The sequence below is a fragment of the Nyctereutes procyonoides genome, unplaced genomic scaffold (genome assembly GCF_905146905.1).
Source record: "Nyctereutes procyonoides isolate TBG_1078 unplaced genomic scaffold, NYPRO_anot_genome, whole genome shotgun sequence".
Taxonomy (NCBI): domain Eukaryota; kingdom Metazoa; phylum Chordata; class Mammalia; order Carnivora; family Canidae; genus Nyctereutes; species Nyctereutes procyonoides.
In genome coordinates this window covers 46,826,579-46,898,667 of record NW_026575024.1, presented here as the reverse complement: position 1 = coordinate 46,898,667, position 72,089 = coordinate 46,826,579, and the positions used below count along the sequence as shown (strand labels likewise).

The 72,089-nt window shown below is 43.1% G+C and overlaps 1 long non-coding RNA gene across 5 annotated transcripts; it reads left to right on the top strand.

The window, feature by feature from the left end:
- Window positions 1–15,044: 15,044 nt before the first annotated feature.
- LOC129497415 (uncharacterized) lies at window positions 15,045–30,892 on the top strand. Of its 5 annotated transcripts, none has more exons than XR_008661941.1 (5): window positions 15,045–26,241; window positions 26,862–27,040; window positions 27,472–27,618; window positions 28,762–28,839; window positions 28,961–30,892. It is a non-coding gene; the product is annotated as an uncharacterized LOC129497415 (long non-coding RNA). The 5 variants fall into 5 exon arrangements; XR_008661934.1 differs by having other exon boundaries at window positions 26,862–27,618; window positions 28,961–29,181; window positions 29,686–30,892; XR_008661936.1 differs by having other exon boundaries at window positions 26,862–27,618; window positions 28,961–29,327; window positions 29,686–30,892.
- Window positions 30,893–72,089: the final 41,197 nt, after the last annotated feature.

The window sequence follows — 72,089 nt, the reverse complement described above, 5'->3', positions numbered from 1 at the left end:
GGGAGGTCCCCACCTCCAGAAGGCTTCTCCCTTTGACAAAACTCCCAGGGAGTGCCCAACCCCAGAGTATTCCAGGGGTTGCCTCGGAAGCCTAAATCCTGGGGCATCTTCCCCATTCAGTTCACAGCCTTCCTGCCCACTCTCTTATCCTTTTTTCTCCTTTCTTCTTTAAAACAATCATGTGTGTCCCCCTTCACCCCCTCCCGCCATTGTACTTGTTGATGACCTAACACGCTCACACCAAAAGCCACACACAGAAAACCAACAACGTGGGATGGGAGGAGAGACCAATTATAATTGAGGCTAACAAGCGGGGAACACCCAAGTTGAGGCCGGCTGTCTCCTGGGAGACTGATGGAGGCTTACTTTACAAGCTGTCATTCTGTCCTGGTCCCTATTGCCAGATTGGAGGTGATTCCTATTCTCCCCTCCCCCTCAGCCCCTGCACCCATGGGGCTTCTTCCAGATTCTTTGTATATTCTCTGCCGAAGAAGCTGCCACTGAGATCCCTCTCCTGCACAGGTAGAGAGAGCAGGGTTGTTTTAGCAACACTGTCCTCCCAACAGTATGCTTATTTCTCACAGCAGTGGCTGTTCCTCAGAGCTCTGAGCTCACTACCAGCAAGACATGGACTGGTCTCACACATGCCTGTCTTCCTCACTAGGCTCCCCGTTAAAAGTCATCGATGACTTACCCTTTACACTTCTTCCTTCTTCCTCTTCCTTTTACCCTTCTTCCTATTCTTTTTTTCTCCTTCCTCCTCTCCTCCTCTTCCTCCTTCTTCTCCCTCTTCTCCTCCTCTTCCTCTCCTTTTCTTATCTCCCCCCACCACCACCACCAAAGAAGGGGGAATATTTCACTGTCAGATAACACAACCGATAGCTGGATTGCTAAAAGAAGCAACACAAATTAAGCTGTTGTCATTCATGTAAAAATAGAGGTCTCACTTTCTCATTGGAGTAAGTGTCTGAGGTTTACCCCCCTCTTGAAGCTAATCAGAAGCAGTAATACTCCCTCCGATGTCAGGACACCATGCCAGCAACATCACGTTTATTTAACTTTAATACATCAAGCTAACTGAGAGGAAAAATTTCAGCATCAACAACATGTGTGAGAAAGAAACACCAGAGTATTTCTAGCCATTAGAACTTCGGAATGAGAAATTGTTTGCTGTGGTTCAGTTCTCAAAGAAAGGATTCTGCTTCTGCTTGCTTAAAAGGTTGAGGACTAGACTTCCTGCATAGGTAAATCAGCTTTTCTCTTGTTTCATTTATCTGAAAAGAATAAAACCACAGGGCTCAAGAATCGGCGGGGATGTTTTTGGACTGGGTTTGGTAATGACCCCAGCAAATCAAAACAGGATTGGGTGCGTGTGAAGTTTGACTTGTTATTTCATTAGAAAGATGATCTCAATTCATTATCCCTTCTTTTTTCACAAAGCAGCCATAATTATCAAATGGATTTCATTGGGAAATTTTTGATCATGTTCATGAAAAAGAACACACACTGCTAATTTGAAGACATGGTTGTTAAAAGCATATTACTTGGAAGTGGAAATATAATATTGAGAAGTGTTTGGAGGAGAAAGCTTGAGAGGAGTTAAGGCATGAAGTGGATGGCTGGAGAACAGGGAAGGGCAGAGGATGATTACATGTCATTTTCTATGAAGGAACAGGGTGACATGTCAGCTAGGGCAGGACCTGGGTCATAGGGAGTCCTGTATGGAGGCCAGAGGCATCTTTAGCAAAGGAATCAGAATGCTAACATGTGGAGTCCCTGGTATGAAACATAGACCGTCTGCTCCAGCTCTCTGCTTGCCTTGACTTCTAAACCCCAATCCAAGAAATTTAAGACAAAAAAGACCAATCCATTATCTTTTTCATTTATCCCACAACTCTGAGTTACATTAAATTGAGCTGTTCATTTGCAGAAAGAAGTTGCATCTTCAACCACTTGCTGGCTGAGATCATTCACCTTCTACACAGAAAAGTGAGTTAATTCATAGCAAAACTTGGGTCCTTTGTCCTAGCATCTTGGTGTTTCTCAGCTTCCGCCACCCCCACACATCCCTCTCTCTTTTCTTTATCCTAATTTTGTTCACTTCAGCACCAATGAGTGGGGTCCCTCATGTGCCAGACACTGTGCAAGGTATCTTCATGAACATGACCTCCTTTGAGCTCCCCCCCACCCCCGCCCCACTGGTAGATGTCAGAATTTATGGGTTGTGGAGCTGGGGAGGAGACAAGTTAGGGAACCTGCTCTGATTTCAGAGCTCAGCATTAAACTCAAGTCTTGCAACTCTATGTTCTTTCAACTTCCGTTTGCTTCCTCTGACCCTGAGCACAGAACCCTCTGATTTCTATGAAGTAGGAAATCTGCCTTCTCCAGAATACAGTGAGCTGCCATTGGTAGAGGGGAAGCCTGAAATGTTAGGAGAAGGCTGGAAAGAAACAGGAAGATCTGCAGAAGAAGGAGAAGTGGGTATTCCTTGCAAGGACAGCAAAAACCTCACCTGCTGTCCTAGAAGAGATTAGAATGTATTATGTCTGAGATCACGCTGGATTATTTTCCCTTTTGAAGCAACATGATATTCCTATGTGACCATGGTTTCTCAAAGCCGGCCAGAGGCTTAGTCAGACCAGGCTATGGCTGCACCCCTCTGAAGCTGCTGGAGAACTCTGGCTAATGTTGGAGGGGAGGAGACTGGGAGGGAATCAGCAGCTAGGTGGCTCTTAGGTTTTTTTTTTTTAATATTTTATTTACTTATTCATGAGAGACACACAGAGAGAGAGAGGCAGAGACACAGGCAGAGGCAGAAGCAGGCTCCATGCAGGAAGCCTGACATGGGACTTGATCTCAGGTCTCCAGGATCACACCCCGGGCCTAAGGCAGGTGCCAAACCGCTGAGCCACCCAGGGATCCCCTGGCTCTTAGGGTTTGATTAGAGAGACAAAATGCCAGGGAAGAGAGAAAATTGTTAGGGGCAGAAAGAGTGACTTGACATGGGCTTAAACAATTCACCTAGCCAGATTATTTCTGGAGATGTAGCCTGCCAGCCATATTCCTTGCTGGGGACTCTGGAGCAGGGGCCGGGAATGTTCTGAGAGATTCTTGCCTCTGACCTCCCCCTGACCCACACCTGGTGGCCAGACCGCACAGGTGACAGCACAGCTGGAATGCACACACCGCCCACAGCTGGGCTCCAGTGCTGCCCTGGCCCCAGCCCTAGCTGCAGGAACAGGAGGTCCCAGCCCCCACAGCAGGCCTCCCCCTCACATATATACAAATGCAGATCCGGATAAACACTGGCCTCAGAGGTTTGCCCCTGAATAGGATGTTGGCCCAGGAGAACTGGCCTGCTTCCATCAAAGAGGGAGGATAGGATGTGGCCCAGCACTCAGTAGGCCTGTGGTTTGCAAGAGAAATGCCACCCAAGCTGAGCGTTCACGCGGAAGCTGCGCGTGGCACTTGGTGTGTGCAGGGGTCGGTGGCTGACACCTGCTCGTGCCAGGCCCTGGAGACCAGTGTGGAATAAGCAGGGCCCTCATGGAAACAGGCTTGGGGTAGAGACCTCCTTTTCTTTTTGGCTTATTGGAAGATAAGTTTTGAGTGGTGTGGGGTTTCCTGCAGACTTAGCATCTTCCATCTGGGGATTTGGGGGAAGGCTCTGGGCAACTGGATTCTAAGGCCAGTACCACACACAGGAATGTCTAGGGCACTGAAAGTGCATGGAGTTCTAGATTAAAGCACACTCCCACTCTAAACTGGATACTTGTGGTGTTAGGTTGAGGCAGAGAGAATGCATCCAGAGTGACATTCACCCACAAGCAGGTTGAGTGCTGAGCCTCCTCAAGACTGCCAGAAAAGGGGTGAATGCAATCTTCTGGTGGTTTACAGGGACAAGCAAGGGGCAGACATCCAATCTATATTTGTGCACTCTCCATTTAATGACCACTCCCCTCCCACCAGCGGTTTGCCAATTAAAGGCCAATCTCTCTTGATTTCTTTGCTTTAAAAGGACATTTCGATTCACCCAGCCAAACAATTAAATCCCCCTCTCGCCTCTCCCTTCACAGAGCTCAGGAACAAGATGCTTCCCTATCTCTTGCCAGCATCGAGCAGTGGGAAGGAGCTGATCTCAGGTGCTAACCTGCAGTTATCAGAATGCCAGACTCATTTAGGGAGCTCAACTCTGGAACCCGAGGCGATCCCCTCATTGATTGTGGAAAGCGCTGTTTAGATTTTGTCCTGGCTCAGTAAACAACTAACAGTAACTGCGGGATTTCTTCCTTACAGTCAGCTGAATCCCTCTCTCTTTCTCGCTCTGATACACAGGCGAGCGCTTGCACACACACACACACACACACACACACACACACACACACCACATACACTCCTCCCCTCCCTCAGGCACCTGATAATCAGGAAGGGGTGTCAGACCACCATTCTTTTGTAACATCCTCAACTAACTCTTCTCCCCATCTCCAGTAGCTGGGTCTTTTGGGGTGGTGGGGCTATGTCTTCCTCCAAGAACTCACATCTCTCCCAAAGGACATGGCCTCCCAAGTTCCTAAATCTGTAGGGAAAGCTCTTGAGAAAGGGTTGTGCTTTGGGCTCCTTATGGTACCAACTCTGAAAGTCCCCACCTGGCTGAAATACTTGCCAGGGACTTCCTTGGGCTATTCCTTCTCAGCCTCCCTTCCCCCACCCCAGTGCTTCCCAAGATCCATTGTCTTTAATAAGCTTGTTGCAGCTCAGACCCAGCTGAACAAAGTTGGGGGTGAGGGGCGGATTCCCAGTCTGCAATGCTGGACTGGGCAGCAGGGTCCTAGATACAGATCTTTTTTTTTGGGGGGGGGGTAAAGGCGAATTAAATTGGCAAATTTACTCTGATGATCAAACTTTTGAGGTTCTTAGCAAGATCCCCATTTACTCCTCAATTACTGGTAGAGAAAGAGAAAGATGCTTCCTATTGTCCACAATTTGCAATTCCCTGAATAGACCATTTGTTTTAATTAGGTCCCCTTCATTTAGCTCTATCTGCAGGAACAGGTTTGCTCTGAAGTGATTGTGTTGAATGTGTGCACTCTCCCATCTATTTGTGTAAAATAAATAGAAAGACATAATTGCCAGTCATCACAACATCACGATATAAAAGATTGTGCAAATCCTAAACAATGATCATTTAAAATTCAATAATTCTTAGAAAAAGGAGCCAAATAATAAATAAAGCACAGTTTCCCTGAAGGTATTAGACACAATCAGCCTGCAACGAGTGTGCTTTTAAAAATTAAGCAAGTTTCTCTTTCCAAGTTGGTCCTATTTCAAATGGAATTCTTTCCTTGTTTGTTTAAGTGCCTTTTACATGAAAAAAAAAATCTCAATTTAGATCACTTGAACTTCACATACAGTTCTTCAATATCAGCCAGCCTCAAGCAGAAAAGATTTCTTAAAGTCTTGCAGATCTAATTCCTGGTTCTATTCTTCCCCAAATGCCAAAACTCTAATATCTTTAATTTTTTTTAAGTTCTTAATCTTGTAAAAAAAAAAAGTTCTTAATCTTGTCCATGAGCTCTACAGTTTTAGAAAAATAATTTTAAAAACGGCAGATATTATAATGTATAAATTCTTAGGACTTCAGATAGAGATGTATTTCACAGTATCGAGTGTTCCACAATAAAGTAGATTTAGCAAATTTTTTTAATGAGGGATAGTTCTTGCAATTAGGTTGCTATTTTATTATATAAGCAATAACTTATATAAAGCAATAACTTAGGCCATTTCTTAGAACCCCTTCCCTTTTCTTAGTACAATTTTGTGAAGGAGGATGCACCTGGGGTTTTGATATATTTATTATGTGCCAAGCCATCTGCATATTTGACGAGGCTCAACTATTTCTCTGCACCGTGTCTTTGCTGTGTCCTGAGGAAACGGAAGAATAACAGAGTGCCGTCTGCTCCACCACTTGTGTTGCAGTCTTGGGTGTAGCTGTTCACATGCAGCTCATAGCATTCTAGCTTCGTTGTCATCGATAGTGCTATTTTGTTAAATATCAGCTTGGCTATGACTAAAGCTAATTACCCAATTGCACTTCATATTTGCCTCTAAATTTTATGCTTGATAAAATAGCTCAATGATGCCAATTAAATCTCTCCTTTCAAAGATGATTTCTTTGTATTTCTCAAGGTTTGTCTTTCTAGCTATGAAATTTGTACTGAAAATATTTCTGGGGGTAGAAGATATATTGACCACGTTTGGATTAAGACTATTAACAAAATGTATTTTTAAATGTCTCTGGGTAAAAATGGAATAGATTCCATGTAGAAGAGGAATTTGTTCTATTTACCTTTTCCTTTGTGCAATGTTTGTGCAGACCTCCCCACACCTCGGGAGCAGCTTAGATATTTTGTAATAGTTCACCATCTCCGGAGCCCAGGCAAAGCCACCCTAAGTTCTGGAAAATAATTCAGGAGAAACTCGCAGATATTGGGACACAGGGTGCAACCTCCCATGGCTCTCCGAAACAAGCGACGTTCTGTTTCGTCCAAGGGGCGAAAAACACGACCTAACCGTGTTTACATGTGTACTCAGCCATGAAATTGAAAATTATCAAAGTTGAAAAATGCAAATCGAATTAAAACTGGGAAAATTGTCTTTGGAATTACAGCGGCCTGGAGCCCCCCAAGTGTTTGCTTAAATTGAAACGTTTAGAAAATTAAAAACCCTCAATTGCTCCCTTCCGTCTACCCCCACCCCACTTCTCCGCCGTTTGAACTGTGTTCTTCAGTTCTCCTAGAAACGCACTGAGGCTCAGGCAACCATCGCTCGTCCCAGGCACCAATCACATTGAAACAGAACTTTTCCTTAAAAATTGTCTCCCTTTCCTGGACGTTACTGAAGTCGGGCGTGCTTCAGGAACCGAGCGGCATCGCTCTCCTGGATTCTGGCTCAGGGCCCCCGCCGGAGGCTGCCAGGCCGGGTTTTGCTGCCTGCGAGGGGCCGGGGACCCGGTGCGCCGCCGCGGGCCGAAGCCACCAGCCCTGCGCCCCCCCGCCCCCGCCCCCGCCCCCGCCGGCGGCGCGCACCGGGAGGGAGGGAGGCTGCACCCCGGGTCCGCGCACCGGGAGCTCCGGAGGGAGGGAGGCTGTACCCCGGGTCCGCGCACCGGGAGGGAGGGAGGGAGGCTGCACCCCGGGTCCGCGCACCGGGGGGAGGGAGGCTGCACCCGGGTCGCGCACGGGAGGGAGGGAGGGAGGCTGCACCCCGGGTCCGCGCAGCCGCCGGCCCGGCCCGGGAGCCTTCTCGGGCGTCTGTCCCGGTGTCCCACGTCGGGGAAGCCCGGAACGGGGAGATGTGGCTCTTTGCTTCGCCCCCTCGGTGCTCACTCCAGTAACGCAGGACTTCCCCGCCCGGTGGAGGAGACCGGAGAAGGAAAGTGTCAGAGCATCTATTTTTTAGAAGACAAGGCGAGAGCTCTAAAAAGCAATCGGTGGCGGGGAGCGGGGAGCGGGGGCGGGGGGGTGACGGGGGCGAATCATCCTTGCCCTCCCCCAAGTCCTAAAGCGCAGGGAACAAACCCTAAGCGGCCAACCCACCCGACCGGGCCAAGCGCACCCCGAGTCGCCCGCGGCCTTTCCTTCTCCGCCCGCCCCGCCTCGCGCCCGGGAGGGCGCCGCCGGGCGGTCCAGCAGGTGCCCAGGGCCGCCGCCCTCCGAGCGAGTCCGCGAGGCCCGCGGGGCCCTGCGTGGACGCGGCCGGGGTCGGGGGTGGCTGCGGACCCAGCCGGGCGGGAGCAGGACCCAGGCAACGGCGCGGGCTCACGGCCGGGAGGTGCTGGCGGGCCTTGCCGAGGCGTCCATCCCGCTCCGCGCCCCGCAGAGGCTGCTCGCGCCCGGCAGCCTGCGCTGCCTCCAGTCGGGCCCCCCGTGCGCCAAGCGTGGTCAGGCCGTGGTGGCCACGAGGGTCTTTTCGTCCCCCGGGGACGAGAGACCACTGGTGGCCCCGCGTCACTGCGTCCTCGCCCCTGGCTTCCTCCCCAGTCCTTGCAGATGTGAGGGCAGGCCCTGTTCCAGAGACGCAGGAGGCCCAGTCCCGAGAACCCCGAGAGGGGCGAGGGGCGGGTAGGCGAAGCCAATTTGTGTTTGAGACTTGCCCCTTTATTTCCTCTCCAGGAGCCCCAGGATCAAGACTAGCTCAACTGTGGCTGAGTAAACAACCAGTGTTCCCCAGAGTTTTAAACCTACGCATAAGTTATGGTCGTGTTTTGGAGATTCGGGACCCAACTTCGAAGGGGAGTTGTGGGGGGCATGTTTATGTTTGTTATTTTCAAAACCAAGTAAAGGAAGCAGCAGCCAATTAAAATGAAATATTTTTATTTGCCTCCAACGTCGTCAGTGATTTGCCCCCGGGGATCCACAATTTTCCCAAGCCTGTTAACGGGTGACAATGAATGAGTGCCTCGTGTAATTTAATTTTCCTGTCACACTAAATAGAGCTACATTGTAAACCTTAGATCTACTCTTACTGATAGGATCGCCTTGTTTTGCCATTTGCACCATAAAGACCCCCAAAAGGGACGCTGTATTGTGACCTACACTCTTGAATTATTCAAGAACGTAATGACATTTTCCATTTTAAAAAGGGAGCTAATTGCCATGGATGTAAAGCATGTGACCTTCTCTGGGTGCCCAGTATGAGAATGTATGTACCATCTGTATGTGCCTTCAGGAACTGCAGAAAGCGGGCAAAAACACAAGAAGGATGTGACCATAAATGAGCTCCAAATGAACATGGAATTAACCACATTATTTAATTCCACCCCAATCCATGACATAGTTTTCCAGAAAGTTCTCTTACCTTACCTAATTTTTAAATAAAATCTCCCATCAACCCAGGCCTATTTTTTGGGGCATGGCATAACTTTTTAGCTTGCACAGTAACATTTGAATTTGTGAAATCCAGTATGTTTTCATTAATGTGAAACTACTTTGTGTGATGTTAAGCAAAATATCTAATAATCTGCTCCCCTTCATCTTTTCTTTTCTGGCCTTTCTTAATTTCATTATTTTTTATGCAATAGGAAAAAGAAAGAACTATAAAGAAATTGCACCTCAGTATTTGCTCTTTGAATCCGGCTTAAGTTTCCAGGAAAGCCAGCACTGAAATCCTTGAGGACCAGGATTTTCACTCTTCAAATTCCTTGAAAATGGACGCTTATCTTTTCTCAAAGTCCTAAGACTCCCAGTGTATTTCCTACTGTCCCTTACTTTTTCCCTAACTCTTAGAAGAAAGCTTCATAATTTTACAATCAGTGTGCAAAGATGCTCTGATGCTTTTCCCAATTTTTCTAGGAAGTCCACAGCCAATGTTAACCATTCTAAAAGGGAGAGTAAATTGGGAAGTAAAACACAATCCATCCAGGGCTGGGTTGCAAATACTTCTTTTGAACTTCTAAGTGATGCTTTCAACAAGGAATCTTCATTTGGTCAGAGAACAGACAGTTCCTTTTTAAAAAACACACCATAGCTTTGCTGAAAACTAAATCACTCTCTCCGTTAGGCTGTGTGAATCCACATCTCTATTTTGTAGAATTTGTGGAAAAGAAAAGAAAATACATTTGAACACCTAACTCAATTCTAATGGATCCCACATTAGATTATTATTCTATTTGACACAATTGCTGCCATTGCAGCCTGAAGTCATGTGCAAAACAGAGCGTCCGACATTCCATCTGTGGAATAATATTATTTTAAAGAAGTTTGTCATAAAGCCATTATTACTCACATTGTGTAACAGAACAACTGCTTTCATATTTCTTCAGAAGAAACTTGTTTCCCTACTTGGTATTATGTCCTCTTTGTGTACAGTAGCATGGCAGAAAAAAATGAGTAAGGACAAATAGTCTTCATGGTTAAATAATAAGGATATACTTAAGGAATAAAGTTTAAGACTCTTTCAAATCAAGAAAACTTGCAACAGATACGCGATGAACAGAGATCCACCTCCTGGCAAATTACCTGTGCAAAAAGCACCATGTGATGGGGCAAATGTTGATTTCATTTCACTGATTTTTTCTACTTAGTTCTCCACATTAAAAATTGTTTTGAACAGCTTGATGTAGACGAGAAGACAGAGAAGCAATTACATGGGTCTCTCGCTGCATGTGGAGATGCCGTCTTGCATTCTGTAGCATTGTAATCCAGTAATTTTCCTGCAGTGACAGTGTGTGTTCAATGTGAAAATTTGATTTACCTTCCAAACTGTCAGTGTGGATAAGCTGCAGTTATTTTTTTCTTTTCATCTTAAAAAACAACTTTCTTGATCTAGGACCACTTGAAGGAAAGTTTAAGTACTGGGGCAAGTTTATGGCTTCTTTAGAGAACAGCAGAACCCTCTCCTGCCTCTCTTTCTAGATTGTTCCCTCTTCAGAATGGATTTCTGTGTTGACGATTCAGAGAGCCAGGAGGGATTTTATCTTCACTGAGTTTGAGTGGATGGTTCTGGAGGGGTGTGTAAGAGATTCTGAGTGAGGGCCACATTTCACCCAGTACTCATCCCCACCTTCCCCTGCCCTCCAAAAACCAAAAGCAAAAACAACAGCTTTGAAAACCATTCCTGGCTTGGCTTTTTGGTGAAGGGTAAACTAAATGCCTTTCCCACAGGGCAAGGATGACATTTTAGTTCCTCGTCTGTAAAATGGGTTCCTTATTTCTTCATCAATCTATGCCCCTAGAGTGAAGGGACATAGTGAGGCTTTGCACTGTGTCTCCTGGCATTGATGGAGATTAAGAACACTGTGTACTCTGGTTATTTTTCAAGATGTTGTGTACACACTGAAAGGGAAAAACAAGACAATTATTGAAGGAAAAATAAGGTAGCTTATGATACAAAAGCAGATATACTGTCAAACCAGGCTGCCCTTATGCATATGTAATTTTTTTCCATTTTTCAGGTCCTGGTAGGCTTTCCATGGCTGCAGTGCGCCAACAGCCTGGGAGGGGGCTTGTCTTTTTCCATTTTTAGCCCCGTCAGGAAGACTAACGTGTACATGTTTTCACCCTCAATCCTTTTTTTTTTTTCTTAAAGATTTTACTTATTTACTCCTGAGACACACAGAGAGAGGCAGAGACACAGGCAGAGGGAGAAGCAGGCTCCTGCCAGGGACCCCCGATGTAAGACCCGATCCCTGGATCCCGAGATCACGACCTGAGCCAAAGGCAGACACTCAACCGCTGAGCCACCCAGGCATCCGTCCCTCACCCTCATTCCTGAATTTGTTTACACCATCTGTCTCCTCCTCGAAAGATTTTAAACTGTTGATATATGGCTTTTAAAATGTCAGAGGTAGCAAAAGTTGATGCCAACTTTGACTTATTCTATTTATCTGAATGTATGCACTTACTTATATTTGCTGGACTTCTGACTAGCCATTCTTCTTCAGCTGGAATTAACATCAAGATAGTTCAACTCTGACCCAATTACTAAAAATACCCTTTAAAACAACTCCACTCCTTCTGTTTAGTAAATATTTATCTTATGAACATGGATTGTGGTCTGACTCTCCGTTAGGTTCTGCGTTCGCGTGGAGCCTTGTCCCTGAGAAGGTGGCTATGAAATCACTCAGCAATAACATTTTCCAGCACCAGCAAGCGTGGCTGTGGATGTAGGAACCCCTGGCTCTCGTGTGTTCGCTTTCCTCATGGAGCTCAGGGGTACAAAACTCTGAAAGGATTTTCTGTAAGATAGATGAAGCTCAGGTGTTATACTGGTTCTCTATGATGCCAATTAAGTGTTTGAATCAGGGAGTGATTAAAACATGTATAAAATATATCTTCAGTGAGGCCGAATATTCTAGCCATAGAGGGCATCACTTTTCTAGTGAGAATATAGAGACTTCAAAACATACCATCAGGATGCAGTTCACTTTTCAAACAAAATGCAAATGACTGCCTGACTCTCCTTGGCCACATTCTTACGTTTTCTCTAGATGTGTTATTCCCAGCTACCAGAGCAAAAAGATGAGAGGGAGGAAACATGCTGCTTTCCTAAGGGCCCCACGTGACAGAAAGCACATGAGCTTCTCCGCAAGCTGAACTCTGACCATCACAAGAGTGTCCCCAAAAGGCCATAACTTTGCTGTCAGATTCAGATTGCTCCTGGATGTTTTCTCTGAGTTTTCAATGAATATCAACTGAGGAATGAGACACAAAAGCAGACTGTCCGTAGAGAGGCGATAGTCCAAGTCCAGATGGGTGCTGTGAATGCATATGGAGCGAGATCTCAGGATAAAGGGAAGGGGGCACATGAGAATCGAGACTTGCAGCCTTGTACCAAACCACCAGACCAACAAGGCATCAGAAGATGTCAACCCAAGATGCTAAAATGTGAAAGTGCTGATTTGCCCTGCAGTGCAAATGGAAGTTGTGACAGGTCGCCTAAGTAGACGTTTAATCTTGAAGTCACTAAGCTTACTGTGACTGAATACTGACCAGTGGCCAATTTTTATAAATTCCTGGCCTGAAAGTAGGTGACTATCTTGAGACGTTATTACTTTCCAATGGCCAGAAAAAATCCACAGACACGGAGTGATTGCTTGTGGTGAAAAGTGCTCCAGTACCCTTCTCTTGTGAGCCTTTCTTTAGGGGCTGATAAAATTCTCAGCCTCATGGAAAGCAGAGTGCAGCCAGCCTGTCAACAGGCCCCTTGAGCGCCCCCTGGGGTAGGCAGAGCTTGCACAGCTTCCCCCAGTGAGCCCTGGACTTGGTCGGGGTGGGGGTGGGGGGCACCAGCAGCCCAGGACACACAAACCAGTGCCTCTGCCACCTGCCCACCAGAGCACATGTGTGCCGTGCTGATGGCCACACATTCCAAAAGAAAGGGGATCGCGGGTCTCGGGGGTCCCAGGATGGGGAGACTTGTACTTCGTGCCATTTTCAATTATTGGGGTGAGGGAGGATATAAAAGGCACAGAGTTCAACCTGTCTTGAGTGAAAAAAATGTCAACCCCAAGACCCCCAGATCACCTCTCCTTTCCTTTTGAAGACTGAGTGTCTTTCACAAGCTGGCCATTTACTGCACGGGGGTTTCTAACATAATGTGATTTTTTAGTGTGCTTTGTCTCTGTGGAGAGGCTTCAGAAAGCCCTTGAAGTCCTCAGCCTTAAATCCATGTTAATAGAGGAAGTCCTTTTTTTTTTTTTTTTTTTTTTTTAGGTGGGGAGATTTGGTTGGGAGAAACATTGACCCAGACTGCACTCTGGGCTCTGGGTAAACTAGGGCAAAAGACCTGATATCGTCTGCTGGGTACTTATTAACCACTGCTCATTTGTGGGATCAATATTTCAAGCAAAGGAGTCAACACGCAAGATACCCCACCATGTACATCTCGTTTTTTTCCTTGACACACAATTTCTTTTATAAATGCATCTTCTGGAGAAGAAAAGGCAGTAGGAAGGACTGTGTCTTTTATCTGCGGGATATGCAAAGCACATTTATTTTCAGCTTTTATCTCCGGAATTGTATGTTGATCCCATACATATAGATTGATTTTGTTCAGGTAGATAATGAAAAGTCAAGTGGAAAATTACACAATGGCACTCACGATCCTAGTCTTATATCAGTATATAAATTGGTTTATTATTTCATTCTATTAAAGAGGCTTTTTTTTTTTTATACCAGGAAAACTTCAAAATGCATCCTGTTGTCAGCCTCCCTGAATTTTCATTTGGGGGAGGAGGTAGGGAAGGGGAGCAGAAGGATGTGATTTATTCTGCTCCCTTTGCATTGGCAACATGAGCTTCCAGAGTAGAGTATCCTTGCAGGTCCTCCCCCCATTCGCCCCCCGGGCCCACTTCAGGGTCACACACACAGTTTCTGTAACTCTGGGACCTTTCTGGGCCTAAACAAAGATGTTCACCATCCATGTGCTTTTCCATAAGTGGCTATTTTTTCCACTCCAGTCAATTCTAAATTTGGTCACGATGACTGCAAAAGGCAAGTCCCAAGAGGCCAGGGGCAGCAGGGTGGTAGCCGGATAAAGGCCACCACCGAGGACAGCTTGGAACCAGAATCTTGGAGGAAACGTTATTAATAAACATCTTCTGGACATTTGGTAGCCCATGGAGCTTGCTCCAGCTTAAAGCAATTAATTCAGGACACTGACATAAACTCTCCAGGTCTTTGACAGCTTGGAGCCGAAATAAAAATGCTAGTTCTCCCGGGAAGAGAAGAGGCTGGCTAGCTCTTTTCTGGACTGTTTGCTTATAGGCCCAGAGAGCAACCTTCCTTGCAGAATGAAATGCAAGGGCACAAACAATGTACCAGGGAGAGAATAGAAGATGGGAATGAACAGTTTGAACTATTTGCTCAGCAGAAGGGCACCACAATGCTGGGGTACTGGGTTTCCCATGCATCCACTGTCCCTTCTTTGGGGTCTTTTGTTGTTCCCTGTCTCCTTTGGCCAGATAAGAGCACAGCTGCAGCATCGCAGCTAAGTAAGGCTGTACTTATCTCCCTAAATCTCGGGGTGCCTGTACTGTAGAGGGTTAGGCTCAGCTCTCCTTTATTGTACAAGGGGATGGAAAGGGGGAGAATGGAATGACAGAGTGGAAGACGGGCCTGGAGGAGCTAGGACTGTGACATGGCTTGTATCTGATTCATGATTTTTCCCTTTCTTTCTTAAATCTGATCAGAGATCAGATACAATCTTTGCAGGGCATTTCTATAAAAGGGTTCAGCAATTTGTCCTGCTTGCTAGACCGAAATGCTTTTTTGGGGAAAAGGAGCCGGAGGAGGTATGCATATAGTGATTGTTGGTGGGGGGGGGGGCTTTTAAGGCAGAATTTTTGGTTTAAATAATCAGAGTTCTCTGGCTGCTGGAAAGAGGGGAAAGTTTTGTCTTGTTTTGTTTATTTTTTTATAAATTTATTTTTTATTGGTGTTGAATTTGCCAACATACAGAATAACACCCAGTGCTCATCCCGTCAAGTGCCCACCTCAGTGCCCGTCACCCATTCACCCCCACCCCCCTGCCCTCCTCCCCTTCCACCACCCCTAGTTCATTTCCCAGAGTTAGGAGTCTTTATGTTCTGTCTCCCTTTCTGATATTTTCCACTCATTTTTTTCTCCTGAGGGGAAAGTTTTGAATTGGCAATTTAAAAACTGTGTTTGGTGATGATCTGACACTTCTAAAAATCCTTTTGGACTCCTCCTTTTCAAACTTATATTGCTCAGGATAGTAATGGATAGAGGTTGCTGGAATCAGAGTTAAAAACAGGGTGATCTGGAGATGAACATAAAATGTACTTTTGTAATTGCCATAAATTACCCCTCTAATCAGAGTAAATGTCACCTAAAATATAATCAAATGTTCTTTCACATTTGCTCTTTTAAAGTCAGAGCCCATTTTAAATGCCATAAGAGACAGTAGACATGGTAATAATATAAAAATAAGCACAAAATTTGGTTTACATTAAATTCATTTTAAAGTCAAAATCTGACATGGGTTTGCACTGTCGTGTGTGTGTGTGTGTGTGTGTGTGTGTTCCAACTCAGTGGGTTTTGCCACCAATGTTGGTTTTGGGAGCCAGGCCACAATGCTTAAATCTATTGTAATAAGGTTCATTTAGCCTGAATGGTTTTATAAGGTGAAAAGGCAAAAAGTTTAACACTAATGAAAATTCACAGCTTACTATGATTGCATTAATTGTTCACAGGCCAGAAGCCCACCTGCGGGAAGTACAAAGTTTCAATGCTGTTTTGTTTTTTTTTCACACTGACAAAACTCACAGGAAAAAGAAAAAACAAAACCTTCTGTATATTTTTCCTGCTGGGTGGTCAGAAGGAAAGGCCATGGAGCCAAAGGCCTCCCATGGAGACAGTGCTCTGTGAGAGGGGCCTCACGTGCCGCAGCCGCAGGAGACGGGAGCACCTGTCGGGCCTCCGCCACTCCACGGTGAGCTCTGCGTGTGCCACCTGCGCGTGCGGGGGACACCACGCACCACTCCTGGCGGGCACAGGGCCTCCCTGCCCAGAGACGCCTGCCCCATGTGCCCAAGTCTGGCTCAAGACATCCTGGAAAATGTCGTGTGCCCATTGTCCAGTAGAGCTGCTAGGTAGTTTTAAAGCCAATGAGCATTAAATTTGGTCTAAAAGATGTGTGTGTGTGTGTGTGTGTGTGTGTGTGTGTGTTCTGCCCTGCAGGGAAGAAGCAATAGAAGATGGGGGGAGGGAGAATTCTATTTAGACATTTGCAAATGTGTGTTGGAACCATGTAAAAAAGGATTCCTTAAAATATGTTACTTTTGCTATGTTTTTGTGTAAACATGGATGATGGAATAACCTTTTTTTTTTATCTGTAAGGATCGCAATAAAACTGTCAAGTACAAGATGTTATGCATTTCTTTTCCAAGCACAGATTTTAAAATACTGTATTTAGTACAGAAATGTTAGCACATAATAAAGGAGAAACACACTTGCTTTTCTGATCAAGTGCTTAGATTAAATGTATGCCACCTTTATGAAAACTGGGGCCAGGTGAAGGAATCGTAGTCTGCTTGGGTAAATGAATTTCTTTTCTCCTCCCTAACTCTTAACATGAAGAAAAACTTGCCCAGGGAAATTTTTCTCACACATCATTTTAAGAGTGATCTGAAAATTATATTGAATTGTTGTGGGTAACTCAGGGAAATTACTTTTCTCCTTTTGAGATCATGGATTTCCACAAGAGGGGAAATGTTTTTTTATTGCCAATTTCTGCAAAGAATGCACATGTGCCTGGTATGCTGCACAAAGCTGCACACGCTGGGAGGCGCCTGAGGAGGAAGGAATGCCACAGTGGAAGGCAAAGACACAAATAATGAATCAAGTTTAAAGGACTGTGGTCAGAAGCAAGGAGCAAGTGATACTGATCTTATATGAGACGGGCTTGGACATCACACCAGCTGCCACGGGGTTTGATTAATGAGGCATTAAGGAGATCGAGTGACACTTACAGCTAGTTACTTATGGTGCTAATTTCAAAACACTTTGCAATAGACAAAGAGACTCTGCTCATAATGCAAAGTAATTTGTGGTTTGTTCCTGGTGAATGCATTTAGCGAAGCAAATATAGTTATGCAGAATTTAAATTAAGGTTGACACTAATGTAAACAGAACCCAAGAACCACTGTCCAATAATTTGATGAGGACACAGGTTTTAATCAAGCCTCTTCCACTAAAATAGCAATTTAAATCCCCATCGTTTAAACTGGATAAAATGCTTAACCATGAAGGTTGGGGGAAAAAGAAATTTACTGGAAAAGATAAAAGAAACACAGTATCTCTGGGGAAACTGTGACTATACTTTGAACCAACAGAGGGTTACCATACTGATTTAAATATCAGGTTGATTGTAGGGCCAGAGTCTAGGAATTTGAGGGCGTTTGCCATGTATCTTTTTTTGTTGTTGTGAAATTGTGGCTTAACACATTCTGGTACTATTGACTTCAGAATAAAAATGATCCTGTAACAAGGAAATGGAGACTTCAAACTGATTCAGAATCCCCAGAAGTATTTATTTTATTTATGAGAAGGAGAAATACCCCCTGCCACCCCACAACTGAAAATTTGAACTGAAATTTTCCATATTGACTGGGGTTGGTGAGGATGGAGACAGCCTGGTAAGGAAGCTGGCCTGCCTACCCAGGTGAGTACCTTTTCCAGAAAGAACCCACACACTCATACATGGCTTTTCTCCAGTTTGCTAGTTTATTTCCCCTTACTAAAAATCATTAGGGGAGGAAGGTGGTCAGTCCAGGCATTAACATTAATTAAAATGCTAGCCACCCATGTTCTAGGGCCTGGGATGTCTTGTGTATCAGAAACAAAACAAAACAAAATAGCAGCTTACTCTGCTACAGTTCCTGGAAAGAAAAATCGGTGAAGGCTAGAAACCACATATCCTACGGTCTCAGGACTTTACTGTTGACAGTGGAGTAGGAAGGCTGGGGCACCCTAAATTCTCTGAATTGTGACCCAACAGTTCCAGATCACATTAATGATGTATCTTCTGAGGAAAACTTCGTACAGGGGTAGGGTTTTAAATACTTATTGCATAGAAAAGGCCCAAAATGATGTAGGAAAAAGAGGTGTTAAATGTAAAGCATTCTGAAATGTTCCTAGCAGTAATTCTCAAGGTCACCCACCTTATGGAAGTTGGTCAAGGGCAGAGACTCAAATTTTGAAGAGGACGGCATTTACCTTGATCTTGGCACCATCTATATGGCAACTGGTCTTGTGTTTGGCAAATAAATCATGCTCTTAAGATCCCTCGGGCAGAAGGGGAGGACCAGCCTGCACTGATCCAGGAGCCCACGTGCCCTGCTGTGGGCCTTGGCCCCACGAGGGATGTGTCCTCCTGGGAAGGAGCCACTGCCCATTTCTCTGCTTCCCCCTCCTCCGTGGTGGACTGTCAGCGCTGCTCTGTGAAGACACTCCTTTAGGTGTGTGACCTGCGGAAAACCCATGGCTCAGACTTCCTTCCTCTAAACATGTTTAGGAGGGGAAGGGACCTCTGGAGTCACAGAGAAGGAACTGAGAATGCATCTGTGTGAATTACAGCTGCAAAGATGGGGATTCTGAGAGTAAAGAGGTCTGCCTCCTTTGTGTCCAAGACAGGTACTTTGGCATCCTGAGGTCGGGAGCCCAGACGCAGAGGTGAGAGGGGACAGGCTGGGAGGTGGCTCAGAAACCACCTGGCTGAGGCTCACACAGGGGTGCAGCCTGTAGGTGCTTCCTCTCTCCTGCTGGAGGAGAAGCCACAGAGATCTTAGAGGGATGGTGACGGGGGAGGAGAGAAGTGTGCAGGGCCAAGGTGGCCTGTTAGAACGCCTTCCAGAATGACATGAGGAAAACGATTCGTGGGTGATGACTCTGGGGGTCTCTCTGGTTTGGGGACATATGGGCCCCTTTTGGATCCTGATTCATAGACTCATCACCTCTGTAGAGAGCAGTCCCTACGGGCTGGGATGCACTTGGCATTGACATAGAATGTTGATTTTTGCCCTTGCGGGCATGACCCCTCCCAGCCTGCTCCTGGTAGTTGCAAGCTTCAGGGGACAGGGTAGGGGCAGGTCTGATGAGCATTCCACTCAGCTCTTGGGGGGATGACAGTGAGCAGCCCCATGGTGCTCCTCTTCCTCCCTGCCTCCTCTTCCTCTCTCCCTCACCCCTACTTCCTGCAGTCCCCTTCCCAGGAGGCCCACTCATGACCTCCCACTTTCAGCTGAAAGAGTTGTCCTCCACTTATCTCCCTGTGCTCGCTGGGGCTGGCCTGTCGGTGTGCGCTGGAGGTGCCACTGGGAGAACCATTGCGCTCTCCCCTTCACTTTATTCTTCTAACCACAAATCCGGAGCCTCATGCCTCTGAGCTCACTTGCCACACACTCTCAGAAGCATCTTTTTCTTCTTTACACTGATGCACTGATGCTGAAGGGACTGGGGTGGTAGCATGTCACCCTCGGCCCCTGGGAAGTAACACGGGTGAAGGCTTGGAAATGCCAACGCATCTGTTGTCCTCAGCCTCTCTCTCTCTCTCTCTCTCTCTCTCGTCAGCAGATAAAATAAAATAATTTCCCAGACCACTGTAAAAAAAAAGTTGGCTTTGCAAAATTCCCTGGTCATAAATGATGCTGGTGATGCATTTGGGACTCATTTCTGGTTATGGAAACAAGGGGTGCGATTTGGTGTGAGCCGTCAGCTCCTGATCCTTGCTGAGAAGGACTCGCATTCTTTTGCCTGCTCTGTGAAAGAAATCCAAACCTGTTTCTCCAGCCCTACCTCTCGATTTGGAATCCCAGTGCAAATCCCAACATCAACAAGGTTGCTATGTTTTTTTTTTTTTATGATTATCTTAAGAATTTGTCTCAAGTGAGGCTCGAGTACTGCCAAGGAAAGGTGCCGAGATCACACTCCGCTCAGCACACATTCCTCACTTTCTTCCTTCCTGTCTACCGTGCTGCAAACACCACCTCCGGCCACACAAAGCTTGCTTTCTTACAAGAACCATCATCTGCCATGAACCTCTGGCCTCAGAGCCCTCCACTGATTTCCACTTAAACAGAGATGACATGACAAAGTTCTTCACATCACCTTTAAAGCAGGCTCTGAAAAAAAAAAAAAAAGAAAGAAAAAAGCAGGCTCTGTTCCCAAGAATCCCTGACTCCTTCTGTGGCCCACCATAGGGATGCCCCCCACTGAAGGAGCCCAAGGCCCTTCCATGGCAGGAGGCCCTTGAGAGGCCCTGGTTGTCTGTGGAAGGCTCTTTCCAGATACCAGCAAGCCTGCACAGCCATCCCAATAGACAACTGATTCCCACGTGGACTGTTCCTTGTCAAATGCCAGTGTCGGTGTTGGGTCTCTTCTTTGTGAGGTAGCTGGAGGGGTGAGATCCTTAACTGCACCAAAGGTAATTTTGCACCAACGTGGGTATAAATGGGTTGGCGGACAGGCTTTTTTTGGTCTGGGAATACCCACTGAAAAATAGGTTCTGTGGTGGGGGACTTTTCCATTGAAAGTCTAAACCAGGGGCACCTGGGTGGCTTGGATGGTTAGGCATCTGCCTTTGGCTCGGGTCATGATCCCAGAGTCCTGGGATGGAACCCCACATCGGGCTTTCCTCTCAGCAGGAGTCTGCTTCTCCCTCTCCTTCTGTGTTCTCCCTTGCTCTCTCTCAAATAAAGAAATAATTTTTTTTAAAAGATAGTCTAAACTAAACTCCTGAGATTTACTATAATATACTGCTTCTAATAAGCATTTTGGGGGCCAGTTCCAGGATCGAGTTGTTTCTCTCGGATCTTTTTTCTAGGTTTCACTGTCTGTTCTCTTCTTTCCTTCTTCCTTTCCTCCAGGACCCCGGGGTAGGCCCCTGGTGTGTCTCCTGACCCTTGCCAGTGCTCAAGCTTCTGGCCCCCCCAGCTCTGCGGATCATTAATGATATTGACTACATGGCAGAAAGAATAATTCTGACTTATTCTACAGAATTTTTCATATGTGCAGGGGTGTTGCAGCTTCCCCTGTGTATTTACTTAACCAATTCATTACATAGGGACTGAAGCATCTGAATTTTTCCAGATGAATGAGTCAATATTTTATTTCCTTAAAATGCACATGACTCAGCATTTTAGGATATCTCTGAGCAATGGGTCTATTTGTTGTTTATTAGCACTTTTCTAAGAAATATCTAGAGATGAAAGGGTGGATTCTGATGGTTTAGGGAAATTTCTGAGGTTATCTGAGCACACCAGTTATCTGTGAAGTTGGAGCAATACCAGTTGGGATGTCCATTGACCTAAACCAGCAGGACAGTTTTCATGCTCTTGTGAAATTTCCAAATCACATTCCTTTGTTACTTGAGAGTCAGTTGGTCAAGGTATTGGCAATGTTTCAATTCTCCCTTTCTTTAATTATTTACCAAATCCTGTTAATTCTTCTTTCGTAATGCACATTTATCACTGCTTTTCCATTCTCCCTGCCAGCACCATCATATAGGCCCCTATGACAAGGAAAACCTGCTTTCTGTACCACCTGTGTTGTTACCAATAGTGGGTTTCCAGAGGTTTGTGCCCAGGCCCACAGAGAGGGACAGTTTGAACAAGCTGCTTACATCCAATTATCATTATACATTTTTAAAAGATTTTATTTATTTGAAAGAGAGAATGAGAGTGAGAGAGCGCACATGCAGAAGAGAGAGGGAGAAGCAGGCTCCCTGCCAAGGAGGGAGCCCAATTTGGGGCTAGATCCCAGGACCCTGAGATCATGACCTAAGCCGAAGGCAGACGCTTAACCAATTGAGCCACTGAGGCACCACTATCACTGTGCTTTTTATGAGGGATTCTATACCTATCATTTCAGTGTCAGTGACAGATCACATTCTGAACCTTGCTTTTATCTTAAAGAAATCAACTATAGTTTATCATGGATATGAATAAACATTTTTTATTAAAGGAATATCAATTTTTATATGTATTGACCTACTATGTGTAGAGTCTTGAATTTTTTGCTGATCAAAATAGATCAGATTTTCTGTAAGAAAGTAAGAACTTGTATCTCCCTGCCAATGTGGAAAGTATTGGAGATTCATCCTAGATGGGTGGGGTAGATGGCTATGGACCTACACATCAATCTGAACATCACAAAAAGAGATGACACAAGACATTTGTACCTACCAATGTGATACAATAGAAAACACACAAAATTTTTTGACAAAAATCAAGCATGAACCACATCAAACCGCTGGATCTAACTGAAATATAGAGAACCGAAAAAACTGAATGGTACTGTTTGAGTGTTGTCAGTAAAATCCAGATGGTGGGAAACAGCATATATTAGATATAATACCTTGTTTCTTCAACAAATAATCATTAAGAAAAAAGGGAGAACTTACAGATTCAAACATATAGAAAGCATATATTAGCCAATTGCCACCTGTAGATTTTTAGATCTTATTTCAAAAAACAACTTCCTCCTTCACCTCCCCCAGCCCTGTAATAGTATGAGATAATTAGAAAAATCTAAACATGTATGGCCTATTCAGGAATTATTGTCAACTTTTTATATGTAGCAATGGCATGTGACTATACTTTTTAAAGTTTGTACCTTTTAGAGTAACATTCAAAAAATTATCTAAGGAAGGCATGATTTAATATGGGTTAATTCTAATTAACCTTCCAATGAAGCAGCTGGGGAATATAGTGGGTGGAGTAAACGTAAATTAAGACTGACTATGGGTTGGTAATTCTGGGAGTGGACTGATGTGATATACCATTGTCTCTAATGTATCTGAAAATTTCCTAAATAACAAGTGAAAAAATTGGGGTTCACACTACTTAAGCTGTTTGCCCCCCAGATCTCTCAGCAGTTTCATGTTAGAGATAGACTGGAGTCTGGGTGACCATCTTCCTGTCTACTGAAGCCACATGGGCCTCTCCTAGACTCTTGTCAAGGGCTTTCCTAGTGCTGACTGCTGACGTAGTCAAAGAAGTCATCTGTAGGTGATGCTGTGACTAGTTTACTCCTTTTGTTCTTTTTAACTCCCCACTGTTTAGTCTGTTACCAGAATACACACCACATTTCAACCCTGGAATCACAGACCCAACAGCCATCTCTCTGTGAGCATGGCAGTGGAAGACACCATTCATTAGCATTTCCTTCTTGAAACTCTTTTCCTTGCTTTCCATGATGATGCAGCTATGGATTTTCTTCTGATGTTGTAATAATCATTTCCTTAACCAACTGCTCATCATTCTCCTATTCATCCATGGAAGCCCCTCTGAGGCTCCAAGGTTCAGCTCTCTGCTTTTCTTTCTTTTGACTCTTCTATCTAAGAGCTACACCTACTCCCCATCACCTTTGTGTAGAGGACCTCCACCCAGCCTCTAGCCTCATCTCCCTCCTGAGTTCTTTAATCTAACCTCTTTAGATGCTTGTCAGACATTTCTTCTGATGGCCCTAGATATCACTCCATCCTACCCAGCGTTTCGACAAAATGAGTTCCTTCTCTCATCTTCCCCTTCCATGTTTTTGAGGCACCATATTTACTGTTGGCTCTTGTTTGTAATGTCTCACCTCCCATGTTTATCTCCTTTTCCAACCTCACCTCCAACATCCATGTCCAGGCCCCTCTGTTTTACCTCCTTTCTGGGTTTCCTGGCATCTTTCACTCTATGACCTGGCATCTGGAAAGTATCCCCAAGCCTCTCTGTTCCTATGCTCACCAAGGCCATCAGAGAATTCTTGTTTCTTACAAGATGAAATTCTCTCTCTCTCTTTTTAAAAGATTTTATTTATTTATTCATGAGAGACACACAGAGAGAGGCAGAGACAGAGGCAGAGGGAGAAGCAGGTTCCATGCAGGGAACCTGATGTGGGACTTGATCCCTGTTCTCTGGGGTCACACCCTGCTGAAGGCAGATGCTCAACTGCTGAGCCACTCAGGTGCCCCAAGATGAAATTCTCAATTTATTTCTTCAATATCTTCTAATGATTTCAATTGCTAGCTCAATGACCAGACTCAACACTAGCCTCCTCAAAGACAACATCTCCCTCCAATTCTGAACCTTCTCATTTCCCTCCTCCTTGGGGTGAAGCAAGGCAAAGGTGAGTCCCACCTTTGTTTCAAGACTGAGTTTACTGGAAATCATAGATGGGGTCTCCATAGTCTGAAATTGTTAGCTTGGCTTACTTGACCTTAGCTTGGCATGTAATGGAAAGACTACTCTAAGCTGGCTGGTCCCCTAATGCTTGTGGCCTTAAACCATTGTTCAACCTCTCTTGTCCATTTAAAAATGAAGATAAACCCAACTTGGTTACCCAACTTCCTGAATAAAGTTGGGCACTGTGCTGGGCCCTTGGAACCTATAAAAACTGACTGGTTAATTTCATCTATAGATATTTTCCCCTTTCTTGGAAGAGAATACAAATATTTTAGGGTTGAGGCTGTCTCATTCATCTCATGGCTGTCAGTCCTCAACACAGTGTGGAGAACAGAAAGTGTTCAATAAAGATGATTGAGTAAATGAATCATTCATGACCTTCTTCCCCCCACCCAATCCTAAACCCAACCCCCTCTTCACAGGCACAAGTATAAAGATGCCGGCATACCTGCGTGTGTCAGCAGATTTTCTGGGAGATGCCCATTTTTAAACAGTCTCCCAGTTTTTTTCCTAGTAAGCGCACTTGTCAGATCATGTACTTGCATTTCTTTCTTTTCTTTTTTTATAACTGGAAGTTTGTACCTCTTAATGCCCTTTGCCTACTTTACCTGTCCCTTCCCCTTTTGGTAACTACCTGTTTATTCCCTATATCTATGAGTCTATTTCTGTTTGTTTTGTTTTCAGATTCTGTGTAAAAGTATATGTCTTTCCCTGTCTGACTTATCTCACTTAGCCTAAAGCCCTCTCTTTTTGTGACTGAGTAATATTCCACAGAAATTCACCACATCTTTTTTATCCATTTTCTATTGGTGGACACTTGAGTTGCTTCCATATCTTGGCTTTTGTAACTAATACTACAGTGGACGTAGGGGTGCATATATCTCTTTGATTGGTGTTTCTGTTTTCTTTAGAGAAATACTCAGAGGTGGAATTGCTAGGTAGTATAGTCATGCTATTTTCATTTTCTGAGGACCCTCCAGACCATCTTCCATAGCTGCTGCATCCATGTACATTCCCACCAACAGTGCACAAGGGTTTTCCTTTTCTCTACGTCTTCAACAACACTTTTTTTTTAATTGGAGTTCAATTTGCCAACATAGAACATAACACCCAGTGCTCATCCAGCCAAGTGCCCCACTCAGTGCCTGTCACCTAGTCACCCCCACCCCCCGCCCACCTCCCTTTCCACCACCCCTTGTTCGTTTCCCAGAGTTAGGAGTCTCTCATGTTCTGTCTCCCTCTGTGATATTTCCCACTCATTTTCTCTCCTTTCCCCTTTAGTCCCTTTCATTACTTTTTATATTCCCCCAAATGAATGAGACCATATAATGTTTGTCCTTCTCTGATTGACTTGCTTCACTCAGCATAATACCCTCCAGTTCCATCCACATCGAAGCAAATGGTTGGTTTTTGTCGTTTCTAATGGCTGAGTAATATTCCATTCAACAACACTTGTTATCTTTGTCTTTTTGATAATAGCCTATCTGACAGATGTGAGGTGATGTCTCATTATGGTTTTGATTTGCATTTCCCTGGTAAAGAGTGATATTGAGTATATTTTTGTGTTATGTACTTGTATTTCTTGATTTAAAAAATATCACTAAGTGGTATATACTTTTGGTTTGCATGTTACTGAAACTCTCAGTGGCCTAGGTGACTTGAGGTGGGTGTGGAGGACAATAGGGAGAACTGAATAGGTGGGTGGCAGGAGAATGTGTGGATCTTTGCATATAAATACCCAAATCTAATCTGTTACTTCTCCAACACATCTCACTGAAGCTGCCTTTCCCCTTCCCATATCTGCTCTGAAAGGTAATTTCTTTTCTTTTCTTTTCCTTTCCTTTCTTTTCTTTTCTTTCTTTTCTTTTCTTTTTTTAAGATTTTATTTATTTATTTATTCATGAGAGACACAGAGAGAGATCCAGAGACACAAGCAGAGGGCGATGCAGGCTCCACGTAAGGAGCCTGATGTGGGACTCAATCCCAGGACTCCAGGATCCCACCCTGGGCCGAAGGCAAGATACTCAACCACTGAGCCAACCAGGGATTCCCAGGTAATTTCTTTTCTTTAAGATTATTTATTTATTTATTTATTTATTTATTTATTTATTTATTTATTTAGTGAGAGAGAAAGAGTGAGTAGGGAGAGGGGCAGAGAAAGCAGTCTCCACGGTCAGTCAGAGCCAGACTCAAGGCTCAATCTCATGACCCCAAGACCAAGGCCTGAGTGGAAACCAAGAGTTGGCTGCTCAACCATCTGAGCTACCCAGGTGCCCCTGAAAGATAATTTTGAAACCTATTTTATGTATATGTTAAACTTTGAAATTGAAAGAAATCTTTCAGTACTCCAAAGTTTTTTTTATAAAACTTTACGTGTTTTTATAGAATGTATCTGGATACTCACCTTGGTTGTGTCGGTGGTATTACTCTCTGTTCTTGAATCCAGGTAGACAGTGAGATTGGTTTATCCATCTTGCTTCCTGCTGTGTTCATAAAATCCAGAGCAGTGCTTGGCATGAAGTAGTCACTCAGTAAATACTTGTGAATGTTGAACAAAGGCATCTCTATGCCCAGTGGGGACTGGCTTTAGGAAGAGTCATTGTCTACTCTTGGTTTTCACATTGTCAACCTGATGCCACATTCTCTTTTTCTGCTTCTGTTTGCCATCCCCCAGGCAAGATTCTCATTACTGAAACAGGACAGTAGCCCCATAAGTAATCTCTCCGTGTCATATGTGTGCTCACTTGATTTGTCCCAGCCACTGCTGTAAACTTGGTATTCCTGAAGAACAGTTAGAACACATTCTTTCTCTCCTTAAAAGCCATCAGTGACTCCCCTGTACCTGATGTGCTGGTATGTACCAATGCATCTTGGTTTTTTTTGACTTACCACTATATAACCACTCAACATTTTTAACTTCATAACTTACATCTTAATCTCTATATATTCTATGCTCTAGCAAAATGGAAATATTTCCTGTCCTCAGAGCATATGTTCTACTTAGCCACCTTCAACTTTTTCTTTGTGTGGTTCCCAGGATGTGAAAACTCTCCTTCCAAGCACAACTGTTGAGATCTGCCTATCTCTGAAGGTCAATCTTGAGCACTACCACATCCCTGAGTCTTTTCAGATCAAGCCTTCTCAACACTGTGTAATTCTTATGATATTTAACATATTTATCTTGGAATCTTAATGCTGTATCCATGTTTCCAGCCTGGGGCCTTGAACAGAGTAAGCATTCTAGATATGTATGGCATTGAACTCAACACCAGTTATGTTTCAAGCCCTCTGTTAGATTCAGAGGATACTGCAAGGGCGACCTTCTGAGGATGATACAAGAGAAAGTATGAGGAGTTATTCTGTAAACCTAGAAGCAGTACACACATCTGAATAGTACAAAGATGATGATGAAGAAGATGCTGTTGATGATGGTGAGCATGCAGGATATTTGCATTCCCTCTCTGGGTCTACTCTCTACCTTTGTCATCCCACTCTGCCCCCTGGGAGACGCATATGGACTGCATCAGCCAGGCTCCCTTGCCTTTTCCTTTCCTGTTGGGTTCAGCCAATAGAAAACAAGAATGGAAAATCAGAGTGAGAAGGGAGTTTGGGAATTTATTCCACCAGTTGGGTTTGCTGGGCTTCAGTCTGACAGTGGTTGCCTTCTAGAGGTCACGATCTCTTTCAGCTAATCCCCTACCCTGTAGTTAGAGCTCTTGCCAGACTCTAGTCACCATTCCCCACCATGCCTCTTGAGGCCTAGGATGGTAGTGTCCCTCCATTGTTGTCAGTCCCAGGTATGTCACTAATAAGTTTGCTTAACCCTACCCTAATGACCTTTAAAAACTCTCCATAGTTTCCTCTTTTCAGTATGACATCTGTGTTTCTTGCCAAGACCCTGACTCACACAATAACTGATGAGGATGGCAGTACTAAGAATGGCTGTGGTAACTTTTTTTCTCCCAGCTGGTGCTCTGAGAATCCTGACAAACAGCCTGATGTTCACTGTATTGCTGCACAGGTTTCTGCCAGACCTAGTGGTTTAAGGCAATAATGATGATTTATTATTTCTTATCATTTTTGTGGGTCAGGAATTTACCCAGTTATAGCAGGATGGCTTATTTCTACTGTATCATGTCTAAGACCTGCCCTAGAAGGTTGGCTGAAGGCTCACTCACTTACAGGTCTGGCAGTTGCTCCTGGCTGTTGGCTTCAGAACTAGGTGGGGCTGTTAACTGGAGCATCCATGTGGCTTGGGTTTCCTTACAACATGTCATCTGGAGCCCAAGCATTAACATTCAAAGACAGAGAGTGAGCCAAGCCACAGCTATATTGCCCTTTACAACCCTGCTTCGGAAGTCCTGCAGCATCACTTCCACCATGTACCACTGGTAGAGTTAGTTAATAAAGGTCCAGTCCGTTTCAAGGGAAGGAAATATAGCCCATCTCTTGATGGAGGAGTGTCAACATCTGCGATTGATTGTGGATTGTATGATGTGGACTGAAGTGATGTAAGCCACTTCTGGACCTATGCATAAATATCCACATGCCGCCCACTCCTTCTTCCCATGCAGTGACATCTGTGCAGGATGCATGTTGAAGATGATGATGAGCTAAAGTCAAGGAGCACCACCCAACCCATATCAACCATTGTAAGTGTGATAATTACACTTTTAGTGTGTTAATTCTCTGAGATTTGGCAATTGCTCAAGAATTTTACCCATATCCCTGAACTTCATCTGAGCCACTATATTCCTCTTCCTGTCTTATCAGCACATCTATCAGGACCACACATCTACGTTGAAAGCAAGGAACTGGGAATAGTTTCTTCTTCTTCCCTGTTATGTGTGCACCTCCCTTCATTCCAAGTTGTAGTATGCAGTGAAATGACCAGGAAGGATAAAAAAGGAGGTTATGGGACTGCTTAAATCATTGAACAACAGGATCACTGACTGTGTCCAAAAAGGTCTTAGCCAAGCCAAGCAGTGGAAAAGGTGAAATGTTAATATGAATGCAGTAAATATTCAGTCCCTATTTGGAGGATCTTGGGGAAAAAGGAGAGTGTTGTGTTGGGAATGACTGGCAGGTAAATGTCTGCAGGGGCCTACCACATCACAGAAGACTATGTCTGGAGGAAAAGGTATGCCTGACATCCTTTCCAATAAAAACCCTGGGAAAAACATCCGTCAAGTGATATTTAGAACTGACATTTTCATAAGGATCCAGTCTATAGAGGGTTTTTGCAGGGCTTGGAAAACCACGTTTTTCATTCTTCCTTCTCCTCATCTTCTGTAATTAAACAGTGTTTACAGTGTTAAATGTATATTTAAAAATGACATGCTTTAAGGATTACATTTTAGAAAGCTTTTTATTTGGGAATAATTTTGACAATAATAATGATCATTTCAAAAAGTAATATTTCCTGAACCTTTTGAGAGTAAGTTAGGTGCACATCTCATGGCTCTTTACTCCTAAATGTTTCCTATTTCCTCCTAAAGGTACCACAAGCTGGGGTCTTAGACACAGAGGGAGGCTCAATATCTGGCACTGAGTTTTGGGAAATGGAAGCCCAGATTCTCCATTTATTCTCCAGCAATGAGGATATTCCTGAAGAGGCATGTTGGCTGAAAGATGCTCACATAGAATGACATAGAGAGATGTCAGCTCCATTGCCAGAGGCACTGCTCTGTCTAATGTTTTCACATTCTGCTTGGATGAAGAAATAGAAGGGACATTGGCCCTACTGTTCAGGGATCCTTATTGGGCAGAGGTGGCTAACACAGTCTCCAGGTCAGAAAAGATCTTGATAGCCTGGACCTTTACTGGATTGCATATAGCATGTACATTATAGGGGTACCTGGATGGCTCAGTCAGTTTAGCATCTGCCTTTGCCTCAGATCACAATCTCGGGGTCTTGGGATCGAGCCTCGTGTTGGGCTTTCTACTCAGCAGGGAGTCTGCTTCTCTCTCTCTCTCTCTCTGTGCTCTCTCCTCCCTATTTTGAGTAAATAAATAAAATCTGTAAAAAAAATAAAGCGTACATTATAGAAGCACAAAATTACTACTGTATTATTTCCTTGGTTCTAAGAGACTTTTCACTACTTTTTCTTGTTTCTGAACTTTAGATGCCCCTAAAATCTATGTCAAAGGCAACTAACAGTGTAATAGTTAAGGGAGTTGTAAATAGAAAGCCTACCTGCACGGAAGTGCAGGTCCAATTGATTTTGCCACCTAGATTTTCTCCACCGTTGGTTGCAACATACAGGAATACATTTCTTTCGAGGTATACGTACACTAAGGTGTATCCTTCTTATTGTGCAGTTCTAGGAGTTTCAACAAATACAATCATGTGACTGATACCAAAATCAACACACAGAATGGCTACATCCCTAAAAGTTTCCCTTGTAGCAAACCTTTATAGCCAAATCTCTCCCATGCACTTTGTTTTGTATCCAGTTAGTTTGGTCTTTTCCAGAATGCCATAGAAATGCAAAATATAAATATTTAATTATATGGTATATAGACTTCCTGAGTCTGGATTCTTTTACTTAGGGAATGCATGTGAAATTTACCCATACTGTTGTATGTATTAATAGTCTGCTCCTTTTTATTGCTGAGTTGTATTCCGTTGCACAGACTTCTTGTACAATGTTCACCTGTTCAACATTTAGTGGACATGTATCCTAATTTCAGGTTTTGGTTATTATGAATAAAACCATTATCAACATTCACGTCCAGGTTTTTGTGTGAACACATGTTTTCATTTCTCCTGGGTAAATTGTTAGCCATATAATAATATGTTTAGGGCAGCCCAGGTGGCTCAGTGGTTTAGTGTTGCCTTCAGCCTAGGTTCTGATCCTGGAGACCCGGGATCGAGTCCCACGTCGGGCTCCCTGCATGGAGCCTGCTTCTCCCTCTGCCTGTGTCTCTGCCTCTCTCTCTCTCTCTGAGTCTCTCATGAATGAATAAATGAAATCTTAAAAAAAAAAGAGTATGTTTAATGTTTTAGGAAACTGCTCAATTGTTTTCTAAAGTTGCTGTGCTGGTTTGCACTCAGGCAGCAATGCATGAGAGTTCTGCATTTTGATATTGCCAGGATATTTTACACATTTGAATATGGGCATATTGGTATCTCATGGTGGTTTGAATTTGAATTTCTTTATTGATAAATGATGCTGGGCATCATATGCTTATTTGTCCATAAATCATCTTCTTTGGTGAAATATGGGCTCAATTTTTTTATTGGATTGTTTTCTTTTTATTATATTTTAAAGTTTTTAAAACATATTCTGAATAAGTTCTTTATGTGTTCTGCAAATATTTTCCCCAAATTTGTTGCTTCCCTTCATTTTCTTAACAGTACATTTTAAGAACAGTCTTTCATTCTGATGAAGCCCACTTTATCAGTTTTTTCTTTCATGTGTTATAGTTTTGGTGTCATAGGTAAGAAATACGTGTCTAATTCAAGATGACAGTAATTGCGATGTTTTCTTCTAGAGGTGTTATAATTTTATATTTAGGTCTATGATCCATTTTGAGTTTTTTTAAAAGATTTTGTTTATTTATTCATGAGATACACACAGAGAGAGAGAGAGGCAGAGACACAGGCAGAGGAAGAAGCAGGCTCCATGCTGGGAGCCCCACGTGGGACTTGATACCCGGTCTCCAGGATCATGCCCCGGGCTGAAGGTGGTGCTAAAACGCTGAGCCATCCGGGCTGCCCCCCCACCTTTTTTTTTTTTAAAAAAAAGATTTTCATTTTTAATTTATTTTTATATATGGCACGAGGTATGGATTGAAGTTGTGTACATTTGCCATGGTGACCTTTCTGTTTGTTTTTAACAAAGATAATATTGAACCAAAGATGTATGTTATCAGTAACAGAGTGTTCAACTGAAATAAATGCAAGACTGATGCATTTATTTAATGCAGCCTGGCTTAGTTTTTATAAGAAAGTCCTAAGTGGACAGTGTATCTCAGCTGTTAAAATAAGTCAGAATTATGCCATCCAGGTCAAAGGAGGCACTAGTCCTATGTTTTCCATACTGCTCAGCTATGTTTGCATTACTCTTGTTTTTTTTTTTTTTTTGCTTTTAAGTTTTTGTGTATTTTTTTTAAGATTTATTTATTTATTTATTTATTTATTTATTTATTTATTTATTTATGAGAGACACACACAGAGAGAGAGAGAGAGGCAGAGACACAGGCAGAGGGAGAAGCAGGCTCCATGCAAGGAACCCAACGTGGGACTCGATCCCGGGTCTCCAGGATCAGACCCTGGGCTGAAAGCAGCGCTAAACCACTGAGCCACCCGGGCTGCCCTTGTGTAGTTTTTAAGAGAGAGGTACTAATATACGAATGAAGGATGCACATGATCTTGGTGTGTTTGGCCTCGGGTGAGAGGGACAGGAAGGTGAGGGAAGCAAGAAACTGAATAAACATAATTTCTGAGAAGCAATGAAAATCTTTACTCCTTGGAACGGCAGAGTCAGGTTCAGAACTCAAACTCTGATGCCAGCCAAACTGGTTTAAGATCTCTATCCTTTATCATTCTAGCTATAGGCTTGAAGTGACTTGCTTAACTTCTCTGATTTTTGTTTCCACATACATAAAATGTGGATAAGAAAACTCCTTACTTCATTCTTTTTTTAATTTTTTAATTTTTAAGAGCAAATAAAGTGAGAAAATCCATGCCAAATACCTAGCTCAATGCCTGGTGTTGTATGTGCTCAGAAAATGCTAGCTATTTTTCTTGCCACTTATTATTTATCTACTCAAAGAGCTCATTCATTGGGCTCTTACTGTGTATCAATCACCAGGGTATCAAAATAAGATAATAGGCTCTCAAGAGGCTTAGCCTAGTAGATTTGGAAATTGGACCAAGGTAGCCTGGCTAGACAGTGAACTTAGTTAGTTGTTTGTATGGGAGTTATCTTGTCTGTGCACATATGGTATACAGTGTGTAAGATATGATTGAAGATGTGTACATTTGGCATGGTGGGATTTTTGACTTCCTGAAAAGATAATGTTAAGTTGAGGATGGATCCTATAAAAATGATGGAATCTTTAACTGAAAGAAGTATGATATGCAAGGGAATAATGAGTCAGCGTGGAGACCAGAGGCCAACCATGGATTTCCAGAAGGGTGAGCCTTAAACTGTGGAAGGAGCCTCGGTGTCCATCAACAGATGAATCGATAAAGAAAGTGTGGTTTATGTATACAATGGAATATTACTCAGTCATTAGAAACGACAAATACCCACCATTTGCTTCAATGTGGATGGAACTGGAGGGTATTATGCTGAGTGAAGTAAGTCAATCGGAGAAGGACAAACATTATATGGTCTCATTCATTTGGGGAATATAAAAAATAGTGGGAGGGAATAAAGGGGAAAGGAGAAAAAAATGAATGGGAAATATCAGAAAGGGAGACAGAACATGAGAGACTCCTAACTCGGGGAAACAAACAAGGGGTGGTGGAAAGGGAGGTGGGCGGGGGGTGGGGGTGACTGGGTGACAGGCACTGAGGGGGGCACTTGATGGGATGAGCACTGGGCATTATGCTGTATGTTGGAAAATTGAACTCTAATTAAAAAATAAATATATATGTAAAATAAAATAAAACCTAAAGGAATCAGCCTAGAGTTGGGTGGGGTGGACATAGAAGATGGCCCCCAGTCATGGGGATGTACAGTCATAGCCTGGATGAATAGCCTTCAGGAGGAATGATCAGCTCATGTTTTATGTATACATCTATGTGCTTGTATCTCTCGCTGAAGGATGAGTTTCTTTTTTTTTTAATAAATTAATTTTTATTGGTGTTCAATTTACCAACATACAGAATAACACCCAGTGCTCATCCCGCCAAGTGTCCCCCTCTGTGCCCGTCACCCATTCACCCCCACCCCCCGCCCTCCTCCCCTTCCACCACCCCTAGTTCATTTCCCAGAGTTAGAAGTCTTTATGTTCTGTCTCCCTTTCTGATATCTCCCACACATTTCTTCTCCCTTCCCTTCTATTCCCCTTCACTATTATTCATATTCCCCAAATGAATGAGAACATACACTGTTTGTCCTTCTCCGATTGACTTACTTCACTCAGCATAATACCCTCCAGTTCCATCCACGTTGAAGCAAATGGTGGGTATTTGTCGTTTCTAATGGCTGAGTAATATTCCATTGTATACATAAACCACATCTTCTTTATCCATTCATCTTTCGATGGGCACCGAGGCTCCTTCCACACTTTGGCTATTGTGGACATGGCTGCTAGAAACATCGGGGTGCAGGTGTCCCGGCGTTTCATTGCGTCTGAATCTTTGGGGTAAATCCCTAACAGTGCAATTGCTGGGTCGTAGGGCAGGTCTATTTTTAATTCTTTGAGGAACCTCCACACAGTTTTCCAGAGTGGCTGCACCAGTTCACATTCCCACCAACAGTGTAAGAGGGTTCCCTTTTCTCCGCATCCTCTCCAACATTTGTGGTTTCCTGCCTTGTTAATTTTCCCCATTCTCACTGGTGTGAGGTGGTATCTCATTGTGGTTTTGATTTGTATTTCCCTGATGGCAAGTGATGCGGAGCATTTTCTCATGTGCGTGTTGGCCATGTCTATGTCTTCCTCTGTGAGATTTCTCTTCATGTCTTTTGCCCATTTCATGATTGGATTGTTTGTTTCTTTGGTGTTGAGTTTAATAAGTTCTTTATAGATCTTGGAAACTAGCCCTTTATCTATTTCATCGTTTGCAAATATCTTCTCCCATTCTGTAGGTTGTCTTTTAGTTTTGTTGACTGTATCCTTTGCTGTGCAAAAGCGTCTTATCTTGATGAAGTCCCAATAGTTCATTTTTGCTTTTGTTTCTTTTGCCTTCGTGAATGTATCTTGCAAGAAGTTTCTGTGGCCGAGTTCAAAAAGGCTGTTGCCTGTGTTCTCCTCTAGGATTTTGATGGAATCTTGTCTCACATTTAGATCTTTCATCCATTTTGAGTTTATCTTTGTGTCTGGTGCAAGAGAGTGGTCTAGTTTCATTCTTCTGCATGTGGATGTCCAATTTTCCCAGCACCATTTATTGAAGAGACTGTCTTTCTTCCAGTGGATAGTCTTTCCTCCTTTGTCGAATATTAGTTGACCATAAAGTTCAGGGTCCACTTCTGGGTTCTCTATTCTGTTCCATTGATCTATGTGTCTGTTTTTGTGCCAGTACCACACTGTCTTGATGACCACAGCTTTGTAGTACAACCTGAAATCTGGCATTGTGATGCCCCCAGATATGGTTTTCCTTTTTAAAATTCCCCTGGCTATTCAGGGTGAAGGATGAGTTTCTTGAGGTTCTATTAATTTTTTAAAATATCCTGACTTGCTCTAAAGCCTGGGACATAATGGGAAGTCAGTAAGGTTTTTTGGCCAGGTGGATTTAAAAGGGCTTCTTATACTAAGAGTTTAGACACAATATCCGTGCTCTGAGATCCTTCCCTGGTCTAAGTCTCTGAATTCTCTGAGCTATAATTATGAAATCTCCAATGGAAGTCAGCTCTGAGCACTGGAGGCCAGAAATGGGAGCCAAACAATCGCCAGCAAGACAAGAAGGAACAAGGCCAGGAGTCCAATTCAGGGACAAGAACCAGAGGAAAACGTGCATGGGGGAAGTAGAGACTCAGCACATAAAGATGTTTACTGGAAACATCTTCCTTAACAGCAAGTCCCAAAATGGAACAGAGGCACAGCATACAGTACACAGAAGATGGTTGACTTTGACTCTATCAAGCTCTTGGTTTCTGCTTTGTGGGGTAAGCTGGTCAGTGGTTTGGACTCCAAGGGGTCGGGCCATGTTGGCAGTTACTCTTAAGAATCCTGAGTGACCCAAAGTACTAGTTGCCTGGGGATGCTGGGAAGGAATTGGAAAACCCGTACTTATCTACCTGGATAAGACAAGACACGAGTGCCTTTGAGAATCATTTCAGAAATGCTTTGGAAATGAAGGGTCAGAAACAAGGCTTGTTTTATACATTATATGACTTTGTGCTCACAGCCAAGAATCAAGATCTGTTCAATGATCCTAACATATATGGAAATGATTGGAAGCCCCAAGAGATTGAGCATCTACTCTGGGATCACACAGCAAGGAAATGGGGAGCTTGCATCAAGCCCTCCTAGAGGTAGGAAAAGGGAAGAAAGCTTCTTAGGTCATAGAACTTAAAATTCCTGTCTTCTCCACAGAGATATCAACATCGAAGAAAAGACATCGATTTTTAATCAAGGGAATTTTTTGTTGTTGTTGGGGAATTCATTTAGAGGGGAAGAAAGATTTTTGTCTGTTGGATCTTGTTCCTTGATTCTAAATTCTAATAACTCCATTGCATCTCTGAGTGTGATTAAATTACTCCCAGAAGTCAGAGTAACGTTTGTAATCATCGGGGGGAACATGTCTCAAAATGATGGGATGGTGGTGAAGGTGATGTGTGTGTACATGTGAATGTATGTGCTGGCAGCATTATTCTCGAAGGGTGCCAGGGAGAACTCCTGGGGCAAGTTTGGAGAGCATCATAAGGTAGGATCCTCAGGGGAGCTGGTACAAGCTGCAGGTTCCATTCTGGTTAGCTTTCCAGGCATTGGACCTGCAGAATAAACTCAAGTCCCTGGAGAGTGCCTTATTCTTTACTCCCTGCCCCCATTGGCCTTTGTTCCTGGCCCAGCTAATTTGGCTCAGTGGTTGATTAGCAGGTCCCAAAGTTAAGGAGAACAATGGCAGAAGTACTGGTGGTTTCCTCCCCCTGGCTTCTCATTTTTTAAGAGGTGGGTAATTGTGGCTGGGGGTCGTGCATGATCAGCCACTCTTCCAAGCAATTTCCTTAGTCACATGGTATGCTGACTTCTTCTAAACTTACCTGTTAGTGCAGTGACAGCCTCAGCACAACCATGGAATTTTCCTGTGACCACCAGGATTCCTCCGTGAGAAAGCTAAGTTTTTTTTCTCCTTTTTTCCTGGGAGAGAAATTGCATTTCTCTGTGCCTGTGAAGGAGGGAGGGGGGGCCAGCAGGGTATAACCAGATACCCCATGATAATATCTTTTATCTCAGAATGTCCCCAAAAGCTGGTGTGGTGGGGCCCGGGCTTGTCCAAGAGCAGGAATATGAATGCATGTTGTCAGGTTTCCAAGCTTTGTGCTAGACTCACACAAATCATCAATCTGAAAAAAGTCCATTGTGATCTTTACCAACTGGGGCATGGCCCCTTCCCCAGAACTACCTCTGAAGGTCACCCAGGCCTGTTTATTTGTGGATTCTTGATCATAGGAAAGGCTCTTAGGGATTGTTTAGTTTAAGTATCATCCATTCTTACCTTGAGGTTCAGGAAGGCCAAGAAATGCATTAGAGTTCACAACTGAGTAACTGGGAGCCTGATCCCCTACGATTTGTAGCAGGAACCCAGCCAGCCTTGGCCAACTGACACCTGTAGATATGCAGAGTGGATGCAGGAACCTTGGGCAAATCCACCTCTCATCCTCTACCGCGCCCCTTAAATCTCTAGTGTGTGTCTGGAGCCTGGTTTCACCCACATTAATTTGCACTGAGTGACCAGGGACACTCCACTCCACTCTTACAAGGCCGTAGACTATGGAGGTTAAAATGGAGGTGTGGGATCATACAGAAAGCTGGGAGCCCCTATTTACCATTCACCAGCTGTAGGATAATTGGCTCCATCCAGTGACCTGTTTGTGCCTCAGTTTCTTCATCTATAAGTGGGAATAAAAGAACCTAATTTTCAGGTTGTCCTGCAAATTAAATGAGTTACTATGTGTAAAAAGTATAAATTAATGAATTTTCATTATTTGTGTCTTTCAAAAAACAAGCAAACAAAGAGGATGCTAGTGGTATAATTCCAAGGGCTTTGGTCCCTGAGAGTAAAACCTGTGGATCAGTGGCTTTCTGGATCCTTCGTAGTCAAAGATCATTTCAAGGTGCAATATACCGTAACTGGCCACTTGTGAATCTCATTTTCTGTTTTGTTTTTCTTTTTCTTTCTCCACTGGCATAATCCCTAGATGTTTTGTCTCCCTAAGGTGATAATCAGCTAATATCACTGACTACTCAATTTTAACAAGATTTTTTTTAAGAGTAAGAATAACCAAACATCATATAGGAACCTATGATATACAAAAGTTTCTCTCCCTGTAGCGTGCAGTCTCTAAGATGACCTCCAGTGACCCACCTCCTGATATTCATCTCTTCCCCTTGAATAACTTGCCTCTGACAGAATGTGGGCACAGTGAGGGCATGTCTCTTCCATGACTAAGTTACATCAGATTGTGACTCCAACTTGCCAGCAGTCTCTCTGTGTTGTTGCTTTGGTGGGTCAAGCCAGCATTGTGGAGACAGCCGCGCTTGGTGAGGAACTGGAGGTAGCCTCTGGGCCACCAGCCAGAGAGGAACCAAGACCCTAAAGAAACTGAATCCCATCAACTACCACACACGTGAGCTTGGAAGCAGATCTTTTTCCAGTTGAGCTTTCAGATGAGACCTCAAATCTAGCCAACACCTCAACTGTAGTCTTATAAGAGACTTTGTAGCCAGGAATCCAGCTATGCAAGCCTTGCTTTCCTAGTAGCAGAAACCATGGGATAAGTGTATATTGATTGAACTGCTAAGTTTGGGGATGATTTATTGGACAGCAGGAGGTAACTCATAACACACACCAGATTATCTCATTTCATCTTTGCATCATTTCTCAGAAAGGTGAAGTAACACCTGGCAGACCACAAAGCTAGGATGGCAGAGACCGGATCCTTGAAACCACATCATCACTACTTCTCAGAAGTGGATGCAGTATGCAGTGGCCCAGACTGCCCTCTATGATTTCCTTTATCTATTTTAGCTCTGGTTTTCAAGACTGATTCCCCTGCTTTCATTGCCTGATGTGGGGAAGGAACTGATGCTCACTGACTGTCAATCTTACCAGGCACTCTGCGTATGTTAGCAGACTCAGTCCTCCCAGCTTGGTCCAGGGGGACAAGTACCAAAGTATTGGCTTTCCCAGAATGGGTTTTGCAGGCACTGATCCCTCAAGGTGCTCTGTGAAAAGTATTCCATGTTTGAGAAAACCATGCCCCTGTCTTGGAAACTCACTATGCACATGAGTCCATTAAGGGTAGAGAGGAATTGTACCAGGGAAGACTACTGAATGTTTTCTAACATCATGTGTCCTAATCCCATCAGACCACAAACACATTTATCTAGCTCATGGCTCACAACCTGAGGAACATTCCACAAAATACACCTTGGGGAGTGCTGGATTACAGGAAATTGTCACACTTGAATTTTTTTCAACCATACTTCACAACAATTTTGTAACAACAGAGTAACGTTTCCCATTTTACAGATAGGAAGACTGAGAGCAGGGAACTGTGAAATCATCATCAAGTAGTATTTATCCTTGGGTGGTGGTTGATCTCTGCCATATTTGTTGCAGTTAGCTAATCCTTCCTTTCTTTCTTTCTTCTTTTCTTTCTTTCTTTCTTTCTTTCTTTCTTTCTTTCTTTCTTTCTTTCTCTCTCTCTCTCTCTCTCTCTCTCTCTCTCTCTTTCTTTCTTTCTTTCTTTATTTCTTTTTCTTCCTTTCTTTCCTTCCCCTTCCTTCCTTCCTTCCTTCCTTCCTTCCTTCCTTCCTTCCTTCCTTCCTTCCTTCCTTCCTTCCTATTTTTCCCAAGATCAGAGGAGATATGTATCTTTAAATTATTTAAAAATAAAATAAAATAGGGGCACCTGTGGAGCACAGTCAGTTAAGCACCCAACTTTTGATTTCAGCTCAGGTCATAATCTCAGGGTTGTATCAAAATAAAAAAAATGTTCCTACTTTTTGATTCTGTAAATCAACCTCTGAGAACTCAGGCTAGGGAAATAATATAACATGTGAAACATGCTTTAGACCAAGAGATGTCCATCACAATGTATTTGTAACAAAGGATGTTCTAAAAATAGGATAATGGTCCATTAATGACCATCTCCTGGAAGGAATACATTGAAGTGATGAATATAAAAATGATGTAGCTTGGACCTGCTACATATTTTAAGTGATAGGAACACAAAAGAGACAAATTGTTATATGTTGTATTATTGCATCTGCTAAATGGTGGGGAGAAAGCAAAGAAAAAGCACCCAAAGGCATCACTTTGAGTAGATTAGGGCACTGAAGTTACAGGAAGATGACTTTTCTTGAGTTAAGGAGCATTCTGTAGTTTGTTTATATTGTTTTAATAATGATGAAATATTTATATACATTTAAAATAAAATACATACAAATATATATTTAATCTGAAAATTTCAAATAAATAAAGTCTTTTATACTCTAAACCCTTGATCTGACAATTCTGAAAAACTCACATTGGAGTAGCAAACTTCCCAAACATTTGGAAAGGTGTACTTGCCTCCCTGTCCAAAGTTAATGATGCCTGTGGCATCTATCACCAGAGATGTCAATGAGAGAGGCAGCCTTGAGGGCAGAGGTGGCTAAGACCCCAGGCTCTGGAGCCAAACTACCTGTGCCTACTTCCCTGTGCCTCAGTTTCCTTCTTCGTAAAATGTAGATAGTCATGATACCATGCAGCTGGTACCAAAATGTCACAGAACTGTTGTGGGGAATAAATGAGTTAATATAGGCAAGTCCCTAGAAGAGTTCTTGGTAAGTAGTAAAGCCTAACAAATAACAAATATTAGTTATTATTATTTTTAAAAATATTAGTTATTATTATTGCATGGCCTATATCTCTATGAATTCCTTGAGGGCCAGAATGGATCTGATTTATATTTAGCACCTTCGCTCCTCATATATAGAAGTTCTTCAAGAAATATTGTTGTTGCCTCATTGAGCTGAATGGCCTGGAAAAAAATCTTAAGGTTCTCAAAACAAAATGGTCACCCGGGACCTTTCCCCAAATGGCTGGGGCCGAAGCCAAGACTCTGGGAATTTGAGGCCATTGGCAACACACCCAGGAGTGAGGCAGAGGTGGAATTCCAGGTCTGTGACCGGACAAAGTGTACAGCTCAATGCTGCCCTTGCATTGTGACCTTTCAGCCTTGCCCAGCCCTGGTTGGGAAACCAGGAGCTTTAGATGTGATCTTCTCAGATGTGACTCTGATTCTTGCTGCTTAAGAACAAAAGGCAATTATGGCTCTTTTGTGAGAGGCAGTTTAAGTGGAAGCCAAGGGGCTGGTTCACCAAAGGCTGGCCTGATCACCGGCTTGATTTCAGAAATAAAGGCCCTGCCTGTGCCCAGTGTCCTTTCAGTAACACTCCAGCCATGATCTTCAGCATTTCCTGACACATTTTTGGGAGATCATGTTGATTTGGGGGGATCACTTTGGAACATCTTGTTCCCCACCCCCAAATCTGGCTGCCATATAAACTCCAGGCTCTGAGAAAACAGGCTCTGTGGACCTGACTTCAAAGCTTGGCGACATGGCCTCCTTGCAGAAGTACTGGAAGCAACAATGGACTTGAACCAGGACTGGGTAGGGCTGCCCAGCGGGCGCCCCTTAACCTGGCAACTATTGTGTTCAAAGTCATTGATGTACCTACAGGTGAACAATGCATTTGGCAACCCAAAGAGGTCTTCTTTCAAAACAAAGTTACTCTTGCCAGCAGGGCTAAGTGGAGGTCCCTGGTATAAAAGCCTCCGTTTCTTTCTTTTCTTTCTTTCTTTCTTTCTTTCTTTCTTTCTTTCTTTCTTTCTTTCTTTCTTTCTTCTTTCTTTCTTTCTTCTTTCAAAAAGAATTACACTAAATGGTACTAATAAAAATGTCTTTTATACTTTTTTTTTTAAATAGATGTAGTATCACCACATCAAATGAAAAAAATTCATAAAGAAAGTCTTATTGGGGTTCTCAGCCCCCTTACCAGTTCTGGTGATCTGTTGAGTGCCTCTACTTCTAGTCTTTCTGTTTTCTTTTTTATTTCACCTGATAGTGATGAGCATGTGAGAGTTTTGCCTTTCTGTTGCTTGTTTTACTTAGCATTATAGGAGCAGAAAGGTGCTATATCATCTTTTATTGTTTTAATGGGTGTAAAGCATTCCCTCAAAGTAACAATATCAAATTTAAACACTTTTCTTGTTTTGGAGAATGCTGTACTATTATAAATAAGATTGTAATGAATATCTGGGAACTATGGCATGTTTGCTTGGTCAGAATTTATGGCTTTTTTGTTTTGTTCTGAATTTAATAATATCACCAGTTTTTTTCCTTCTTTCCCCCGCTCTCTCCTTCCCTTCCTTCCTTCCCATTTCTTTTCTTTTCCTCAGAATGGAAATTCTATATTCATTGACTTTAGACATGTATGAGACTGCAGTTTTAAGTTAGAATTTTTTTAAATTTTTAATGTCAACATTTTGTTACAAAAATTTTCAAACATACAGAAAAGTTAAAAGAAATTTATCCATATCTGTATCCATATCCATATACTGATTCAGGATGACTTTTGGCAGAAATATGATATTTTTCAAATATATTTGAAGATGATTAACATAAATTAATTAACTAGTAGATAGAGAAATGTGTGTTGTTTTCCAGCTAGTGGTCCTTGGACATGATAACCATGGCAATATATCATAATATTTTACAGTCTTTGGTATTTTTCAAAATATCTTCAGGTCCATTTTCTTTCTTGCTGGATCATCAACATCCTTGAGGTATAGCCAAGGCAAGTGTTACCAGGTGTTATCTGTATATTGATACATGAGGAAACACATGATCAGAGAAGTTAGGAGGATTACCCAACATCACACAGCAGGAAAGGTGCCACTGCAATACCAATCCTGAGCTCTTAGTCCAACCACATTCCTATAGAAATGTTTCCCTCTAATTAATTAACAAGTTAGTTAATTACAGGTTTTCTGTGGCCCTGTCAGCTCCTTAATTCTGGTTGCCTGTGACTTTGGATATTTTTAGGTTATAAATGCAGGAGCATGTGCCCGCCATAGTCTAGCCACCAGAAACACCAACATGAGGATTACCAACCAGCTATAAGCAGGTTCAAAAGCTCCACCTAATTCCAACACTTTTCTTTCTTTTTTTAAAAAAAATTCATTTAAATTCAATTTGCCAACATACAGTGTAACACCCCATGTTACAGATCACCTCATCAGGTGACCTCCTCAGTGTCCATCACCCAGTTCCAACACTTTTTCGAAAGACAGAATTTCTCCTTGTCTATAAAAGTAGAGCTAATTTGGACAATAATTAGACCCAAAAAGCAAGTGTATGCATATGCTGTGTTTCTCCCTTGAGAGAAGAATCCAGGAAGAATCTGGATAGTTTGGGAGTCCAGGGATTCATTCTGGAAATGTAACCACCAACACCATCCTTCCAAGTTTCATGCCAGAGACTAGCAAAGACCAACATCCTTGCCTGCACCTCAAATGTGGATTTTCAGCATTTATGGTGATTTCTCCAAAACACCTCAGTGCTCTGGGTTTCAATTTCCCATCTTGGGAATGCAGGCTTTAACGTTTAAGAGCATGACCAGAGGGTGGACCTGACGTTCCCATCTGACATGGCAAAGTGCTTGTGGGAGCAGGAGGCATCTTCACAGGATCTCACAGACTGCTCCATCCTTGCTCGAGTACCACATTTCACCCACACAGAGAGCCCACTGCCGCCAGGGGCACCATTAATCTGCTTTGTGGATGAAGAAGCTGAGCCTAGGAAAAACGAAGAGTGACCTAGGCTCAGGGGAGATGGACTCATTTCAGAAGTGAACTAGCCGGGCCAGAACCTACTCCTGCTCTGAAGTCCTTGCCTCTTTTATGGGTCACAGGTCTCACGTTATGCACATGAGGGGAGGCTATGCCGGTGCAGTTTCCCCTCCTCCAGCCTGGTGTTGTTTTGGACTTCGGGGCCGCTCTCATTTTGTGGGGACAGAGCTATCCTGGTCACAGCATTCTTATGCTGGTGCAGAAAAACATACCAGAAGTCAGAGCCAGAGGTCCACCAGATATAGGAGCTCATAGAGCGGCTGCACTCTGAGCATGAGCTTTGCAAAATGGCTATTAACCAGTCAGTTTTTTTTTTTTAACAGAAAAATGCCCTCTGCTTTCTGCATATTTCATAGTAGCTAAACTTAGGGTGTATATGTGTGTTTCTTTTTAGCCTCCATAAGAGCATCTATTCAATGTAAAGTATAAAGAGCAAGTATTGGTAAACCATTGGGGAGACCTTTTTTAATGGGAACATCTGCTTGTACTTGCCCTTTGGAAAAATCGATGAATTTGATTTTTGGACAGTCAGTTCCTTAAGCCTGAAAAAATTCATTGGAACACTACGAGTGAACAAAGTCCACCCTCCAGCTCTCATCAATTTCTCTGAAGTTGGCCAGATGTTTCGCAATTTCCCCATAACAGGCCTTCGGAAGGTCTGTAGTGAGAACAGCACCCGGGAGCTTGAGTGAAGCAGCAGTGAGTGGCCGCAGATAGGATAGTTATTACAGGCAGATAATTTTTTAAGATGATAATATCTCTTCCAGAAAGAAATGCAAATCCTATAACAAAAGCCACCAGGCTAGTGGAAATCCAGCAGCAGTGCCTTCATAATGTGGAATTTCATAACTTGTGACTTACTATCTTGTCCCAAACTAAATGATGGAGAAGCTTTCCAAATGGAATCGATTATGAAATCTATTGCCAAGTTGGCCTCCTTCTGGGGCTAGTGGGCTGAAAAGTGCCATCAGTCTGATGGGTTTGAGGAGACCCCAAGAAATGAACTGGAACACTAGAGACAGGGGAGAATTTTGTCCAAAGCAAGTGTCATGAAGGCCCGCAGAAATTCTAGCACCTCCCCAGAGAATCAGGTGCAATTTTACTCTTTGCAGAGAAGGATCCAGGAGCCCCGAGTGCTGGTCTATTTCTCTTTACACTGTGACTTGTTAGCCTCTTCCTTCAGCCAATGACCTCAACTTTGTTTTCCCCACATTGTCATATTTGTGGCCCAGACATGCCAATGAGACAACATCATTTTGAGGAGAATTTTATTTCATGGTTAGGATTACAAGCAAATAACATAACAGCTTTCTGCTCACCAAGGAATCTCTGGCAGAGGGGAATAAAACCTGATAATCCGGGGAAGGGGGAAGGGCATTCACTTTTATTGCACTCCTCCTAAATCCAGGTACTTTACATAGTTTATCTCAGATAAGTTCATCCTAGGCAACAGCTCTATGAGGATTGTCATTCAACAAAGAGATTTAAGAGGGTTGAAAAAGTTACCCAAGACTTTAAGACCAGAGCTTAAAGGCAGGCAGACACAGGACCAAAGTCTAGAATCTTTTGATTTACAAAGCACCACCTTTGAATACAGACCTGTAACTCTTAGACCAACTCCTAAGGCCTGGAGACCCGCAGGTAAAGGAGGGATGGCAATCAGCTAGTGTCTTGGGTCTGGGAAGAGGTCCACATGGGAGCCCTGAAAGAACTGGAACCACCACTGAGGGGCTAGTCTTCCTACTCCAAAATGCAGCTCTTGCTTTGTGCAGTGAGAAATAACAATCTGAAGAGTGCATGACACAACCCTTGCCTTCAGTCCAGGGCTGTAGCTCCAAGTTCCCACTTGGAATGATCCAAGCCCTCGCCTAGCTATCCAGGTAAGTCGGGCTGACTTGTCACCTTTAGCCTGCACCAGGGTGAATGGCCAGATGGCATTCAGGCTGATTCTGTGCCTCTGGCTGACAAATCTCCGCAGGTACAAGAGTCAACAGAAGCCTTGGGGACACCATATGTCCCTGACTCATCGTACTTGCTGGAATCACCATCATTCTATATGACATATGCTTTCCTGGGCCACAGTGGGGGGGGCTCAGAGGAAACTTGTCTTATAGTTGAGGGCAGAATGATTAAAAAGATAAAGATATATAGGGAGTGTCCATCTGTTAGTCATACCCTAAATGGCATTTATTTTTTAAATGTGCTTTGTTTTACTAGACAATGTCAACTCCTATCGCTTCTTCCAGGGCCCAACACAACGCTGGCCATCATAGGCACTCAGGGATGTGAACTGAATCAAAGGATCACATTCCTAATGGGTGTTCTTTGTTTATCAGTCTGCAACTTCACCCTGAGATGAAAATGAAATCAACCCTAGTTTAAAGATCTCCCGTTGACATGGGGAATTGCCACCCAAGAGGCTGCCCCTTTTATTCTACACACTACAGATTCAATCCATCAAGACATCCCATTAGTTCTACCTCAAAAGTTCAGGACTGTGCATTGAGAATCGTGCTACTTTCCACCACTTGCGCTGTTACCAAAGTGACCCTCCACAACCTTGCTCCTGGACTATTGCAGGAACCTCCTCACTGGTATCATGCTGGCTCATCCACAGTCTATTTTCAATAAACCAGGAAGAGTCATCCTCTAAAAATGTAAAGTGGTTGAAACTACATGCCACTTTAACAATTGCCAGCAACATCCCCATCTCCCTGAGATTCAAGCAAAATTTCCTACATGCTCAGCCCCACTACCTCACTGAGACCACCTACTGCTTCTCCCCTTGGTCATCTGCTCTTGCTCCACAGACCTCCAGTCCATCTGGAATGTTCTCCCAGCATGGCAGACATCCTTGACCCACTTCATGTCTTTGCTCCAATACGACCTGGTTACTGAAAACATCACATTTACTATAGTAATCCATTTGCCTGCACCTTCCTCCTTCCTTCCCTTGCTTCACTTCTTTTTTTTTTTTCCTGTAGTACTCATTAACTTTGAGCACGCTCTAAAATTTTAAAATTCACTATTTCTTATTTTTATTGCTTACTCACTGCCTCTCCTCATGAGAAGATATAGTGGAAGAGAACTGAGTGCCAGGAGCAGTGTCTGGCATACAGAAGGTGGTTAGTAGCTCTTACCAACTACATAAATCAATAAATGGGTACAATTGCTTTGAAATGGCTTGAATGTCACCTTAGGTTTCTAAGAACTGATTGCAAATGACATGCCTCAGAAACACAGTCTCTTATTGAAATCCTGGTTTAAATGGCCTTTTCATTGAACAAAGAAATATAAATATTTGATACTTACTGATAAGTACAGAGAGATTTATACAATCAGCCAAATTCTAAAACTATAATTAACCTTTAGAAAATAAAAAGAAACAGGTAAAATTAAGAATATTTTATTTGACCTGATATATATAAATATTATGTCAGTAGTTTATCAACATAAACATGCATTTTAATGAGATATTTTACATTATTTTTTGCATATCAAATCATCAAAATCTAGTGTGTATTTTACATTCAGAGCACATCTCAATTTGGACCAGCACCTTTTAAGTGCTTAATAGCCACATGTGGGTCACAGCTACCATATTGAACATCATAGGTCTAAACAGTTCCCAATTAGGTAAAGGTCTTGTCTGAAAGATTGACTTTGTTTGCTTGCCTTTGTAATGAACGACTAATTGGAAATATACACTAAATTCTAGTGTTATACATGAGTTAGTTTTCAGAGCAGCCCACATAAATCCTGTTAATGACTCATACATCTGACTATTAGTTCTTAATCACACTTAACCACTGCTATCAATTTGATGTCTATCTATCACCAGAGTCCAAGCTTGTAGCAGGCTTGAGTCAGCAGAGTTGAGACTCCTTTAATATTTTTTTTTAAATTTTTTTTATTTATTTATGATAGTCACAGAGAGAGAGAGAGAGAGAGAGAGAGAGAGAGAGGCAGAGACATAGGCAGAGGGAGAAGCAGGCTCCATGCACCGTGGGCCCGACGTGGGATTCGATCCAGGGTCTCCAGGATCGCGCCCTGGGCCAAAGGCAAGCGCTAAACCGCTGCGCCACCCAGGGATCCCTCCTTTAATATTTTTGCATAAGAACTCATCTGTCTAAGTCAGACACCCTGCTCGCCTGGCACCATAGTTTCAAAGTTGAGAAGCAATGTATGAGGAAAAGGGTTTTCCTTGATAACTCTTTACTCCTACCCATTTGTAAGTGTGCATGCTTCATTGATTAAGAACTATTGTTATTAACCTGGAAAATTTCCTGATAGCTTGGGTCAAACAATTGTACCTCTTTTCCATATTTACTCTTCATTGTCAAATTGTGAGCAATGTAGAAGAACTAGGAGAGGTCATGTGTTATCATGGCTTTAAGAAGTTGATACATTGATTACCTGTTTTTGTTTTTTGGATGTTTCTTTCCCCACACCCAGGGAAGTGTTACTGAACTGGCCATGGTGCTAGGCATTTGGTTCTTTTAACAAGGGTTAAAGGAATGTGAGGCCTAGATAGTTGTGACTCTTTTGCCTTATTTAATGAGGGCTTACTATGTGTTAGGTCCCATAGTGCATTATTTTATTGACTCTCCCCAGACCCAAAGAGGGAGGTTCCCATATTTTCCCCATTGTGCTGATGAGGTTTGTGAAGGGTAAAGAATTTAGTGAGATCTCTCTGATCCTGACTTCAATTCTCAAAATTTTTTGAAAATCATAGTGAATGGAAATATAGACAAATTATAACTAATATTAAGTTGATCATTTTTGCTAACACTTTTATGTGCATTTTAAAAATCATTTTCTGAGATTCTGGCCAAATGGAGAACTAATGAACTGGAGATCAATTTTAAACATGGTGAGCCACAGATGGAAGGCAGAAAGTTGTTGGTTCTCTTAGTGACTCAGGGAACAGCAACCTAGGGGCAGAGGGCCAGGTACCAAATGGAAGTTGGTTGGGGTTTCCTCATCATGTGTTTTTCTTTCCCCATACTTCCTCAGGAAGGATCATTGCTTGCCCCATCATCTTTTCTTTTTTTTTTTTTAAGGTTTTATTTATTTATTTGTTTGTTTATTTATTTATTTATTTATTTATTCATGATAGACACAGAGAGAGAGAGAGAAAGAGAGGCAGAGACACAGGCAGAGGGAGAAGCGGGCTCCATGCCGGGAGCCTGATGCAGGACTTGATCCCGGGGCTCCAGGATCACGCCCTGGACCAAAGGCAGGCACTAAACCACTGAGCCACCCAGGGATCCCCTGCCCCATCATCTTGATGGGGAACCAATCCCACCAGCCTGGGGTTGGTTAGCCCAGCACCAGCTGATGCACAGAGTCCATTACAGAAGACAGCACACTGGCTGGTCCCCAAGCACACACCCTCTCCAGTTTATACCTAGGTCAAGTGCAAGACAATTTCAAAGGAAGCAACTATGGAAACAGCACTGGGACCCAGGAACTCTCCAGAGCACCTCAGTTCCCTGGCATGGGGTGGGTGACTCTGAGAGTGGTCTGGTTGACTGTAAGCATCAAAGTCCACCACTCTGACATCATTCCTGACCTGTGTCCTCACCGGGAAGCAGGGTAAGTCTGGGCCTGGGCCTTGTTCCACCTTCAAGGGACAGCTGACCCACCAAGGCAGCTGGTGCTCCCTACTGCAGGTGGGCTCACAAGGAAAATAAAAAGATTTATCAGGAGCATCCCTGATAACTACGTGACCTCCACTGGATAACATATCACTGGTAGGCCAGAAGTTTAATAAATATCCTCAGAGATATCAGGAATCACAAAGCAGGAATACACAGACATAAACTTCAATTGTTGAAATAAAGAGCTCACTAGAGGGACTGAATAGCAGGATGGATATAGTAGAAGAACAAATTAGGGAGCAGAAGGTCAGATTAAGAACCTCTGCAGACCTCAGGAAGTTAAAGAGATGACAAATACAGAAGAAAAGTTAAGAATATGGAGGATGGAAGTGTCTGTATTTATAAAACAGGAACACCCAAAAGAGACAAAATAAACAGGGGTGGAAATATATGTAACTTCAGATACCAAGGTCTCATAGGTAGACAATTTAGCAGGAGATGCCAATATATCTTTAATATAAAAACTATCTGGAGGCACTTGGGTGGCTCAGTAAGTTAAACATCTGCCTTTGGCTCACGTCAAGATCTCAGGATCCTGGGATTGAGCCCCACATTGGGCTCCCTGCTTAGTGGGGAGACTGTTTCTCTCTCTCCCTTTGCCCTCTCATGCTCTCTCTCTCAAATAAATAATAAATAAAATCTTTAAAAATAATAAAAATAAAAACTATTTGATTAAGGAGACAAAAATTAGCAAACATTGGAATGTGTGAAAAACATAATTTAATGCTGTGTTGTCCAACATGGTAGAAGAAAATCACATGTGGCTCTTCAGTATTTGAAAGGTGGGTAAGGCAAGTGAGGCACTGAATTTTTATTCAATTTTTAAATATTTCTTAAAATCTTTTTTTAATTGAAATATAATTGACATACAATGTTATATTAATTTAAGATGTATAACATGTAGATTCAACCATTCTATACATTACTCAGGGCTCACCATGGTAAGTTTAGTCACCATTGTCACTATACACCATTAATAACAATATTATTGACTATATTCTTTATGCTGTACTTTCCATTTCTGTCCCTTATTTGTTTTATAACTGGAAGTTTGTACCTCTTAATCTCCTTTACCTATTTCTCCCAATTTCCCATCCATCTCCCCACTGGCAACCACCAGTTTGTTCTCTATATTTGAGTCTGTTTGTTGTTTATTTGTTCTTTTGTTTTCTTTTCAGATTCCACATATAAATGAAATAATATGATATTTGTCTTTCTCTGACTTATTTCACTTAACATAATACACTTTAGGTCCATCCATATTGTCTCAAATGGCAATATTTCATTCTTTTTTATGGATGATATCATTCCATTGTATACATATATCATATCTTTTTTATCCATTTTTCTATCAGTGGATGCTTGGGATGCTTCCATATCTTGGTTATTGTTAATAATGTTGCAATAAACACAGAGATCCATATATCTTTTTGAATAAGTGTTTTAATTTTCTTTGAGTATATACCCAGTAGTGGAATTATTGGATATATCATTTCCATTTTTAATTTTTGAGGAACCTCCATACTGTTTCCTACAGTGGCTGTACCAGTTTACGTTCCCACCAACACTGTACAAGGGTTCCTTTTTCTGCACATCGTCACCAATGCCTGTTGTTTCTTATCTTCTTTATTCTAGCCATTTGGACAGATATAAAGCGATATCTCATTGTGGTTTTGATATGCATTTCCCTGATGATAAGTAATGTTGAGCATCTTTTTGTGACTCCTGGCCATCTGGATTACTTCTTTGGAAATTCAGCTTCTGTGTCCATTTTTTAAATCAGATTGTTTGTTTGTTTGTTTGGGGTATTGAGATATGTGAGTTCTTTTTGAGTTTTATTTTGATGTAGTCCTGATAGTTTGTTTTTGGTTTTGCTTCCCTTGTCTTAGGAAACATATCCATAAATGTGTTGAGAAAGCCAATGTTCAAGAGATTACTACCTATGTTTTCTCTTAGAAGCTTTGTGATTTCAGGTCTCACATAATTTTAACTAATTTAAATTAAGAACATTTGATTCAAGTATTACAAAACTTTTAAGTATGTTTGTTTGGAAAAACTTGGGTATGAGCCCACTCTTCCAGTTATAAATTGAAACCTAAATATACATCAAGTATATCTGATGTGAATTTATTATTTATTTATTTATTTATTTATTTATTTATTTATTTATGTAAATTTACTTATGAGAGACACAGAGAGAGAGGCAGAGACATAGGTAGAGGGAGAAACAGGGTCCATGCAGGGAGCCCAATGTGGGACTTGATTACAGGACCTTGGGATTAAGACCTGAGCCAAGGCAGATGCTCAACCGCGGAGCTACCCAGGTGTTCCGAATTTCATGTTTATATTGAGATATACCTTAAGTGTAAAGTTCACTGAAGATTTCTAATAATACAAATAAAAAATAATGTAAAATGTCTCACTAATAGTTTTATGTTGATTATGTGCTGAAATTATGCTATTTTGGATCTATTGTGTTATAAATAAAATAAACAATTAAAATGAATTTCACCTATATATATTTACTTTGTTAATATGTCTGCTGGCAAATCTATAAAATTATATATTCCTGGGAACTGACCTGCCTTGGGCTCAAATAAATAAGTAAGTAAGTAAGTAAGTAAGTAAATAAATCATTTTTTAAAAAGTGAGATGACAAAAAGATGTGTATGACATTCCATAATGCATATTGACACTGGGTTAAATGGACAATGGCAGGGCTGCCTGGGTGGCTCAGTGGTTGAGCTCCTGCCTTCGGCCCAGGGTGTGATCCTGGAGTCCCAGGATCTAGTCCCACATCCGGCTCCCTGCGTGGAGCCTGCTTCTCCCTCTGCCTGTGTCTCTGCCTCTCTCTCTTTTTCTGTGCCTCTCATGAATAAATAAGATCTTAAAAAAAAATGAACAATAGCGTGGGGAAAAATAGAGATCCTTTACTGGAGAAATCCATGGAAGGAAGTTGACATGAAATCAACAGATGTCCTTCAACTCTCAAAAAAGCACTGTCAAAAGAGAGAGCCCCACACCAACCTTCAGGGGTCTGCCCAGACTTCAACCTGCACGTGAAATACATTTGGGTGGTGCCTTTGCGAGCAAGTGGTTTGGGAGCCAGAATACAGAGGGTCAAGAGGAAATAACAAAGGAAGATAAATCAACAGAGGGGCCTTGTGTGAACATCATGTGCTCTGGCCTCACCTGAGTGTTCTTTTTATTTCAGTTCTCTGCACTTAAGGAGATGTACAAAGTTTCTTTAAATGCTGTAAAGATTTTTGGGTTGCCCTTCTCAGCCCATGCTTCTCTCCTTTCTTGAATTCCAAAAATGTGGTAACAAAATTTAGCAATGCATTTCCCACTGGGGGCTCCTGTCCTGCAGTTTCTATTTTTTTTAATAAATTAATTTTTTATTGGTGTTCAATTTGCCAACATACAGAATAACACCCAGTTCTCATCCCGTCAAGTGCCCCCCTCAGTGCCCGTCACCCATTCACCCCCACCCCCCGCCCTCCTCCCCTTCCACCACCCCTAGTTCGTTTCCCAGAGTTAGGGGTCTTTATGTTCGGTCTCCCTTTCTGATATTTCCCACACATTTCTTCTCCCTTCCCTTCTATTCCCTTTCACTATTATTTATATTCCCCAAATGAATGAGAACATACACTGTTTGTCCTTCTCCGATTGACTTACTTCACTCATCATAATACCCTCCAGTTTCCTGTCCTGCAGTTTCTAAATGGAAAGCTCTTTAGAAATGAAACATATATCTGATCACTCTGATCATGAGATCACTAGTGTTTTGTGGCTGGTGATTGGCTCTTCAGGACAGCACCTGAGTGCAGACACGGAGCCCTGGCCGAGTATGCATGTATGTGCGGGTGACGGGAGACAGAGACAGAGAGAGATTGAAGAGGGGGTAACTTTTTCCTGGCTTTTTCTTTGATTCCGTAGATGTAGTCATAGGGTTAATCTTAGGGCTTACCCACTGGGTGCAGTATCTTCAATTTTATAACTGGAATTGATCTAATTTTGTCTGAGGAGGCTGCCGAAAGCAAATAGGGCACTTGTTGGGTGAGATGGGGTGCCCATACACCACTTATAAAAGAAGAGAAAGCCATCTGAGCTGTCAGAAATACTCATTTGATCAAGGCATCACTTTTTTCCTGACATACCCAGATTAAGGCTGTAACCCCTGGGGTTTGGGGCTGTAGGCACAGGCACCCAGCCAGCCTCTTTGCCTCACATCGTCTCTCTTTGTCTGCAAATAGCACCGAGGAGCAGCAGGTTGGAAGCCCAGCTTCAACAGCTGACCGAGCCAGGTGTGTTTCCATTGGCTGCAGGGGCCAGGGTGAGCTCTATTTTCTTCTGTACATAAAGATAAGAAGCCAAGGGCCCCCTTCCGAAAGCAAACACATTTAATTTGAACCACCACCTCCCCATGATTCACCGGATGGAATTTACGATGGTGTTTACCCTTTTCCACAAAAGTAGCAAATGAATCAGTCCTAATAGGAAATATAAATCCTTAGCAGATGCATTTGGAAGCTCACAGGGGAGATTTTGCTGAGGAGACCACCGGGAGTCCAGAGTGTCCCCTCCCCAGAACTATAAAGACTGGTCCAGTTCTCTGGAGGAGAAGCAACTCCAATGACGAGCAAAACAAGTCTTTGCATGTGCCAGGTTCTGCTTGGCCCCTCTTAGCAGCGGGAATCCAGACAAAACTCCAGGAATGCTTTGCTGGGCAGCTGTGGTACATTCAAAGCGGAGAAACAGCCTTAATCTTTGCAAAACCAACAAAGATAAGCAATTGCTTTAGCTGGGTTGAAATTAGCCAACGCACTGCTACACAATGTCCTTGTGACCATTATCCAGGCTCTGACCGCCGAATGGCACTGCTCAAGTATGCTGGCAATGTTTAACAAACCATCTGTCTTGTACCTGTTCCCACTGAACAGGAGCCTTTGTCTGAGCCCTGGCCCCATCCAGCATGTCTGCTGTCTGCTCGCCGACAAGTGACACCACACCTTCTCTTTGCATCATATCAATTTCTCAACACTCTTGATGATGGTTTGTCCTTCTATGGAAAGAGGACAGTTTTGAAAGGGGATATGGATTTTCCATCTGTCCTTCTGTTACATTACATTATCGCTGTGTGTAAAAGCCTTACTTGCCTATTTGATTTTACTTCTTTTAGGAGGAATTTCTGTATTCATTCAAATGTAAGTATTGCCGATTTAATTTTCTTTCTTGGTTAATTGTTTCCTTTTTTTTTTTTGAAGACTTTATTTATTTATTCATGAGATACACAGACAGAGATTCAGAGACACAGGGAGAGGGAGAAGCAGGCTCCATACAGGGAGCCCGATGTGGGACCCAATCCCAGGACCCCAGGATCACGACCTGAGCTGAAGGCAGAACCCAACCATTGAGCCACCCAGGCATCCCAGTTAATTGTTCTTAAATTAGACCCACACCCTCAATATATTTTTTATACCCCAGTATAAAAGTAAAAGTTTTTCTGCTTAAATATTACACTTTTCTGATTATGTTACCTAAGGGCTAGGTTGAACTATTCGAACTTTACACTTTTGTAGGCCTAATGCAGTCAGATATTGGCATCTTCATATGGCTCCACATATATAGATTTCCTTGTCAACTTGCCCATTATGCTTCAGAGTAACAGCATAAGAAGATAATTAAAGCAGTTCATGGATTTTATTTTGTAAACAAAAATTTTTAATCAAGCAAAATAATCTTTTCAGAATTGATTTCTCCTGCTGTGCCTTGCCCTGCTCAGAAGTAATATGTCCCCATGTTCGTTTTCCACATATCACAATGTAGACACACAGTTGATCCCTGGACAACATGATTTGAACTATGAAGATACACTTATATGTGGATTTTTAAAAATAAAAACAGTATGGGACTATAAATGTATTTTCTCTTCTTTATGATTTCCTTAATATATTTTTTTGTCTCTAGCTTACTCTATTGTAAGAAGACAATGCATAATACACACAATGTGCACAATATTATTAATCAATGGTTTGTGTGATTAGTAAGTCACAGGAGACTATTAATTGTTAAGTTTTAGAGGAGTCAGAGTCATAAGTGGGGGGGTGTTGTCCTTTACTCCCACATTGTTCGAAGATCATACTGTTGGCTACAACTGTCTCTGGTATGTCTTCACAATGGTAACCATAGAAATCAGCTTCATGGTGATGCTGTCCTTGAAACTCACCCTTCAAGCCCTCACCCCAGCGGTCTGACCTCAGGCCTGGATGCCAAGCACCACCTAGCTGCCTTATCTCCAGCCCTCACTTGGACTTTCAGGACATGCTTCTTATCTATCCAGGGGACTGGGTTTGATAAGAGGTAAACAAAAAGTTAGATGCACAGGGGCTCCAAGAAGCATAGAGTATGGAGTTGAAAATAGCTCTGTGTTTGGAGATCTTTAAACATATGTGTCCACACTCATGTTCTAGCACCCAGAGATCCCCACCTTTATTTCATTATGCTCATGGGCATGTCCTAAACTCAGAGCACACAGATCAAGTTGAAGGAATCCAAATGCCCACGCTGTCTTTCTAGAGGAAATTTGGAAAACAAAACAGTTGCTTTAAAACCAGCAGCACAACAAATCTTGTCCTTAAATCTAAATCTTCACTGAAGGCAGAAAGGAAAGCAAAGATAGAGGGTGGGAAATCCCTTCAGATTTTAACTTCTGGAATATCTTGGTGAAGAGAAGCAATTGTGGGAGCAGTCTAACAGATTGGTGGTCCCCACTGGGGGCTCAAGGAAAGAGGAATTCCTTTATATTTTTAATCTCACCCTTCAGTTTCAAGTTTGGTGTATGTTCTATGCTTTGTAAGGTAATCTAATATTAGATTTAACTTAATGTTGAATTAACCTGTTGAATTAATATATTTTACTATCATATATGTATTTATTATTCACTAAACAGTTAAATGTATTTATGCACTATATATATATATAAATATATATATAAGTATATAAGTATATATATATATATAAATTCATTCATGAATGTATCCATTCATCCGACATCTGGACTGTTTTCACCTTTTGGCTATGGTGAATAATGCTGCTATGAACAGGCCAGTACATGTATTTGGGTATCTGTTTTCAGTTTTGGGGGCATATACCTTGGAGTTAAATTGCTAAGTCATATGAGAATTCTGTGCTAAAATTTTTGAAGAGCCACCAAACTGCCCTCCAGAGCAGCTATACCATTTTATTTTCCCACCAGCCACATACAAAAGTTATAGTTTCTCCACCTCTTTGCCAAAACTTATATTCTTTTTTCTAAAAATGATTATGGCTCTCTTAGGGGATATGAAGTGGTATCTCATTGTGGTTTTGATTTGCACATTCCAGGAGTCATCTTTGTCCACATGATACCAGGATGCATACTCTGGTATTTGTCATCTGGAATGATATTTGGATCATTGGCCCTCCACGGATGCCTCCTGGCATGTCCCAAAAGCACCAAAAGGCTGCATGTGCTGATACCTCAACAGGATCCCCCTTTCTCAAAGGACATTATTGCCACCAGGAGTGGGAGTGGCATGTACATGACAAAGAGGTTTTCGCTCCAGGCTGAGAGGAGTAGGGTCCTGACATCTGCACAGTGGGGGTGAGCAGGCTTTTGGAAGTCAGAGAATATTGTGAAGCAGATGACCCCATGTTGGGCCAGAGTCCTGGAGCCTTAGCTGGACCAGAGAGCACAGAAGTGTGTGTCCTGAGTCCCCAGGCAAATGGGAGCATCCTGATGCAAGAGCAGGTGGGCAGACATGGAGCCCAGTGACATCTCAGGTACGGAGGAGCAGGTGAGTAATGTGGGATTAGGACAGGAAAAGTCAGGGTCTTGGAGTCCAAATACATGGCTGGTTTGCAGAGAAACAAATCCAAGAGCAATCCCTGCTTATAAGCCTACTGCTTTCTGTCCCCTCTCTAGGGTTTGAATGGTGATACTCACTCTGGCTGCACATCAGAATCACCCGGAGGCTTTGAAAACTCCCAATGCCCAGGCCAAGAAATCAGACTCATTGCATGGGGGACGCATGGCCAGGATTTCAGCATTCCTCAAGTGATCTGAATGGGTAGCCAAGGCTGAAAAAAGTAGAATTTTAGATTTAAAACAGGGTTAAAAATAGACTTTATTAGATTGCTGTTTTTATTATAAAAGAAATATGGCCACATTATAGAAGTTTGGATGGAGCAAGGATGTTGGGGGAGGATGTCACCCCATAGTTGCCCCATGGCCTTGGGGCTGCTATATAGATAGTGCATCTGCGCCCTATTTGGGTCTCCATTCCCAGAAGGGTGGATGAGGGCTGGCCGCCAGGGCAGGGCTGTACGGCGGAGGACACACAGGATGTAATGTATTTTCTGTGTCTGCGTCCCAGTGTGGGCACAGTGAGGGCTGCACTCAATAAATGTTTGTAGGATGAGTGAATGGAAGCAGGAAGGCATGAATTCATGAAAAGCGGCCTAAGACACGGTCCCTGCCCTCTAGGAACTTACAAAGGGGCAGTTGAATAGACATTATAATGACAATAATCGGATGGCAATAACAGTTCCTGCATCAGTGGCTGTGTGTGTCTGTGCACGCAGCCCTGCAGCCAGGGAAACCAGGGGAAAGTTTTTGAAAACTCTGTTTTGTAGCTAGGGCCTCTCTTATCTTTATTAATGCCCTGCAAGGCCCTGACACACTGCCCCCTTCTTGACAAAACAGGTAAACAGGAGCAGAGCAAAAGCCGAGGAGGCAGGTTGCCTGTGGTACCCAGAGCCCACCTGAATGGTCACTGAGAGGGCAGTGAGAGTGGAGAAAACTCTACCTCTCCGATACGGAGTTATTCTGTTGATTGTTTGTTCTTTGCTTGTTTGGCCAAAGTTCTCCAAGCACTCTGGCCTACAGAGGAATTAAGTAAGCTGATAAACCTCAAGCTCCTTGTCAGTTAAGGCTTCCTCCTCAGAAATGGTGGTCATGGTGTAAAGAACACTAATAGGACACGGGAAAGCTAGGGACTTGTCTTGTTTTATTGTCAACTATCCAGATGACCTTAGCAAATTTCTATAACTTCTCTGACCTGCAGAGCAAGCAGCAGTTTCTGTTCCTTTCCTTGCCTGGTGGCTGCACACATTCAGCAAGATGGAATGATTGCCCTAAGAGGCACCCTTGAATCCTTAGGTGCTCTTAGCCTCCTGTTACTTACTGTGCAGGGGGTCCACAGGTCCCTTCTGTCCCAGGGCAGGCCCACAGGCTGGGTGTACTGACTTTGGCAGGGCTGCTGTCACACCCCCCTTGCCACCTCTTATACATGCGGGGGGAACATGGGCGATGCCAGGAACCAGTAGGTACTAGACTTCTACAAGCATGCTGAAGAGTTAACGTATACACACAGCCTTATTAGTCACCACTGGTATAATTTCTCTTCCCATTTCCCTGTTAGTCCCTGGCACCCCTCTCCTGTTCAGAGGCAAAATGACCTTTTCCCCCATGGCCCATTCTGCTTGTTGTTGTGGTGGTGGTTAATAAATCTGGATCAAAATGTGTTTGGGTGGCCTTAGGTGACCAGTGAGGGTGAGTTGGTGAGGACCCTGGGAACATTGACCCCTGCCAGTCTAGATCCCTTCTATCAGAGGGCACTGACAAATGTGTACTTTGAGCCTACTGGGTGGCTCTCCCCAGAGTGGTTCACCTGTGCTGGTCATCTCGTGTCAGGCTGACAAAAGCCAAGTGACAGCCAGCTTGCCTACATGCTGTTTGAAGAGCTGGAATATCAGTTAGCTTTTACAATTTTTTAAAAGTTATTTAATTTTATTTTATTTAAGATTTTATTTATTGATGGTTAGCCATGCCACAGAGCTTCTCTGTGTACTTTCACTTCAGAAGGGAATTGGAAATTCCAACTTATTTCTGAGCTTCTTAAAGGGAGAGAAGCAGTTAAGTAAAATAAAAGCCTTAGTGGACGTAGAAGAGAAGATGCCACACTTTTCTCAGCTTTGCTGATGAACTGCTCTATGGCTGACTAATTCTCCTCTGTGGGCCTCATTTTTCTCTTCTGTACAATGGGAAGTTTGGATGACTCCTACGTTTCTCAAGATTTCTTCAGAAAAATAACTGGCTCTATTTTCAAATAACTTTGTTTTGTTTTGTTTTAGATTTTATTTCTTTATTCATGAAGACAAACACACACACACACACGCACACACACACACACACACACACACACAGAGGGAGACACAGGCAGAGGGAGAAGCAGGCTGTATGCAGGGAGCCCAATGCAAGACTCGATCCCGGGACTCCAGGATCACGCCCTGGGTGGAAGACAGATGCTAAACCACTGAGCCACCCAGGGATTCTCGCAAATAACTTTGTATGGCACAGACCTTAATCTGTAAAACTCAAAAAGGAGATATTTTACTAGTTTAATGACTAGCTGGTATACTAATTCTAGTTTAAATTGGTAACATTTGCTTATCCTAAAATCACCTATGATAATTTTATGGTTAACATATATAAACATATAGCTTTTATCATATAAAAAGGTAAATCATATCAAATTCAGCATGCTATTTTTAAGAACAATTATATTGGTTGCACAGCCTGTATAACATTTTGAATCACAGCACTGAGCAGTTGTAAGTGCTACCTTTCTTTAAATTTTATTATTATTTTTAAGATTTTATTCATTTGAAAGAGAGAGAGAGAGATAGAGAGCACAAAAGGAGGTCAGGGAGAGGGAGAAGCAGTCTCTTAACTGAGTAGGGAGCCTGATGTGGGGCTTGATCCCAGAACCTCAGGATCATGACCTGTCTGAAGACAGACACTTGACCAACTGAGCCACCCAGGCACCCCTAAGTGCTATCTTTCAAGGCACAATCTACCTATAATCTCCACTTCTTTCTCTGTGACAGGAAAGGGCAGGTGAAGCTGTTTTTTGAGGCTGGGGCCAATATGTCTTCAGGCGGTGGGGAGTGTGCATGCCATTTCTTTTTAAAGATTTTATTTGTTTATTTATTTATTCATGAGAGACACAGAGAGAGAAAGAGAGGCAGAGACACAGGTATATGGAGAAGTAGGCTCCATGCAGGGAGCCTGACGTGGGACTCGATCCTGAGTCTCTAGGATCACACCCTGGGCTGAAGGCAGTGCTAAACCACTGAGCCAGCCGGGCTGCCTGTGCATGCCATTTGTAATTCCAATCTCAAAATCATTTCCAGAATATTAAAAAAAAAATCCAAGCAAATGTTTTCTGGCCACTCAAACACATATTAGGGAAGCAAGATAAACAGAACATGTTTATAAACCCCTGAGCTGCCCTCAATAGCCAGCCTAGACAGCAAACATCTGGGTGGAAATATGAAAATACTTTGACATTGGTACTTTCTCTTCAAATTACACAGAAAGCATTAAGACGGTGATTTTTTTTTTTTTGTAATCCCACATTTGTTAGGATCACGTAATATAACCCTGTAGACCTACTTCTGTTAAGAGACCCCTGAGCCTTCAACAAATCAGCACAGAAGTGATTGTGTCCTCTATCATCTTGCTCTGGAGGTTCACTCTCCCTCATGCTATCAGGAAAAGGAAACTTCATTAAATAGCTTGACTGGGTCCTCATACACATGAGTGTTCAGAACCACATGCCTGGTCCAAAAAATGCTTACCTGTTGCCACTTTCCTTGCTCCCTGCAATCTCTACTTGCTAACACTTCTATTCACAGTGATTTGAAATAAGGGGCATCATCTTGTTTTGAGGCTGTGAGAGGCACTGCCTGCTTTCTCACCAAGAGACACTCTCCACCTGGTAAGGGGTGGGGCTGGAGGCAGGAAGGAATTAGAGGACAGAGCTTCCTCTGCATTGCAAACGTTGCCCTTGCGGACCACCCAGCAGTGCAGACTAGGGAAATCTGGCCCAGTGGTCTGGCAGGAGTTAGGTTCTGGGAGGCAGTGATGTATGGTATGGAGTGATTATGTTTATACACAGGTAGCTGGCACAGCAACACTCTGGTGCCTACCCCATAGGTGCACTTAATGCCCATGGATCCTACTCTGTAGGTCAAGAGACAGCCAGCAGGTCCTGCTTGTGCATAGCTGCCGTCCCACTGGGGGAGAAGGGCTGCCTGTGACTCTTCTGCTCCCTTGGTTTGGGTCCTGCCTGTTTCTCTGAGCATGAGCAACTGGTAAGATTCTTGTGTTCTCACAAATGAATACTGGAACTCCAGCCAATACTTCACCAGCTGCTTGTGTAAGGAAATAGCCATTTTTTTTTCTGCTGCTGGAGGAGAAATGGATGCTGGAGGTTTGCACATACCAAGATGCAATATGGCATCATCTTTCTGAGTAATTTCAGAGATTTTTCAGGGGTTACTTTCAACCATATTTGTGCCCTACACATCAACGATAGAATTCACAAGCTATGGCTCTCCTGTGTTCAAACAGATGCAAGCCAATGCCCAAGAGGTGCCAAGAGGGTCATCAGCATATTCAATACCAGGTGCTGCCTGCAGGTGCTTTCTGTCTCCTCACTGAGACTGTGAGAACATTTTTAGCTGGTTTAATACAGATGGTTTCGTTCTGCCTAGTATGCAGTATGAAATAGAGCCCTGCTTCTATGCACACGTGTACATACAAACGTGTAAGACACCTACAAACCATTAACACACATATGTTAACCAGGTAATTGGAAGCCTAGGGATGAACCTGGCCAATTACAAGAATTTCTGTAGAGTTCTCCATCCCTAAACCTCTGCTTAGTGAAAAACAAAAGGCAATGTGGGATGTGGGAGGGTGTTTTCAAACACTTGTGTGTCCAGTATTGCTTATGATGGGGTAAAATGTCAGTGTCTAGGGCAGCATGGTCAATAGAACTGTCTGTGAGGATGTTGTACGTCTGCCCTGTCTAGTACCATAGCCTGCAGCCACCCACGTGTGGCCTCTGAGCACCTGACATGTGGTTTGTGTCACAGAGCAGATTCAAGGGCTTGAACTCCAGTGATTGTGCAGCATGGCTTTATAATCACCTCTATCTGAAATTTCCTACCTTTTCACCAACGTGGAGTTCCCAGACAATCTCTAACTCACATCAGGACTCTGACTTATGCCAACATTCCTGTGTTTGAATTCGGAACTCCCCTTTCCATACTTGGCCCATAGATGGCTCCCGGCAGGGAGAGCCATCCCATACCTTTGTGGGGACTGAACCCCGAACCCCTGCTGTCAAGCAAATTCCAAACAGGAATGATACTGTGAACCTCAAGATGTTCAGGTACAATTTTTTAAAAAATATTTTATTTATTTATTTGAGAGAGAGAGAGAGTGAGGGAGAGAGAAGGAGCAGGGGGAAAGGGAGAAGCAGACTCCCTGCTGAGCAGACCCTGACATGGGCCTGGATCCTAGGACCCTAGGATCATGAACTGAGCTGAAGGAAGATGCCTAACCAACTGAGCTCCCCAGGCACCCCTAATTTCGTGCTTCAAAACTTGGGAATAAGATAATTGTGGTATTGCTTCCAAACAATCTGGCCTCCTGAAACATACCAGATCATGGAAATGATGCAAATGGTCCCTGGACAGAGCCCAGTGCCCTGAGGACCAAAGTCTGGCTTCTTTAGCAAGACCTGTGAATTCTTTACTGGGTGGCCCTGCCTTCTAGATCTGTGTCCTCTCTGATCACTCTCCTCTGTGCGCTGGGCAAGCCAAACTCTTGCTTGTTTCCCCAGACATCTGCACCTCTTTTATGTCATCCCCTGCTGGGCTGGGCTCCCTTTCCTTACCCAGGTGCCTCCTCTGGGTTCAGAGCCTTGTTCACCCCCAACCCAGCATCTGGTGTCAGTCTCCCCAGGAGACAGGTGGCTCTATGCTACACTCCACAGAGGCCTACTTTGGGGTTCCCCTGTTTCCCAGCTGGCACCAAGCAGGAATTGGGACAAACGTTGGTTGTTAAATTCCAAATGGGAATTTCAAAGGCTGCCTCAGTTTCCTGAATGGCTTTGAGTAGAAGTTTCCTCACCCTGCCCCTACTCCCACTCCCACCCCACCACATAACAAAGAAAAAGAATGACTTTGTTCTTCTGGGGCAAACTTTTTTTTTTTTTTTTTTTTAATCTTGCTCGGCCTGCCCCTATAAAAGGCTTATCTTCACTGCTGGTAGGAGACATTTTAATTCCTTCCTGTTTGCTGATCCTTGCTCCTCAAGGTCCCTCTGCAGGCACCAGGTAACGTCACCAAGGAGTTGTTGGAGCCCATCTGTCACCTGACACACTCTATTTATAGTCATGACAGCTTGGGTGCTGGCCACCCAGACCCTGGGAGTCACTTCTAGTAACACTTCCAGAGAGCAGCCCCACCTCTCCTCTCAAAACCCACCTCCTAACCTCGCAAGAAGGTATCTTCTTGATCATTTGACTTTGCAACTCCTCTTGCTTCATTTCCTGTTGGCCATCTCTTTTTCCAACCTTTTAGGTTTAGAGTGGAGTTATGGTAATTATCATTTTAGAATTTTGCAACATGGCTTGACATTTATGGAGATCCTGCAGGGGTGTCAGAAATTATTAACCCCTTCTGGGAGTCCCTGATTTAGGCTTTAGCCATCAGCTTTGTTTTGCCATGTTGATCACCCTGAAGGTTTCAGAAAAGAAGGTGCTGAGAAATGTCTGTGCTGGTTTGGGGAAAGGACTCTTACATTAAAAAAAAAATTGAGACAAATAAGAGGAAGCTTTCTATTATAAAAATGGTGTAACTGAACAAAAGGATCTTTGGTACCTGGGATCCTGTGATGTTCTTTACTCGTTTCCCATTTCCTGGTCCTGGGAAGCCTGAACTATGAGTATCACAAGGATGTGGCATTGAGGAGGAAGAAAAGATATGGTGAATGTTAAGGGAGAAGAGACTTATGAAAGGAATTGGACTTTTTTTTCTACTGTCCATAGTTGGAGGAGTGAAGATTTGGAAGGGGGTTTTGGAAGACCAGAGTAGTATGTATCACCAACCAGTCAATCTCAGAAGACAAGCACAACGTACCATAGAAGATGGACCATGATGGGGGAGCTTGGAGGTAGATCTATGGGAAGCTATTTCGTCAGTGTAGCGACCACTATTGGTGTCCAATTCAGTTCTTGGTCAGCAGGGCAGAGGGTCAAGAAAATGAACTAGACGCAGAGCAGAGAAGAACCAGGACAGGTTGACTCCCACCAGGTACTTCTACCTCTGTCCATCATTGTATCCAACCACTTGGCCATCCCTTGAGGGTAATGGCCACACCTTTGCTTCTGTAGTCCAAAACTTCTACTAATTCCTCTTTTGATCAGTGCTAACCCAGAACAATACAGAAAAGGGGATTCTGGAAAAAATTTTTCCCAGGTTAACTAAGTTGACACAGCATAAACCACCACAGATGTGTTGAATCAGGAGAACTGTCACCCCAAACAGCAGAGCTGGAGTGAAAAAGAGCCATTGCTGAGTGGAGCCACTTTTGAGTGGAGAAGGTGAGAATGTGGTGCAGAGCACCAGCCGGTAGTGCAGGGAAGCCAGGTGGAAACAGGAGGGGGGATCGGGGCTGAAAGAGCAGTGCAAAGCCAAGATCATGAGTGTGTGCCTTTGTGTTTCAGAATGGAGCATGTTGAGCACTGTGATGAAGGTGACAGCTTGAAGGTATGTGCCTTGAGCTGGTGATAGGTGGTTTCTATAGTGAGATGAATCCTTGGTCTCTTGGGGGTGTGACTATGGAAGGTTACCCCTAGGAATAGCAGTTCCTAATGATCCCATTCTTCTAGTTCCCAACCCTTGATTTCTGCATCTGAACCACAGGCACCTAACTCCCAACTAAATTGCATAGGCGGCATTTGTGCTGGTTGTTATGATTAGGTCTATAATTTTTGAGGTGGTTAAAGAGGAAAAGTCAGTAACTTTCCCAAGACATTGGACACTAGCAAAGCTGGAACTCAAACCCACATGTCCTGATTCAAAGTCTAATGCTCTGTTCATTTCACCTGGTAAAAAGGAGACAGCAGTTTTGTTCTGTCTGTTGTACCCCAAGCAACAATATATATTCAAGATATATTCAACAATCTATAGACATCCCATATAGAGAGCATGATTTTGGAGTTGGTTTTTCAGTGCTGAGGATGGAGGATCGTAAGCTCACTCATATTTTTCTCATAATGGCCATTTCAGATTGGCCGATGATAGCACTCACACAAGTAATAGAAGGCCTTTGGGGCTGAATTAATTGTCTCCAGTAAACTGTCAAGCCAGCACCTAGATACAGGCCAGCCTCCTGGGTCCACTGACCCTAAGTAGAGAGCATGGGGTCTCTGGGTTGGTGTAAAATAGGTAGTGATGAAAAGAAGCTGTTGCGACCCCAAAGAGGGAATGGGGGAAGGCTTGTTCATGGTACAGGAGAAAAATTGTGGTCATTTCAAAGGATGATTTAAGAGGAGTGATGATTTGGAGCCCCTCACCATCATCCCCACACACCGTTTCACTCTCTTTACATTCCTTCCCTTCTGAAATATTCCCTATCTGCGTCTTCTGTGCCCCCGTATTCTATGGACCTCCGTGATCACAGATGAAGCACGTTCACATCGAAGCCTTAGAGATAGGCAGTTTTTGTGGGTAAAATAGACAACTGTAAATCTAAGACAAAAATGTCAAATTGAGGTGATTCAAGTTTCCCAGAATTTCTTTCAGTTTTCTTCAGTGGCAAGGACGATCCTCTAAGGTACCAGGACCGCCATGTAAAGGGGAAGGCAGAGGCTACCCATGCTGGGTTAGCTGGGGCTTCCCAAAGGTTACTGCTGAATTGCAGGAGGCTGCAGACTTTGGTCACTGTCAAAATCACATCCTTGCCTTTACTTTCTCTGGTGTTCTGCTGGGAAAACTTTTGGCAAACAAAAAACTGGGGATGGGACACCAAGGAAGGGTATCAGATCTGAAGGCTATTCCAGATTCAAGCTGTTGTTTGCAGAAGAAAAGTGTTCTTAGAAGCAAGTAGCCCATTGGACAGCTGTTTGCAAGTCCTTAATCAAAAAAAAAAAATAATAAAAGGAAAGAAAAATGTTGTGCCTGTAAAAAACAGCATTGGCAAAACATCTGCTGAATACACAGAGGGCTCCTGGTCCCTGGTAGGGGGGTGGGGGATGAGGAGGTCTGTAAACAAGATCTGAAGCAGGTGTGCCCCAAACAGCCGCTGTTGTCCCTTGTCCTTACTCACACCAACCCATGTTCTAGATGAGGACAAGCGAACCACGTGGGAGAGGCAGCTGCTGCCATCAAAAGGGAGAGGTGCCCATCAGATTACCCAAGCACAGCACCTGTGGGCTTGCTCTAAAGATGGGCAAGTTTATGAGGCATCATGGTTGGGAGCTTCCTGTAGCTGAGGGAACAAATAGGGCAAGAGGATCCTCAGGGCAAGGGTGGTGGTGGTGTGGCGGGGGGGGGGGGGTGTTGGGGGGGGTGTTGGGAGGACCTATTTGCAGGGAGGTGTTTCTTATAGATCCTGTCAGCATTTCATTGTCAGGGCCATCTGCCTGTGAAACCATTACTCACAACAACAACAACAACAACAACAAAAAAGAAACCATTACTCACACTGGCAAAAGGTCTGAGGCTTTTTTAACTACACAGTGTGACCAACAGTCAACTATTACCCTTTGGTATAGAGGAACTTCCACGGTGTCATGGCCCAGGACACTCTCAGCTGATGAAAGAGCACCCTCTCTTCTCCAGAACAGATGAGAAATATAACAACAACAGTTTCTGATGTTTGTAGAGTGATTTTCATTTTCTAAAACATGTTCACATCCATTACTGCATCACACTGAATCTTCCCAGCGCCTCTATTCAGTAGCCCCCACTTGCATTGCAGAGCAAGACCAGAAGCTCAGCTTGGCACATGTGTGGCCTGGCCAAGAGGGCTAGACTTAGTAGAGCTCCACTCAGCTCACAGGGTGGCTACATGTCACTGGGTACTTCTCACCTCTAAGAGTCTCAGGTTTTTGTCTGTCTGGGAGCTGATAATCACTCCCACTTCATAATGTTTTTCTCACACTTTCACAATTCAGTGGAAAGTTTGTAGAGTAGTGCTTGGCACCGAGTAAGAGCTCAATACATACTGGCAGTCTTTACTCTCAGCATATCCTTCACTATTCCCCACCAAGCTTTTCAGGGACTCTGTCCCCACCATGCCACCTCCAATCCTTCTCACTTATGTCAACCTGTGTCTAAGGCTCTCTTAGTCATGGCCTTCCTTAATCACTGGCTACAGCCAGCAACTTTTGGAATTTACTGTTATGGCATTTCTGGCAATCAACACAACTAGCATCACCTCCGTGATACTGGACCTCCTCTGTCCCTCCCCTCTCTTTACCCCTGGGCCCTAGCCTGTCCATGGTGGATGCCACTTCGGGACATGTGTTCACACCGCCAGCTTATAGAAACAAAGAATGGAGATTTTGAATGACTTACCAATTGGGCTAAATAGTAAGAGATTTTAAAGCCACTTAGTGAAAGCTGGTGTTTAGAATCAGCCTGAATCTTGGAAGTTAATTCAGAACAATGATATATTAGTCTGCTTGGGTTGCTGTAACAAAATATCACACGTCTGTTTCTCACAGTTCTTGAGGCTAGAAAATCTAAGGTCAAGGTTCTGGCAGATTCTGTGTTTGATTAAGGCAGTCATCATGGCTTGAGTCCTCACATGGCAGAGATAGAGAGAGAGAGAGAGAGAGAGAGAGAGAGAGAGAGAGAGAGAGCTCTCTTCTTTTAAGGACGCTAATTCCATCATGAGAGCTCCATCCTCAGGACCTCATCTAAACCTAATTATCTCCCAAAGTCCCCACCTGCAAATGCCATCCCCTTGAGAGTTAGGGTGAATTTGGGGAGAAACAGATATTCAGTCCATAATAAATAAGAATTATTTTCTTTTAATAATAGTCCATGAGCTTGCTCCACTAAGCATTCTCATCATTAGAGGCAGAGTGATGCATACTCTGTACATGCCCACAGGTTCTGAAGAGCCTCCCTATTTGCACCAGGACTCAAAATAATTGAGTTTGAAGAATAACCCAGTACATCCTAAATAGATGCAAAACTTGGTTCTGGTACAAACCAAACAGTGCTACTTAAGTATATTCTTACAAAATATTCTCAAAATTCTCCTCTTGCTCGTGTAAAGGTCTCCAAAGACCCCTGTGTACAAGAAATTAACTTTTTAAAGTTTATTTTTTAGTAATCTCTATACCCAACGTGGGGTGCCAGCTTATGACCTTGAGATCAAGAGCCACAAGCTCCTCCAACTAAGCCACTCAAGTATTCCCAAGAAATTAATATTTGCCATCATGGCTTAGGAGTTGGGGTCACCACGAGGGGAGGGTGAGTTCAGGAATGGGGAAGGGCTAAATAAATTTTTAATGGTTTCCCTCAGGATTACATAATGAAGAATTTCAAACACATAAAAAGTCAGATGCATTGTTCACTGAACAGCCACCCAGGGGTGCCTGGATAGCTCAGTCAGCTTAGTGCCTGACTCTTGGTTTCACCTCAGATCAAAATCCCATGGGTCATGAGATCGAGTTCTTCTTTGGGCTCTGAGTTTGTTGGGGAGTCTGCTTGGAATTCTTTCTCTCTCGGTCCTCTCTTACCCTTCCCTCTCTCTCTCTAATACATGAATACATCTTTAATTAAGAAAACACTCAGATTCTATAATCATTAACATTTCCCTTTACTTATGTTCTCATGCACCACTCTACCCATCCCTCATTGTTTCTGGTAGATTCTAAAGTAAGTTTTACACATTCATGCATTTCACATCTGAACACAGCAGTATGCATTTCATTATCAACTAGGGTTCAATAAATGTTTGCAGTTTTTAAGGTAAAAAGTTATATATAGTAAAATGCACTCACTTTTTATTTACGATTCACTGAATTTTGATAAATGTGGACACCTCTGAGATCTAAGTCCTTGTCATGATAAAACATTTCTATTACCCCAGAAAATTATCTCCTGCCCTTCTTAATTTGTTTTGTTGTGCTTTCCTTTTTTACCATAGTTTAATTTTAATTGTTTTAGAACTTTATATAAATTGAATCATACAGCACATTGTTTGAACCTGATTTCTTTCACCAAGCATAATGTTTCTGAGATTCATCCATGTTACTAGATGTGTCAAAAGTTCAACCTGTTTCATTGCTAAGTAGTATTCCATTGTTTTGACGTCCCACAGTTTATCCTTTCATCTGTGATGGACACTTGCACTGTTTTCAGTTTGGTGTTATGAATGGATTAAACTTCTCAGGTTTATTGTAAGACTCCTAAATCGTTGAGTCATCTCTCAAGCCCATCACAGGTAAACTTTGGATGTGGCATGAAATTATCCAGAATGTATGCTTTATGTTTGAAGCATTACTTTAGGGACAGAGTGGGGTAGGGAAATGGGAAATTATTCTCTATTTGATTATCGAGGGAGAAAATGAGTGTCCTAGGAAATAAATCATTTTGTGGGGAAGGTGATTGTAATAACAAAAAGCACATATGCATATTTGTGCTTTAAAAAAAAACTAGGGAAAATGAAGTTTTTACTTTTTGGCTGATTTTTTTTTTTTTTGAATAAGAATAGAAAAGCAGATGATTTTCCAATAGCTCATCCAAAATAGTAAATGGAGATCAAGATACTCCAGGGTCCCTCCTCTGTGAGGGTCAGTCCCAAAGTCAACAGACAAGGCAAACTCCACCATTTTGGACATTGGGATATGTCTCAGGGACTCCCTTTCTTTTTTTTTTTTTTTTTTTTTTTTTTTTTAAATTTTTATTTATTTATGATAGTCACAGAGAGAGAGAGAGAGGCGCAGAGACATAGGCAGAGGGAGAAGCAGGCTCCATGCACCGGGAGCCCGATGTGGGACTCGATCCTGGGTCTCCAGGATCGCGCCCTGGGCCAAAGGCAGGCGCCAAACCGCTGCGCCACCCAGGGATCCCTCAGGGACTCCCTTTCAAGGCTGAAGGCCGTACGTCCAGGTGGCTGAAGAATTCCCACAGGCATCTCCTACCCAGAGCCTGTTCAACTGAGATCAAGGCTCAGTTTCCTTGCCTCAAGTAGGAACTGCCCTAAAGTCCAGCGCAGCTCCAGAACTCCCCATAGGATTGGCTAAGTCTTTCTTTGGGACTCCCTCTCCTCATCTGCTTCCTTCCCTTTGCTCTCCCAGCTGGAGATCTCATTCCCTGATTAAACATCCTGCTAGTTTCCATTTCAGTGTCTGCTTGCCATGGAACCCAACCTGCAACATCTGTTTAGTAGATTTTATTCTTAAAAATCTTATCAGAAGGGGCCATGCTGGAGATGAACATTGCTCCTTTTGTGGGTGCCAGGGGCCAGCATTCCCTCCAATCAGAACAGACAACGGGGCATTCAGTTGAACTAGAACAGCAGAAGCAGCATTGGGTTTGCTCTTAGGAGCAGTTGTATAGACAAAGACACCCAAGGGTAAGATGGCTGTGTCCTGGAGGCACGCAGGAGGGTGAGCAGGAGAATGCGGAGTCAGTAGATTGTGGCTGGTGGGGAAGGAAAGTGGGATGTATGCCCTGCAACTCTGTCACCAGCTCCTTCTTCACTGTGCTGAGCATGTTGTTGAACTTCCTTGGTTTCCGTGCCATTCTACGTGAAGAACGACTTTTCTCAACTAGTCTCCTAAGGTCAAGATTGGTCCAAAGAGAAGAGAAAATATCATCCTACAAGAAACAGACCCAGAGGGAAAGGTGGTTTCAAAAGCTTTACCTGTTGTGACAGTCAGATGCAGGGCATCCCGATTGCCTGTGTTTCTGTACATTTGCTATTTGCATGTTTTGTAAAAATTTGAGATGTGTCAATAGAATCAAGGGAATCTCCCCTCCTTCTGGAAAGGTGTTATTATCCTGATACTGTATAAGGAGGGGGTGGCTCAGTTGGTTAAGTGAACTCTTGGTTTCAGGTCATGATCTTATGGTTGTGAGATCCAGCCCCGAGTTGGGCTCTGTGCTCAGTGGGGTGTCTGCTTGAGATTCTCCTGTCTCCCTCTCTCTCTTTCTCTCTTCCCACTCTCATTCTGTCTCTCAAAACCTGAGGAGTAAGAAAAAAATAAAATGAAGGAATAAGGTAAAATATATATACATATAAAACTGAGAATAAGGGCAGATAAGACATGGCGGCAGAGGTTCTCCAAGTGGAGTCAGTCGCCAGGAGGTTCTTGCTCCTTAGTGCACCTCAGGATCTCCTGGAGGAGTTGTTAAAACCCAGATTCCTGAGATCTACTGCAAGGGTTTCTGAACAAGCAGGCAGATTCTGAGATGTTGTATTGCTAATGAATTTCTAGGTACAGTTGATGCTGCCAGTCTAGGGATCACACTTTGGGAATCAATGATTTAAGGCATGAATTAAAGTAAGAAGTGTGGCTTCATTGAATTGAACATATAAAATGGTTTTGTACAATGATAGAGACATTAGGAT